At 41.6% G+C, this 72,089-nt stretch overlaps 1 protein-coding gene, 1 long non-coding RNA gene and 1 other non-coding gene across 3 annotated transcripts; 2 read left to right on the top strand and 1 right to left on the bottom strand.

Moving 5' to 3' along the window:
• The first annotated feature begins 34,311 nt into the window (after positions 1 to 34,311).
• On the top strand, positions 34,312 to 34,418 carry LOC124529467 (U6 spliceosomal RNA). The gene has a single exon (XR_006966363.1). It is a non-coding gene; the product is annotated as a U6 spliceosomal RNA (small nuclear RNA).
• A 19,457-nt stretch (positions 34,419 to 53,875) lies between these two features.
• Positions 53,876 to 61,478, bottom strand: LOC124528913 (uncharacterized). The gene is made up of 3 exons (XR_006966254.1): positions 61,361 to 61,478; positions 60,685 to 60,751; positions 53,876 to 57,381 (listed from the first exon to the last, which is right to left on the bottom strand). It is a non-coding gene; the product is annotated as an uncharacterized LOC124528913 (long non-coding RNA).
• TCF21 (transcription factor 21) lies at positions 58,753 to 62,006 on the top strand. The gene is made up of 2 exons (XM_047102773.1): positions 58,753 to 59,619; positions 61,387 to 62,006. Exons 1-2 carry the CDS (start codon positions 59,170 to 59,172, stop codon positions 61,474 to 61,476), a joined length of 540 nt encoding a protein of 179 aa, XP_046958729.1. The 5' UTR covers positions 58,753 to 59,169; the 3' UTR covers positions 61,477 to 62,006.
• The last annotated feature ends 10,083 nt before the right edge of the window (positions 62,007 to 72,089 follow it).

Below are 72,089 nucleotides of genomic sequence, written 5' to 3'. Positions count from 1 at the left end.
ACTCCTTAATGGCATGGATTTTTGTCTATTTGATTCATTACTGTAGGACCATAACATAGAGAACAATGTCTGGACCGGTTGGCACTTAATAAACATTTTTTTAATGAATAAATTAATTAATGACACAAGCCAGGGAAAGATTTGAGGAACTGAAACATAAGAAATATGTAACTTAAAAGTGTGGAGAAAAATACAGTAAACATTAACAAACACTGCACAGTCACACAGACTCAAGATGCTTACTGAGTTATTTGTCTCAAATTAGAAAAAAATAAAAAGAATCTGAAAAAAATCGTAAAAAGGCACTTAAAACATTGCTTCTCAAGCTGTAATATTGATGGTCAAGGCAACCCTGTAAAGTTTACTATTTGATTTATTACAGACCATTCAATTTAAATCCACATTTGAAAGTGTATATATTTTAATCCTTTATCACTACCAAAGCAAAAAGGTAATATAATTTCAGTATGGCTGTACCGCTTTGGGTAGAAAATCAAAATTTATTTCACTTCTGAGTCCACCCCTTAGCCCAATTAACTATAGGCTGACCTTACCCTAGAACAGGGTTTCTCAACCTTGACACCATTCACATTGGTGGCTGAGTAATTTTTTGCTGTAGGTAGCTGCCCTTTGCAAAAGGGATGTTGAGTTGCATCCTTGGTTCCTACCCACTAGATGCCAGTAGCACTTTCCCAGTTGTGACAATGAAAACTGTCTCCAAACATTGCCAAATATGCCTGAGGAGGGGGTGGGTAGGGGGTAGGGGTATCACTCCTGGTCGAAAATCACTGCCCTACAGCATGACAATGCCTATAAAGTCAGCTGTCCCATGTGGGTCCAAGCTCTGGCCTATAAAATGCATTGTGAGATTATTATAGAAATACAATACCAAAATAGGCAAGGAGATTCTCCATGTATAATTTATAAAAACGCGGAAAAAGCTCCCCTTGGAAAAAGGATGCCTGATTCTTCCCCCTAGCGTTGCTTTGGTTTGGCATCGTAGAAGGATGTGCTTGGAAAATAGAACTTATTATTAAGCCATTTGGCATTTGGGTCACTAATGCTTTAGTGATAGTCTGGAAATAGAATTCAGGACCAAGAGAAAGACCCCACAAAAAAGAAAGAAAGGTTTTAACAGGGAGAAAGTAAGAAAACTCCACAAGGTAAGAAGACTGTGTAGTGAGGAGTTCTGTTTATTTAAGCAACTACCCAAGATCTTTGGCCATGGTGAGAAACAGAGGTTGAACCTCTGAGGGTAAATTCTATTTGTTGACAACTTATTTAGAATTGGTCCTGCATGGTGACATTCGCGGAGGAAAAAAATAAAACTGAAATAGTCACTTGAAAATAATACGACAATTTTCAGCCAAGATTAAATAACTCATTTTACTGCTATTGTGGTCTGTGCTGATGTGGTTCAAATTTTAAATAATGGAAAATGGAATTATTAAAAACTAACAGGAACTTGGGCCTAAGAGTATTGGTCAAGTCTGAAATACTTGTGAAATCTACTTTTAAATGAACTCCCCAGGTACTAAAACTTTTTTTTTTAATATCTTAAATATCTTATGGTTAAACATTTTTTCTCATTTTCTTTTTTTCTGGCAATGGTTACATTCTCAGATTGAATGTTAAAAAAATAAGATGAGCAAGAAAAATTGATTATGCCAGAGAGGAACAGTCAGTGTAAGAGCGGAATGATCAGCAGTACTGGCCTGATTCTTTTGGTAAACCAAAAATGAGAGTTTTTAGATAGATAGTTTAAACCATAAATAAATATTTAAAGAGCATATCATCCAAGTATTCGATGTTTCTCTCTCTCCAATAAAGACATTCCAACATTGGAAATAATGCATGGATCCTATGATTTAAATCCGTTTCTCAATTATAAATAGTACTTAAGAAAACTTGCATCAATAAATCTAAATGCGTACGTCATCAGGAGCCTGGTTCCAGTTTGTGGAATAATTTCAATCTTCTCCACTTCATGGTGAAGCTACATTCAAGGAGCAGCAATGATTAGTTTGAGTTTCATTTTCTATCCTCATCCTGAAAAAAAAACAAAAAAAAAAAAAAACACAAATAAATTAGAACAGGACCAAAAGGAAGAAGTCAACTGAAATTTTTTAAAACTTCATTGGTCTCTTGGGTCTACAAATGAGATACCTATTTTCTAAAATTACGCACTGGTCACGGTTATACATACTTTAAAATACTTCGTCAGACATCTAAACACAAATTGACACACCAAAAAAAGATCTGCCTCCATTTGTTTCAAAGGCTCTTGAGATATGCTTTTGTTTAATGTACGTGACGTTTGCATGCTTGCATTTTAGTCTGTAATTTCAAAAATGCTTTTCAACCAGAATATAAAAAGCTCATCCATCCGTAATGTGAACTGGGGCCTCGAGTTTAAGAAGCAATCTGTGAACACAGCCCAAGCCCTCGAGTATCCATTCACAGAGGATCTTCGCTCATCTGCCAGAGCCGGTTTTTCAAAAAACTGTATTAAGAAATGGAGCAGAAAGAAACGTGCAGGAGCTTCTGGCCAAGCCCCTTGCAATGTGCATATTCGTTAAAGTCTCAGTTTTTACTTAGTTGTATTTCCAACTGTTCAGTTAATCTTTATGGACTTGTGTTGAATTCTCAGGAACAAGAATGTATCTGTGACTTGAGGGAAGTTTCCTGGTGTGCTAAAATGGCCTGTTTACTTTCCTTTGCTAATTCTCATGCCTGGTTAAGGATCTGGAAGTTTGTAAGACCCGAAATAGTCACCTGGAATACTGTTCCCGGCGGGGGGGGGGGGGGGGGGGGGGAATGGATAGCATTTTCTTGATGTGTGTCCGATTTGAATCACAGAGCTGTTTTTTGTCTCATTCTGGTTGGCACTAGGGAGTTCCGTTGCTTGTCACTAGAGTTAAAAACCAAGAGCTCTGAAGACATTCTATAGGACAGGGAAAATGAGCCAGAGAAACCACGGGATGCATGGCACAGGACAACTATAGGTTGAGATGCTGTGACCATCTGATACCGGAGTTGTAGGGCAAAGGTACTTTTGATTGCATGGTGACGAAAGAATCAAAATCAAAATATCTCAGTCTGAATTCGCAATGCATACATTCTCGCCAAACAGAAACGAATTTGTGCTGTGTTCCCTATCGTCTCAGTGAATGTCGTGAACTTCCCATCAGGCCACAAGAACTCCAATTCCTGGTCCCCTGATCCCGTGTAGCCATTAGCCCTCAAATCTTGTCGATGAGGCCTCAAAAATGTGTCAAACTAACTCTCTCATCTCCCTCTTCATTGTCGTTGCCTCGGTTAAGGCTTTCTTCCTTTTCCAGCCACATATCATGACAGTCTCCACCCTGCAACTTACGCTCTTGCCTCATTAGACTATTTGTACTAACTAGAAACACCAAGTACTGTTTGGGTGTTCCTTGAGTTCAGACTTTGTTACTTCTATTCACCTTCAAGGTTACCCATGCTCCGTACTTGTAGTAGAATTCTTCTCTTTTTGGCATCCTCCTAAAAATAGATTGGTATTGAGAAGATAGCGTCTCCATGAGCCTTATAATTGATGAAGATAATTTCTATCTCCCCCATTATACAAGGCTCTCTATTGAGGACAGAACTTGTCTCATTCAACGTTTGCATCCAGCCCTTGTAACACTGTCCAGCATCTGATTAGTGCCCAACAGGTCCAACAGTAAAGTGTTCAATATTAGCAATGAGGTAAATGTGTTCATAGATAATTTATAAAGGATTTCAATTGGTTTCTGCATTTTCCATAATCTTTACCCATATCTATACCTATATCTATAGATAGATAGATAGATAGATAGATATCTCCATATATCTCCAATATATTTTTATATTGTAAAAATACTCTCATAAGCTAGGGATCAATTCACATTAGAAGAAACTCACGGAAGAAAATGAATTGGAGTAAAACCTTCATTCTCAGCAGAGGTGCTCGATAAACCATCAGCTCTCCCTTCTAATGAGTGTCCAGTTCTGGAACCTTATGTTTTATATCATCTCAGCATGCAGATAAGTGCTGTTCAAAGAAACAACTTCCCTCAGCATTTGAGCTGTGTCACAAAGAAAAGCTGAATTTTTAACAGGGAAAGCTAATGGAACTCACTTCTGAATGTTGAACCTGCTCTTACTTTATATTGACTTTTATTCCCCTAAATAGAAGAGCTGCCATTATGCCATATACACTTACACATTTCATCAAGAACAAGAAACATCAATCGGCTGGAACTATCATTACAATATATTTTCTTTTCCTCAACGTGATAAGAAGTACTTAAAAACACCTCTCTATGGGCTCTTTTCTAAGTGCTGTACATAACAGGTTAAGAGACCACAAGAATCATTTTGGGTATTTACAGTGCCTGCAAATAATAACAATATTTCATGTTTAATATTCTTATAAATGTGATATATAGTTACTCAATTAAATATGACTGAAGTCCGTTTAGTTAAGAATTAGTTTTAGCCTCATTTTTCAGAGGAGAGTAATTAAGGAGTCTCAAGGCTCAAATATTTGGGCATGGTTACACAGCCAGGAAGTGTCAGAGGCCGGAATCAGACCCTGCCCACGTTATGACGGGGAAGAAGGAGGGAGTGGGGAAAAATGCTCCCAAGCAGTTCAACCAAATTGTTATTCAGTAACACTACGTATTACCTTTAAATGCTTTTGTTCTTCCCATGTTTAAGCTCTCCAGTGGACATGTACGTATGTATACGCGTTTATATGTCTTACCTCAAACTATCTAGAATCTTTTCCCCAGGATGCAGAAGTATACAAAGCGTACAAATACGGTTTTGAGGTAGAGGAGAGTAAAAAATAGTTTTAAGGATTCTAGAACTCTCAGAAATGGCAAGTCCAGACACCATGAGATTAAAGAAGAGTAGCTACAAGTTTTAAGCAATTGTCCTAGGAACAAACGCGTTGGGACCTCAGTACACTAACATTTATACTCTCGGTTTCGGTGGAAAGTGAGTATTCCTTAATGCCGTGAGCCCTTTTCCATTAGCAAATAAGCCCCAGGAGCCCCTTGCCCGGGCTTATGCCCTCAAGTGAGAACTGAATTGTGACTGGTGGTCGTAGGAAGAACACGGCTATCACGGGACGAAGGACGGGGTGGGGTGGGGGGTGGCTAAGGAAAGGTCTGACATGTAGCTTGCAAAGCGCAGCAGCTGTGGCCTGTTTTCACTAATATCTGACATGTTTCTTTGGCCACTCGCCAAATTGAGCTGTACCCAGCACTTCTCCCATCCTTCCTGTGCCTCCAGGACCCTTTGTAACTGCTACTTGAGACTCCAGTCCACTCCACATCAGTCCCCTCCCCTCGGTTCCTTCCTCCCCTTCATGTGCCGGCATCCCACCCTAATTAATTAACCCAACACCAGCTTCACTCAGGACCTTCCCACACTGTGCCCCTCCACGCAGCCCAGAAACATCAGCACATTCCTTACTTCATCGCTTGTCAACTCCCTTTCTGTTAAAGACCAGTGTCCCCTTTCCCTGACCTGGCCTCTGATTTGATCTCACTTTAAAGTATCCCACTTTAAGAGACAGTAACAAATGCTGCCTTTTTCCTGTTTGCTGTGTTTATTCATGTTCACCCGACCTCGTATCATTAAAGACCTAAGGGACTCAGCAGAAGAGCCCGAGAATATAACTTTATGCATCGGATGTGCGGCTAAGCTCAGTACTGCATTTGTGATGACGCTTTACTTTGTCTGTTACTCAATGTGTGACCTTGGGTGAGTTTCTTCAACTCTGGTCATTCGTTCAAATCCTTGCTGAGCACCCGTGACGGTGCTAGGTTCTATTCTACGTGCTGGTGCTGCAGTTAAAAAATAACAAAATTTAAAACAACCTGCCCTCAGTGAAGCTTGTATGTTAGAGAGGGGAGATGACCATTTAATAAGTAGATGAGCCTAACAATATACATAGATATCCAAGAAGAGCTACAAAGCGTGAGGGAAGAAGGACTGGGAGGGCTGGGATTGAGGGTAAGGTGGCAACTTGGAGTGGAATAATCAGGAATCATCTGCTGTGATTCTTAACTAGCCAGAAGAATCTTAACTAGCCAGAAGGAGAGGAGAGAGTGAACCACGTGGCTAGCTGGGAAGAAGTGTTCCCAACAGAGGAAACGGCGAGTGCAAAGGCCCTGAGTCAGGAGGGCCTTGCCTGGATTCAGCAGAAATTCAGCTCTGGCTGGTGGAGAGCCAATCAGTAGCAGGAGGTGATCTCTGAGTAACGGAGAACTGGAACATGGAAGACTTTTTATGTGATGATAGGGACTATGGATTTTTCTTTGATTGAAATGGTAAACTACTAGGGGCTATCGATTAGAAGAATGACATGATTTGACTTACCTCTAAAACACCTCAATGAATTCCTCTGTAAAATGGGGGAAATACCATGTGGTTAAAAATAACCGTGCTGGCGGGGCGCCTGGGTGGCTCAGTCGGCTGAGCGTCCGACTTCGACTCAGGTCATGATCTCGCAGTTCATGAGTTGGAGGCTCCGACTTTGGCTCAGGTCATGATCTCGCAGTTCGTGAGTTCGAGCCCCGCGTCAGGGTCTGTGCTGACAGCTCAGGGCCTGGAGCCTGCTTCGGATTCTGTGTCTCCCTCTCTCTCTGCCCCGCCCCTGCTCATGCTCTGTCTCTGTCTTTCAAAAATAAATAAACATTAAAAAAATTTTAAAAAAATACCGTGCTGGCTTGAATCCCAGTACCACCACTGACTAGCAGTATGACTTTAAGCCAATCACTTAAACTTTCTAAGCCTCAATTTTCTCAGTTTAATGTAGGATTGATAGTGGTTCCTATTTTTTAGGTTCTTAGGAAAAATACTTTAATTAGCTCATGTTGTTAAGGTGCTTAGCACAGAGCCTACCGCCTGGAAAGGCCTGATATTTGCTAATATTCTCAGGCCCCTGAGGATCAGGGGACGTGATGCATGTGGAGTATTTGGTATGTCGTGTCAGTATCGTGAGCACCTATGTGTCATCTCAGCATTATCGATGACTAACCCATTGGCTGTTCTGAAATTACTTCGGACACTTTAAATTTGCACGATATCGGGGCGCCTGGGTGGCTCAGTCGATTGAGCGTCCGACTTCGGCTCAGGTCATGATCTCGCGGTCTGTGAGTTCGAGCCCCACGTCCGGCTCTGTGCTGACAGCTCAGAGCCTGGAGCCTGCTTCGGATTCTGTGTCTCCCTCTCTCTCTGCCCCTCCCCCGCTCATGCTCTGTCTCTCTCTCTCTCTCTCTCTGTCAAAAATAAATAAACATTAAAGAGAAAAAATTTTAAATTTTCATACTATTAACCTTAAAAAGAGAGTAGCAAAAGCTCATGGATAATTTTCAAGTTATCAGAGGGTTGATAGAGCATTAGTTGAACGCCACTCTGTGCAAAGCTCTTTTAAATAAAAATAAAGTTAAACTCTAAATACGGTTTTTATCTTCCAAGAGATACAAAAGTTGCACCGTGATGAAATTATTGCTAGATTTCCAATCCTCTATTACCTGTTTCCTTCCTTCTTAGCCTGTTCCCTTTGGTGCCCTACTTAGCTGGGGCCCTGAAAAGCCCGCCTTTATCTGGTCAGGAATCCAGCCCTAAATCCATCTAACGAAAGCTGGGGTTCTAGCATGCCCCCTTGCTGACTTTTCCTCTAGCAGTGATCAATTATACCAAAAATTAGTTATATATGGTTTTTGTTTTATTGTAATGGGAGCTGCCAAAGCATCGAAAGAGGTAAATAGCATCAGAGAGACGTGGCATGGTGGCATGTAGGCCTTTATGAGACGAAGATGCGCGATTAGAATAATAGAATAGAAAACATCGAGAAATTGGGTGTGCTCTTTTTAAACACATCCTCAGAAAGGGCCCAGTTAGAACTATTCATCTCAGGGGCGTTTCACTCCTGGATATATCCTATTTGTTTCAGCCTTTGCCTGCAGGGACAAGTGGGAAAAAATGAAAACACAGAAGTCAAGCACTTCAATTGTCCTTTTTCTCCCAGTTGACTGTAGAACACTCCAGTAGAAAATGTGGCCTCCTCCCATCAGAGGTAAGGGTCATTCTTCCGGATATACTCCCACCTGTGACGTGGTGACTAGGGTCGTGGCTCTAACTTGCAGATTCACAGCTTCTTGCCTTCCAGTTTGAGTAGCTTTTTTTCCCATAAATATCCAGGTGTTCTGGGTTTTGTTTGGTCTCTTCCAGCCAAGGCCGGTCTTTTCTGGTTCTACCCCTCTTCTCTTATCCTCCAGAGGGCGCCATCTCCACAGGGGACTGGATGAAAGCCCCCAGGTCTGGGGTTCGCTCTTGGCGGGGAAGGAGCTGTCTCACATCTGTGTCTGTGTCAGGCGCCTTTGTGTTGTCCGTGCCCCGCCCTCCCCCCCCCCCCCCCCGACCCGGGCACGACTGGTCCATCCTCTGTGGAGTCGTGCCTCAGTGGGGTGCCCCGACCCCATGCTCTGGCTCCCAGGCAGAGCACCTGCCACCCCTCCCTTTGGGAGGAACCCACAACCTGCACAGCCATCTTGCGATCAGCTGTCTCCGGACCTGGAATTTCTACCCCAGGACCTAAGCCTGGACACAAGTGTCCCATGCCCTTGCACCGTTTTTCCACTCCTATTACCTTCCCAAAAAGGGAAGGGGCCAACTTTTCCCCTCTTGCTCCAATCTGACCATGACCTCCTTCGGAGAAGCTTTGGTTGTTCTCTAAACCATGAAGACGGGTGAGGAGCCGGGAGAGAAAATGTAGCTAGCGAATAAGGAACCATTTGTTGGCAAGTATGTCCAAAACATCACGTATGTTTGCGCAAGTAGAGTACTGATCGCCTAGATTGTAACGTCGCTGGTTACAGGTCTTCCTCCTGTGCCACGCCAGGGGTAACCTTGAGAAGAAGGTTGCTTCTATTGTTTTTGAATCTTTAAAAGGTACAGCCCACAGCCCAGTACTTTGACACAGAGTCAATCGACGACGGAGAAATACTGACCGCAGTTGAGATTTGGTGAGAATTTTCATCTTTGTGTTCTTGCTTTTGTTTGGCTTTGACCCTGTAGTTGAAAGTGCAGCAGACAAATATCTGCTTGCAAATCTTTATGTATAACCCTATTCATACATACAAATATTAGTACAACTCTGCCAACTAAAGCATCTGCCTCTGTTTTGGATTAATAGCAACATGATGGAATATTTTGGCTGTTAGAAAAATTTAAACATTCCAGAGAAATCTGTCAAAACAATTATAACATTATAACATCCATTTTGGGGGGCTTAAAACATCAGAAATGTACTGCCTATCATTCTGAAGGCTAATAGTCTGAAATCAAGGCATGGTCAGGGCCATACTTTCTCTGAAGGCACCAATGGAGAATCGTTCCTTGTTGCTTCAAGCTTCCGGTGATTTGTGGCAACCCTTGGCACTCCCTGTTGTGTGGCTTCATAACTTCAAATTCTCTTTCCATTTTCACATTGCCACCCTTTGGGTCTGTGTCCAAATCTCCCTTATTTTATAAGGACACCGGTAATTGGATTAGGGCCCACCCTTACCTTATTTTATCTTGATTATACCTGCAGAGACCCTATTTTTAAATAAGGTCACATTCACAGATTCTGGATAGACATGGATTTGGAGGGGGGACACTATTCAACCCAGCACAACAATTATATCTGGGGATTTTGATACTCCAGTCTCAGTAAATGACAGAGTGAGTAGACAAAAATCAATAACGACGTATCAACCAACTTGACCTAATTGACATATATAAAACACTATAAATAACAATGGCAAAATGCAAAGTCTTTTCAAGCGCACCTAAAACATTCACCAAAATGGGCCATACAAAAATCACGTTACAATCAAGTACAAAGGATTGAAATCATACAGAGTGTGTTTTGTGATAAAAATGGAATGGAAATAGAAATCAACAAAAGACCTATAAAAACCCCAGATACCTAGAAGCTATGAATACACTCTAAATGACACAGTCTAAATAATTTTGGAATTACACAACAGGTTTCTAAATTTCTTCCATGTCAAAGTCGGAATTGCAAGGAACCATTTTGAACTGGATGTTACTGAAGACATAAGGAATCCAACGTCCTTTTTTCTCTTTACAAACATACCCAGAAAATTGGCATTTCATGAACATTTGAAATCAAAAACTATTAAAGGGATGAGATAAGATGGTCTATCCAACCGCAGTTAAATAAACTACCTTTACATCAATTACCTCTTTTTAACATGCTATTATTTCCTTAAAATTTGATTCCTAAATGTTAGCACATCAACCTGCATCCTGTAGAATTAAACTTCTCTGTAGATAGAAACAACCAAGATTTCCATGCTTTTAGCTAACTGGGGAGATTTTATTTTATTTTATTTTATTTTATTTTATTTTATTTTATCTTATCTTATCTTATTTTATTTATGTTGTTTTATTTTATTTATTTATTTTTATTAATTTTATTTTTTTAAATTTACATCCAAGTTAGTTAGCATATAGTGCAACGATTTCAGGAGTAGATTCCTTAATACCCTTTACCCATTTAGCCCATCCCCCCTCCCACAACCCCTCCCGTAACCCTGTTTGTTCTCCATATTTAAGAGTCTTATGTTTTGTCCCCCTCCCTGTTTTTATATTATTTTTGTTTCCCTTCCATTATGCTCATCTGTTTTGTCTCTGAAAATCCTCATATGAGTGAAGTCATATGATTTTTGTCTTTCACTGACTGACTGATGTCACTTAGCATAATACCCTCCAGTTCCATCCATGTAGTTGCAAATGGCAAGATTTCATTCCTTTTGATTGCCAAGTAATACTCCATTGTATATATATACCACATCTTCTTTATCCATTCATCCAGCGATGGACATTTGGGCTCTTTCCATACTTTGGCTATTGTTGATAGTGCTGCTATAAACATGGGGGTGCATGTGTCCCTTCGAAACAGCACACCTGTATCCTGTGGATAAATGCCTAGTAGTGCAATTGCTGGGTCGTAGGGTAGTTCTATTTTTAGTTTTTTGAGGAACTTCCATACTGTTTTCTGGAGTGGCTGCACCAGCTTGCATTCCCACCAGCAATGCAAAAGAGATCCTCTTTCTCCGCATCCTCGCCAACATCTGTTGTTGCCTGAGTTGGTCATGTTAGCCATTCTGACAGGTATAAGGTAGTATCTCATTGTGGTTTTGATTTGTATTTCCCTGATGATGAGTGATGTTGAGCATTTTTTCATGTGTCAGCCTAACTGGGGCGATTTTAAAGGAAGCTTAAAAATATATGTATGTATGTTCAATAGCATATAAGTGCATACCTACATATTCTAGATCATATATAAAATATAAACATATAAATTTGTCATAGGAGTTTTGAACATGTGATCTACGAGCCTGGGGGCATAATGAACCTCACTGAACATTCAAATTTTGTAAATATATGTGCATCTCTCTCTACTGCTTTCCTTCAATTCTTGGAGAAATCCGTGAACCCATAACTTTAAAAACCAATTTTAGAGATTAAAGTGCATTTCAATGTTATTCTTTACTCCCCATATTCTCTTCTCTCTAGTGACCTGTTAGGGTCTTAGTCTGTTATTGACATTTTGGATGTCCAAGCAGTGAACATTGCAAAACATTGAGAATAATCCTCTTAGTGCAAAGAATGACCAGATGTGATCACATAACACAGCCCTGCTCGGGACTCTTGATTTGTTTATAATTTAAGTAGCGTTACATCTCTTTACAGAACTGGCTTAGAATAAGCATGGAAACAGCTTTTATGCTGTCTATGAGGCCAAAAAATAAACGCAAGTCTGCACATTTTTTTTGAAAGCATTCACAATGCTTTATGCACGGCATAAATGTTGGCCAAAAGCCACAGCTAAGCATTGTGTTAAAAAAAAAACACTGTACGTTTTTGAGCCAAAAACTGTTTAGGAACCAGCATTTCCCAGTTATTAAATTAGGAATAAAACCGGGAAAAAAATATATCTAGAGTGATGTGCTTTCAGTATTGCCTTTCTACCTGATAGCCGTGACAACTGAAAAAAATCCAAACATAATTGATCAACAGCCTATGTAAACAGTCATGCAGGAATGAAGAGGATACTCCTATTTATATTAACAAGACATTGAGCTCAAGGCGGCTTGGTAAGATGCTGAGAAGTAAAAATAATGAAATAGATGTGTAACAGGAGAAATGATTCTACACACATGTTCTAAATGCTTCTGTTTAGATTAATGTTTTCCTGCAAATAAAACTGGTTATCATCTAGTTCAGGTCCCATAATGTGGCTACAGAGATGAATCTGTAGTAAGCAAGGTATTTGGTCATTCGGGGCCAAGACATGAGAGTTACTCTGGGAAAATGTTAAATGAGCAAAAACACTTTGGCATCTAAGGACTGCACATATAAAAGATTTTGACCAGTGTGACAATGGATAAGGAAGCCTCAAAACGAATCCAAAGTTTCAGCGTCTTCAAGGTTTACGTGTCAACGTTATAGATCATGGGAAAAAACATGTACCTTATTTGATAGTCCATTTAGACACACATGGCTCTCCTCTCTCTGAGTAAGCCCTGACACTCACCCTTAATTATGATGCTAACATTCATATTGGAATCCACATCATTCTTGGAAAGGTTTAGTAAGATGCATGTGAATAGATACCTCTAACACACATCTTACTCGTTTGCTTTCGGAAGAGGATAGTCTGGGGGCACCTGGGTGACCCAGTCGGTTAAGCGTCCGACTTCGGCTCAGGTCATGATCTCGCGGTCCGTGGGTTCGAGCCCTGCGTCCGGTTCTGCGCTGACAGCTCAGAGCCTGGAGCCTGCTTCGGATTCTGTGTCTCTGTCTCTCTCTGCCTCTCCCTCTCTCTCTCTCTCTCAGAAATAAATAAATACTAAAAATAAATAAATAAAAAAAGAAGAAGAAGAAGAAGAAGATAGTCTGGAAATGACATCACAACCAAAACATCCTCTTTGGACCCGAAGGTCAAGATTTAATGACGCATTTTTCACGTGACGTGCTTTGTTTTGGGGTTCCAGTAGAGGTGTAGTTAATTTATTAATAACTGTATAAATGAATAAAAGTGGAATATTTGTGAGTCCAGGGAAAAAGACACTTAGAAGGCAGTGTCGCCCTCTCCTGCTGTCTAAAATCGGTCTCAGGAAAATCCAATGGACAGTGTTAGCACTTCTGACGCTTTGTCTTTCCCGACCATCTGTGTGTCATAGAACTAACAAACCCACATTCTCAAGCTGTGTTTTCTAACTTTGTCTGACTCTAAGTACTTCAAGCTGCAGTTTAGGTCCATTTGCTTGTTCCATGCTCTTTTTTTTTTTTTTTTAATGTTTATTTATTTTTGAGAGAGAGAGAGAGCGCGCGTGAGAGCAGGGGAGGGGCGGGGGGGGGCGGTGAGCAGAGGATTAAAGCAGGCTCCACGCTGACAGCAGAGAGCCCGATGCAGCCTCGAACTCATGGAACCATGAGATCGTGACCCGAGCCGAAGTTGGACGCTTGACTGAGCCACCCAGGAGCCCCAGTTTTTCCATTCTTCAGTGGTGATTCCCAAATGACATAAAAGTACACGGAAGAAAACGGAGGCATTCTGAGAATTGATGTTTGGTGACGATCACCATCATTTAGAAGGAATCACTCCCTTGTAGTTTCACTATTTCTGACTAGTATACAGAAATTGCACACTCAAAGTTCTGCTGGGCCAGGTGGTTCAAGTGAGGTTAGTGGAGAAAAGCAGAGTGTGGCCCGCATAAAACGGGCAATCACTATTCCAATTCGCCTGTCACTTTATGAAAAGAACACTGTGGCTTTTCAAAGTTATTTTCAAGACAACCCAGATCTGAATTTTTACGTGAACACTCCTGATTGCTAAATGTAGACACGAATTCCAAATTTCTTAACTGTTACGCAGGCCTGCAGGCCCGACATGGCAGCTAATGTTTGGCGTGTCTGCGCCCCTGGAAAATGACCTTTTGAAAGCAATGTCGCATGCTCCCGTGTGAAGTTGGACAAGTGACCTCATCTGTAGGATGGGTGGGAAGGCTTTCCCAGCAGTGGGCACTGGGGTCCTTTTCAAGGTGAGCATTCATCGGATTCTGAGTAATAGTCACCCTCCCACGTTCATTATCAGTTCTCAGACAAGGGTGTGGCTTCTGACGTAACCACTGCATTAAGAATGGAGTGTACCTTATTCTACCAAGACCCAGTGTGGTAGCCTTCTGTATTGGATTATACAACGCTGACGGTTTTAAATTTAATATAAAAAGGCAACTTTGCACTTTGAATTATAAAGTCAATTAAGACTCACTGTAGAGAAAATAGTAAATACACATAATCAAAGGGAACGCTCCTTAAAGCATTCATATAACACGTACCCAGATACAGAGCTTTTGAATCTCTTTCTACAAGTGCATCTTCTTCAGAAAAATGACATCATACCAAATGCACTTTTTTGTAGCCTGCTTTTTTACTGCATATATTTAAGAATACTGATTCTTTTAAAAAGAGATGATGAGATGAATTTCAATTCCCTTTCTCCGACCTAAGCACAAATATGCCCAACTTGTCAAGAGCATAGTGTTGAGGATCAAAATAAAACAAAACAAAATGCAAAGCAATTCTCCCCCCCAAGTAACAGCTTTCCTCAAGCCACTCATTGATTTTATATGATAGATTTTTTTTTCAAAATTGTTAACAAATCTAGGATCATTACCCCATAATAATAAAGCTTTAGAAATCTGAAATGAAAAGAGATGAAAACACATTCATTATATCAGAAGTGATATGATATAGCTATAAGAACACGATGCCAGAAAATATCGAGTTGTTAGTCTGAAAAATAAATCTGAAACGATGGGGGAAGAAAGGCAGGGAGCTCACTGCCAGCCAATGCGGAAAATTCTATAGTGCTCATGTGACTGGAACAAGAAAAAATAAATTAAGCTCCTATAAATCTATAATAAATGTATTGATGCATTATGTATTGCTATAATGCAGTATATGTTAATAATATAATAAGTCAAATGCCAAGTAGTGTTTTGAACTCTCTTCTTTACTGAGTCTCTTCCTAATTTAAATTAATATAAAATTAATTGTAATACTTTTTATTAATTTAGGATCCAGCAGTGTTACACATTTCTGTTCATGTTTTTCTAGAAGATGCTAATTAGTGACATACATGATCAGCAGACTAATTGATAGCTGAGAAATAAGAAATCAACGTTCTGGAAGGTTATAGCTTTGTTGAGTTACTCTGTCCATTCCGGGGCCTTTTCTTGGCCAAAAACTCTATGTCACAAAAACACATACCCGGGAACGGATGAGTTACAAAGCAAATGTGAAGAATACATATACAGTACAGCAAGATGGTGAAATGTTTTTCTCTCTCTGTCAGCAGCTCCAAATAGTAATGCAGACGTTATTTCCAAGCTAGTTCTCTTCTTAGATTCATTTTAAATAAAATTTAAACGTTGCTTTAAAAGCAAAACCTCGTGGAAAAACATCTATCAGTGGATAGAGTATTTTCAACAGAGTCTCAGTCATGTGCACCAATACAGGGTTCCATTACTATAATACAAAAGACCCACAGGAAAAAAAAAAAAATTAAAGATGCTGTGTCACTTGTCTTATACTTCTATTCAGAAATTATTAGGCCCATCTGAAGTTGATACAGCTACCCATATTTTCATTTGCTTCCTGTGTACAAGTCACTGATAAATCTCTTTCCTGCTAAGCATCCTGTTGCCCATTTCTGAGATTCAATAAATCACATTTATGAAATCATCTTGTGTTACAGATGCTCCCTTTTCCCAACCCGCATATTCTTATAAAATTTAACAAGAAAATTTTAAAACATCTCGTCAACATTGTTTTTACAGAGCAACTGTTAGTTATAAACAAACTTTTAGGTCTCAAGGAGATTTAAGAGACTTCAAAGAGTTGGTCTAAACCCCCTAAATCCAGGTTGCTCTCATGTGTTTTCTAAAGCATGGTATGTTAAGTTTAATGCTTAAGATTTTTGTAAGTGTTTTGTTATGCCCTGGAAAAAAATTTAAACGGATCTCATCTAAGAAACAGACATTGCTGGAATTTCAATTTTTGTTAGTTCCTTTCTTTTCAAAAGATGAAAAAAAAAAGTAACAGTGCCTACGTTCACTGTTTTCATATAAACGTTTTCAAACTTACTTAAAGAAATAACACATCTCATCAGCCCAAGGCAATGAACATGAACATATTCTGATGCATGTTCAAAAAATAATGCCCCACAATCTAGTTTTGCAGATGGCCTTCTTGGTTACTTTCCTTATCGGGAAAGAGGTTGATCTGTTTTCTTTTAGTATATCCTATGGGTCAGTGACAAGAAAAAACAAATAAAGACCATCTTGATAATTATTAGAAGTTTTTGCAAATATTAGCTACAAGAATCATGCTAACCTGAAATACCCAGTCACTATTCAGTGGTACTTAGATTTTTTTAATTCTGACTTGAATAATTTATAAAAGTATACATAATGGGGAATATTTATTTTAAGCTAGAAATCATGGCGCATGTTTCTTCCCTTAAGCTTTAGGTGATAACGCAGATCAGGTTTACCCTGGACGGTCTGGATTATTTGGGAAAAAAAGAAATCATAACTTTCGAGGGCAGCATTTTTTATTTCACAAGAAAGATTCAGTTAGACCAAATAAATAATTCCTCAGCGTTTCACTGTTGTTTGCACTAATAAGAAAGAACCCTAAGCGACAATAATTTAGTGTTTCTTGTTTTAGTTTATATTTCAAAATTTTTACAACCAAAAGGAACAAAGACAGTTCTTTAAAGGTTCATTTCCTCTAAAATAAAACAACGTGTATTTCTTACCACTGACTGGATACATTCCACTCAGCTTTGAAACTGGAAAATAAAAGAAGCAAATGTTTGTTCTGTTTGTTATAATGCCAACCCTATCCGTGCAAAGTAACAGAAGATTTAAGACGCATTCATTTGCATCCCTGTTCTGCCCAGTGAGAGGTGAATCTTCCCATTGTATGTACAATATACAGGAAGCGATAAGTGCTCAAACACTGAACAATCAATGTTAACAAAGATAACCTTATTATGAAATTTATTGAGAATTGAATCGTGCCTGTAATTATTCTTTTCTTTGTACTTTCTACATTCAAAATTTTTCCCAAAATGAGTGAAATGGACCTAATAAAAAAAAAAAGAAGAAAATTTGAATCATGGTTTCTAAAGTCCCAAGGACTTGTGGCTGCTGAAATACCATCAATTTCTGGCCCAGCTCTGCAACATACAGAGACATTAATGAAAACAAAAAGTCTGAGATCTCCCTCTCTTCAGAGGAAAAAAATTTTAATTGGCACTTAGTTGCTATTTTATAATAATTGCTGCTAAAAGAACGCTGTATTTATAGTGAAACCTGAATTTATTCCGTCTCCCATTACGAAATTAACCTTTTAATAATTTTCTCTTTTTATTTAATACAATTCTTAAACAAGAACCCTTTTGAGCACTTGCATACCAAGTATCGTTAGTTACTAGAGAGTAGCAAGTTTAACGTCTTTTATATGCCCTTCCCCGTTTTGTGTGTGTGTGTGTGTGTGTGTGTGTGTGTGTGTGTGTGTGTGTTGTGTCTCTCACACACACACACACACACACACACACACACACACACACCCCAAGCAGAGTCATGCAATCTTTGACACTTACTGGACAGTCAGGGTGTTAGGCGATGACACTTTACCTACGATACTTCAACTCATACAGTTACATGTGGGATACTTTTTACAGTTTTAAACACTCAGAGCCCAGGTTCCTACGGTGGGAAGATTAGTATTTACCCCTGTTGTTTTGCATTTTCTCTGTATTTTCTTCAAAATCCAGCCTCCATCCATCAATAGAGAGTCTCCAAATGACTTAAAAAAGCACTTTGAAATTCCCAGTGGGAAATACATGTCTATTTTCCACTCATTACCTATTCTCCAGAACATGAGCCTTGACAACCTATACAGCAAAGTAGCCCAAGATGTTTAATTGTCTGGATTTTAATAGTAACTAGCATTCTTATAGTGCGAGAAGACAAGAGAAGGTGGTAAGTACCCTTGGAGTGAAATGCAAATCACATAACTAGATTGCCAAACACCATGCTAAATTTTTCCTTACCTCTTATATAGACCTAACAGATGTCTTGACTGTACAATGCATTTATTGTATCACTTACTCTCTCCTTTATTCACTACTTAAGAAAATTTTCAGGGGCCCCTGGGTGGCTCAGTCCGTAAAGCATCTGACTTCAGCTCAGGTCATGATCTTGCGGTCCATGAGTTCCAGCCACGCGTCAGGCTCTGTGCTGACAGCTCTGAGCCAGGAGCCTGCTTCGGATTCTGTGTCTCCCTCTCTCTCTGCCCCTCCTCCACTTGCGCTAGGTTTCTCTCTCTCTCAAAAATGAATAAACATTAAAAAAATGTTTTTAAGAAAAATTTCAGAAAATCATTCCGCAGTGAAGAACCCTATGCCTAGGACACATCAAATAGTTTAAACAATTCTCCATTGCACTGAAGCACCTTCCTACAGTATTTAGCACCCAAATATTTTTTGTTCTGGTCAGGAGCACGGATGAAATGCAACTCTCCAAACTTCAGGGGAATGTTTGCTTGGCCGGATCTCTTTTGAAATGCTAGAGCAGGGGCGCCTGGGTGGCTCAGTCGGTTAAGCGGTTAAGCGTCAGACTTCGGCTCAGGTCACGATCTCACAGTTCGTGAGTTCGAGCCCCGCGTCGGGCTCTGTGCTGACGGCTCAGAGCCTGGAGCCTGCTTCACATTCTGTGTCTCCCTCTCTCTCTGCCCCTTCCCTGCTCATGCTGTGTCTCTCTCTGTCTCAAAAATAAATAAACATTAAAAAATAAATAACAATTTTAAAAAATGAAATGCTAGAGCAGGAAAAGGGAGTCAAAAGGTCTGGCGGATGAGATGTCAACTGAACGGAGTGTCTTCATCTGAACTCCATACCTCAGAGGTTCATGCTGCCGTGTCTAAAACCACATTCTCAGATCACTAACGCTCACCCAATTCCCAAGCCACTTCTTGCCTCTACAAATTTTTCAAAAGGGTCGTCAAGGTCAAGGATAGAGCTGATGCGTGAATTTAAAACATAGATCCATTTCCTCAAAATGACACAGAAGTTTGGAAAGCCCCCAAGTCCTGTTGAATCTCACTGCACTAACTCTCAACTTCACACAGGTCAGGAAAGTCGGCATTTTTTTTTTTTTTTTCAAATAAAATGTAATCCTGGACCGGGGCTGCTGAGGCGACTATAAAAGAGTCAGTGGCATTTTTAGGGGGCTCGTGATTCTAACTCTACTGCCATAGCTGAGCCTGAATAACTGGTATCTATCTCTTTAAAATTTCCTCTTGCAAATTGAAGGAGCTCTACTTCATTTCCTTTGAAACACGTACCTTGAGATTTTTACAAAGGTGTTGCTGATACTGCCAAAGTGGCCTTTCTTTTCTGGAATTTTCTACAACTATTAACTATGTGGTAACAGCCACCAGGTCTGTCATCCACTCTGTACAATGTAAACCTTAATCAGTCGGAACGAAGCTCAGTTGTATGGTTTCTCAACAGAATCGACTGCATTTCAAAGATAGTAAATCGTTGTCTGTGTGCTACGGAGGATGTTCCACGCCACCTGTGAGCTCCAAAGTCTCAGGTATTTTAGGAGGTGCTAGGCGAATCTGCATAATAAATCTGGTAATAACTACTATCTTAAAGTTAAGAGACTTTAATATTTATGTCTGGGAGTCCTATTTAAGTACGTTAGACAGGTTCAATCTCTCACAAACGATGCCACAATTCAAAAAGGCCCAGTCTTGAGCAATAGTTTATCTATTTTCCTAGAAAGAAGGTAAATCCTTAGCTGCATTAAAAAAAAAAAAAAAAAAGGAATAGAAGAAACTCGCCAACGTCAAAATATCAGCACTATGCTGACAGGCAATCAGTTAATATGTGTGGAGCAAATGTATGACCCGTTTTTGCAGAGAACATTTACAAGTGCTAACAGCTGTCCATTCTGCCTCATATCATGCCGTCTGTTCTCCTGGGCGTTCTACTTCGCAAGCAATACATGTCGTAGAATACAGTTGGAGCCAGGCTCATCACACCTGCATGACAGAACACCACAAGTGTTCTCCCTGTGCCTTAAAAAATGCAAATGAGCCTGACGTTACAGAAATCAAATGCCTAGTGAGGGAACCAAACACAACAAGGCTAAAGAAGTTCTGCGGACCACACGGAAGAGAACACTTTGTAGCACGTAAAATGAATATCCCGGGGAATGTAGGAATTACAACAGCAAGCAAGCTGCCAAGATATTAGGGCTAGCAGAATCGACAAAAGAAGAAAAAAAACAGCATCCAAATGGCACCACGTGGAAAGTCCATAGGCAAATACAGCTGGTTCCCAATACTGCACTTGAAAATAGGTGACATTGGCTAACTGTATGAATTTGCTTATCTGCAAACAGAACACCCCGTTGTTTTCCAGGACCCTTTCTTCTAATTGGCTCAAATGAACAGACAAATTAAAGAAATCTTTACTCCTATAGTGCTTCTTAGAGATGAACTGTATGCACATATCAGGGGACATAGTTCACAGCGTGGCAAATGGGGAGAAAAGCTTGGGTTAGAATTTTATTTTCTTCAAGGTGAAGAGCAAATTTTCATAGTATCACAAGGACATACATGGCCAGCAGGGCTTGGCCCTATCTATACAAGCAAAGCAGAGTAGAGCATAAAATACTTGTATCCAAGTGTCCATAACAGTATTATTTATAATAATCAAAAAAAGGCGGGGTGCCCTGGGTAGCTCGGTGGGTTAAGTGTCTGACTTCAGCTCAGGTCATGATTTCACAGTCTGTGAGTTCGAGCCCTGCATTGGGCTCTGTGCTGACAACTCAGAGCCTGGAACCTGCTTCGGATTCCGTGCCTCCCTCTGTCTCTACCCCTCCCCTGCTTGCTCTCTCTCTCTCTCTCTCTCTCTCTCTCTCAAAGATAAATAAACATTAAAAAAATAAAAATTAAAAAAAGGGAAACAACCCAAAAGTGCATCAGTTATAAATTGATAAACAAATTCTGTGCATCCATAAAATGGCATATTATTCAGCTACAAATAGGAATGAATTGCTGGTACATACTACAACATGGGTTTCAAAGACGTCATCTAAATAAAAGAAGCCAGTCACAAAAGATCACATAGTATATGATTCTATTTATGTGAAATGTCCCAAATAGGCAAATCTATAAAGACAAAGCATGTTCATGCTTGTCTAGAGCTGGTGTGGGAAGGAGAGATGGTGGGGGGGGAGGGGGGAGCATGGGGATGTGTCTCTGTAGTAGGGGGAGGGGATGAAAATATTTTAAGTTAGATTGTAGTAATATTGGCACAATCCTGTGAATATACTATAGTACCTTAAATTGTATATTCTAAATGGGTTAATTATTTATCTTTTATTTATTTGAGAGGAGGGAGGGCACAGAGAGAGAGAGAGAGAGAGAGAGAGAGAGAGAATCCCAAGCAGGCTCCATTCTCAGCTAGGAGCCTGACTCAGGGCTGTATCCCATGACACTGGGATCATGACCCGAGCCGAAATTAAGAGTCTGGCACTCAACTGACTGAGCCACCAAGGTGCCCCTAGATGACTGAATTGTATGGTATGCGAATTATATCTCAATAAAGCTGTTTTTCAGAAAGCAGAAACGAGGTTTGAAGAATTATCTGGACTTAGATTTATCTGGAAGCACAATTATTTACTTACTTTTGCACACAAATTAAGTTCACTAGAAAATTGCTTGTCAGTGCTACTTTTTTTGATAATGTAATTCCTATATTTCAAACTATTTTTAAGGCCTTTTTAAATCTCTTCTTTGAGAAGAATCTTAGAAAGTTACAAAGCACAACATAATTTTAAGAAGTTCCATCAGGGGCACCTGGGTGGCTCAGTAGGTCAAGTGTCTGACTTCGGCTCAGGTCATAATCTAAGGTTCATGGGTTCGAGCCCCACATTGGGCTCTGTGCTGACAGCTCAGAGCCTGGAGCCCGCTTCGGATTCTGTGTCTCCTTCTCTCTCTGCCCCTCCCCTGGCTCACACTCAGTCTCTCTCTCCCTCTCAAAAATAAATAAACATTAGGGGTGCCTGGGTGGCTCAGTTGATTGGGCGTCCGTCTTTGCCTCAGGTCATGATCTCATGGTTTGTGGGTTCGAGCCCCACGTCAGGCTCTGTGCTGACAGCTCAGAGCCCGGAGCCTGCTTTGGATTCTGTGTCTCCTTCTCTCTCTGCCCCTCCCCTTCTCATGCTTTGTCTCTCTCTGTCTCTCAAAAATAAATAAATGTTAAAAAATAAAAAATTAAAAAATAAATAAGCATTAAAAAAAAGAAAAAAGAAGTTCCATCAAAGGCGGAAAATCAAAACTGATACAGTCATCACAACTGGCATTATTGTTTTTATCTTAATCTTTTATTCTGCATTACTTTGTTGTTGCCATTTTTGTTCTAATACTACAATAATTTGATTTGCCCAAAAAAGCTTTGTTTTCATGCTTGTCAGCATTAACCTGAAGCTAATCATTTTCCTTGGGCGTTGTCAAAAAATGACTTATTTTCAGGTTGATAATACCAAAAACAACACTGTTATGCTCTGTCACCCAGCAAAATACTCTGGCGTGAGAACAGAAAACTCGATTGGTTAACTGAGTTTGCACACTTTAATTGTGAAATAAATCCCGTAATGGGCAATGGAGAAATTTAATTTGGGAATCCTGAGAAACTCCCTCCTGCCCCAGTCCCTCCCTCCTGCTCTCTGAAAGGTTCATGAAACAGCAATTAGAACGTAGACATTCAGCTTCAATTTGTAGAGTATTTCATATGTTGTCCTTGGTATTCTCCTTAAAATCATCCTAGCTTTACTAGAACCTAGAAGATGCTGTTTTAAGTTACAATTTTCATATGCAGATATTTTCTGCCATTTCTTTTTTTAAAAATTTTTTTTTCAACGTTTATTTATTTTTGGGACAGAGAGAGACAGAGCATGAACGGGGGAGGGGCAGAGAGAGAGGGAGACACAGAATCGGAAACAGGCTCCAGGCTCTGAGCCATCAGCCCAGAGCCCGACGCGGGGCTCGAACTCACGGACCGCGAGATCGTGACCTGGCTGAAGTCGGACGCTTAACCGACTGCGCCACCCAGGCGCCCCATTTTCTGCCATTTCTTTTTGGCAGAGGAACAAACTGGAAAACCTTATAAACAAGAAATAGCTCAAGTAACAAAAATTATGTCACCCTTGGCTCCACTAAGAGCTCCAAATCTGAAAAATGGTAATTTTTACCCACAGGAAGATCTTACTAACTCCTAGCATATATCTGTACCTGATCTTTAACCACCATTTAAACTTCATCTCTGACCTACAAAGCAGGCAAGCTCTCCAGAAGTGATTTACAAAATGCGGAAACTCTATGCTCAACTTGTTCCACAAGTCCTTGACTGTGAAAGTGATACCATAGTAGAAAAACATGAAGCATCATGGATCTTGACTGAAAATTCGCACCTCCTGTCAGCTGAGCTCATCTCAAGATGTCCTAGGTGACAGGAAATTTGGAGTAAAGACCTTTGCATAGACTTCCCCCTCTTGGATCAGCCAAACTCAGTTCTGTGAGCATTTGAAGCTCTGGTCAGCAGCACAAAGGCAGGGCCACGCAGAAAACTCCAGAGCGATCTATGCCTTCTCTTGGAAAGACAATTTTCAGGTGACTTTTCAAATACAAGAACCTGAAAGTATCTACTATCTCTCCAACAAACTTCTATGTTTAGAAATTTAAATACAGCGTATACTTTCTTTTCAGTATTTTGTAATGCTTAAGAGTTTTACACACTAATCGTAAGCATGCCAGAAAATTTGTAAAGAGTAACATTCAAAGAGGATGGGATACATAAAATTGCATAAGAAAATTCTTCAACAGTCAAAAATATTTTATTATTGGACCACCTGGTTTTGCTATTGTGAAAAGAAATAGTGTAATAATGTTTATTTGTGCGAATAAAGCCCACTCAACCTTCTTGCAAATGCTTAGGAAAAGAAGTTCATCTCCCCTTATATTTATCATTTGTCTCAATATCCTGGCCATCTACATTCATATCATATGGATTCTTTATGAGGGATTCATCTTACTTATGAAATGTACATGATATCTGCAAATAAGTCCATCACAAAATTGTTACCTGCTAAACCTTTCTAGTTTATTTAGTCCGCCCAAACAAAACTTTGCTGCTTTCCTGAGGTTTTGCTGTTGTTTGTTTGTGTTTGTTTTTTACTTGAATAGCTGCTTTGGAAGCAAACAGAACAATCCGGTTTTACTTTAGATACTTTGAGGTTTGCTTGAAGACCTGCTAGGTCCTTTCACAAAAGCTACCTGTCGACCGACCAATCTTGGCCTCTGGTTAATTGTCTCACAGAGGCCTGTGCACGGAGCAGAGAAGGACAGAAGCGCGGAAGCAACGTGTAAAATAGCAATCATCGCGTCTATTAAAGTGGTTCCAAATCGTCCAGCTCAGCACTCAGGATTCACAATAATTCCCGGCGTTAGCGCTCGCTAAGCGACAAGTTGATGGGGCAGAAGCTGGGAGGAAAATGACCCTGGAAGCGGAGTGTTGGTTTTACACCCGCTGGGTATCTGTTACAAGTGAATTTCCTCTGGCGCCAGCAGGTATTTTGAGCAGGCATCCAGAGGGGTCCCAGAGGGGAAGGATGGAAATGGGGGAGATGGAACTCTACGTTTGGGGATCAAAGCTTTAAAGGTCCCAGAGGAAATCGGTAGGATCCGATGGATTGCCCCAAAGTCTTCAAGAGGGACGCGGAAGGTATTTCGAATTTCTGCCGCTTACAGCTGCAGGGCGAGGGGGTGGGGAGGTAGGGAGTAAACAAAATCCCAGAGGGGAGATGTTCCCACCAAGGCAAGGAGGTAAAAATTCCAGACAAACCCACAAAAAAGATGAGAGGCTTTTCCCTCGCTTTTTGCCCTAGGGACCCCCGACGACGACTCCAGCGGGCGGACCATGCCAGCGTTCTGGGGCTGGGCTTCGACCGCTCGCAGTGGCCGGAGTCGCAGGCTGAGGTTGCGGGATCCGGCCTGGGCGAGGCCGTGCGCCCAGAGGCCGGGCACAGCCCTCCCCGGAGGTCTGGGAGGCTCAACCATTAAAGCCCGGCTGCCCGCTGACGCGCTCAGTAAAAGTGACTGCGATTTATTTGCATTAGTCACTATAAAGGTCTAGGGAGACAGCTATTTATCCGATGCGGGACCTTGACAAATTGACTGGGCAGTGCAACAGAGGACAGTCCCCCTGACCCCGGGCCGTGCTGGGGCGGAAAGCAGGACCCTCCCACCTGCTCCCGACCCGAAGGGTGCGCGCGGCCGCGGAGAGGCGCGGCTCCACCTGCAGACGCGCTGCGGGCCCCTTGGCAGCCCAGGTGCCCTCTCCGGGCTCCCAGGTTCCGGCTGCCGCCTCCAGGCCAGTCGAGGGGCGGGGGTGGGGGTGGGGGGTAGATTTCCACTCACTCTCCAGCCGCACCTTCCCCCCCAGGTTCGGAGAAGGTCACCAAATCTGAGATCTGGTGAGGTTGCCCTGCAGGTGACCCAGTCCCGAGCCCACACTGGAGGGTCCATCCTGGTAAAAATCGTTTGGTCTGGCAGCATCCGGGTCATATATCAGTGAGGTCGTTTAGAAGTCTTTAGGGTTTCTTTCTTTCTTTTCTTTCTTTCTTTTTCTTTCTTTCTTTCTTTCAGAGCACTGACAAATGATTTGAACCTGAAATTCAATTCCGCTTAATATGGAATAGGACCATGTAATTGTAGTTCTTAACTGAAGATAACTTCGATCCTGGCGTCACCAATTCCACCCACAACTCTTGCTTTTACAGCTACACCTAACGATAAAAGAACAAGCCACGGTCCAATACGACTTCCTACATTTCTGAACTTAATGTATTTCTTAGAATTTACTTCTGTCGTTAATACGTAAAGTTCTACATTAAAGTCCTTGAAAAAACAAAGACGTCTGTGCTAAATATCGACCAACAAAGATAGATAAATTTCTAACGTGAAATTCAATTAAAAGGAAGCGTTTCTCAACAGCATATGCTTTTAAGGTGATTTTGTTGTTGTTGCATCAGCTTTAAGGACAATGCTACATTATCAGGTAGTGCAAAGATCGAAGGCTAAACACCTAAAATACGGAAACGGGGACTATTGGTTACAAGTAAACCTAATCACTTTGCTTTCAGGATCTGAAATAACACTTCTTGGACAATCTCTTTAAAAAAAAAATCTGCATCAAGCAGTGATGTTAATTTCCTTCATTGTATGCCTTTATGTTGGTTAAAGACCTAAGACTGGGAGAATAATTTGAATAAATTCTTTCTTATTCAGTAAAAGAAATCGGATCCCTTCAGTTAAAAAGATGAAAGTTCAGTGCATCCAGAAGATGAGGGTTTTAGCCCTTTTGATGGAGACTATTTGAACCTGAAAATTTTGCGTAGCTATCTATCTTGCGAAAAGTCAGGGCGAGATAAAGTGTAATCTGGCTCTGATTTCTGCTGGAAAGAAAACATTGAAATGACTGCTCATTTATCACTACTCTACCCTCCCCCTCTTCCACCTTGGTTTAACTGACAATGTAACACCGAGCTGTTTAGGTCTTCTCTAGACTGTTGGAAATGAAACCAATTCCTGTGAAAGAGAGTTCTAAGTTATCAGGTTTATTAGGTAAAGAAATCCTAAGGAGAAAGTATAGGAAGCAAATAGATAAAACTTTACCACCAGCAAGAATACCGGAGAACCGGCTAAAGTCTGTGATGACTCATCAGGTTTTTCTTCTTTCCCCAGGGCTTGGTGAATTTGCATATGTAGTTTCCCTGACTAATTGCAGCTACTTAGGAGTTCATCAGTTAAGATACTATTTGTGACACTATTCCTAAACTGATTGCAAGAATACCTACTCTACTCTGAGAACTATGGAAATTAAAATGATCGGATCATTTTTTTCTAATCCAGATAGTTATTTTAGCCAAAGAAACTCAACAGTCCTTTCTTTTAATGAATGCCTAAACTCACACAAAAAAATTCAGTAGCCATGTGTAATAAAATCTAATCTCAATAGTAATCATTTATATAATATTAGAACAATAATGAGATACCTTTTCCAATGGTCTAATTAGCTAATATTTCTTAACATAGTAATACCCAATTTTAACAAGAATCCGGTGAGAAAGCTGCTTCTAAATACTGCTTGAGAATGCACAGATTAGAACTATCTAAAAATGTCCAAAATTATTATTTAAAAAACTTTAAAATGCATATGCCCTTTTACCTAGCAATTCTATTTCTGAGAATTTATTCACCAGAATAAATTAGGGATGGGCACAAAGATTTTGCTTAAGGAATATTCACAAAAACAAAAAACTGGAAACAAATATATATGACATGAAAAATGAGTTTGCCATTCAATTATGTCGCAGAAGAACATTTAATGATATCCAAAGATATTTATAATGTGCAAGATGTCAAAAGGGATTATTATAAAATCTAATTCCATTTTTCTAAAAAATGTATTCATAGAAAAGATTTAGGAAGATATAAATATGAAGGCGGTTTATCAGAGGATAGTGGTATCTGACTTTTTGTTTACAAGTTTTATATGATGGAAAGTCAGTATTTTATGTCTTCCATCCATGTTGATATGTAAGTTGTTGGCTTGCAAAATTCTTAATAGATTAACGACATGAGCCCTCGGTCCATCATATATTTCCAAATATTTTTTTCTATTTGAAATCTATCTTTTCATTTTGTTTATATTTAAAATATGTATATAAGCACATTTATCAATCTTTCCTTTTATAGCTTTCAGGTTTTATGTTTGCTTGGAAAGACCCCTTCCCCCCCCACACACACACATATGAATACACACTAAAGTTAAATAGTTTTAAAAATTCTTCACTTTTCTTCTAGTAGTTTTATAGCTTTAATTTTTTCACTTTTAAGTCTTTAGACAATTTTAGAATGGATTTGGGTTCAAACAGTGAAATAAGGATACAGCTCATTTGTATTAAGAAATATATTTTTCTATTGATCTGAATACCATTCTTTTCAGAATTTAAATTTTCAGTTATATTTGGATTTCTGGGCACTTTATATCATTCCAGTAATGTGTATGTTTACTTAGGTGTCAATGCACAATTATTTAAATTAACATAAATTTATGATATTTTAATATAGGACATCGTTGCTCCTTTATTACTTTATTACTAATCTTTTTTGGCAATATAAGATCTAGCTTATCTAATTTTGAAAACTCTTCTGTGTACTTGTGTTGATGTTACCTTAAATTGTTAATTAAATAGGGAAAGTCGATGTCTTCAAAATAGCAAGTATTCACACTGAAAACAATGTATGTTTTTACAGTGGATTTTTTTCCCACTTCTTAAAAATGTTTCTCGGGGAGTTTTATACTGCTCAGGAGGAATTATATTCTCCTGGTTAGGAGTATAGGCTCTCAAGTTTTCAGATCTTGAGTAACACAAACACTCTGTGCCTCCATTTTCTCACACGTAAAACACAAATAGTAATAGTACTTGCCTCAGAGAGTTGAAATAAGAATTAAATGAGAAGCTCCCTTCAGAGCGCTGAAAACAGCATCTGGCAATCATAAATGCTCAACAGAGAATTCCTATCACTAAGTATTAAACAAAGCTTTTTAAATTTTTTCCTAAGTACTTATTTTTTTCATTTTTTTAAATCTTTGTTTATTTTTGAGAGAGAGAGAGAGAAAGAGAATGAGTGGGGGAGGGGCAGAGAGAGAGGGAGACAGAATCTGAAGCAGACTCCAGGCTCTGAGTTGTCAGCACAGAGCCTGATGCGGGGCTTGAACCCATGAACTATGAGATCTTGACCTGAGCTGAGGTCTGAGGTCTAACTGACTGAGCCACCCAGGCACCCCTATTTTTTTCCTAAGTATTTAATCCTTTGTTGTTGTTATTGTACAAGGAACCTTTCATCCTTTTTATTTCCGAGTTGGTGGTTACGTGTAGTAAGAAGATTGTTATTTTAGTACGTCAATTTACAAACTTCCGTCTTTATTAGTTCCTATATTTTTGCTATAGCTTTTCAAGTGGTTCTCTTCAAATATCCAGGTATATAATTTTATCATCTGAAAACAATTATAAATGGTCCTTCTCCTATGCAGTTTAACTAACTCATTTCTTTCTGTTGTTTAATTGTCCTGGCTAAGACTTCTAGAACCATAATAAATAATAATAGAAATAATAGAAGGGTTTTTGCCCTTGACTTCAATGAGAATGTGTCTAGTGTTTCGCCATATGTTTTTGTCACATTATAGATATTTCTATTTAATTATATAATAATAAGGTTTTTTAAATGAGTGGTTGTTAAATTTTTTCAAATACCTTTAGCATGTACCGATACGCCTATGTGGTTTTTTCTGTGATCTACTAACAAAATGAATATATTATAAAATATGAATGAATATATAATAGATTTCCTAATATTAAACATCATTGTATTCATACGTAGAAAAGTGTATGAGTACACTTATATATATCATATTTGTCTGTTCATATCCTGCTTAGTTCTTTTTATTCATATTTTGGCTGGGTGTTAGCAAAGATTTGCATAAAAATGGACTTAAGTTTTCGGATATAGTGAATGGCTATTACACGTTCAGGTACACCATAATTTTTAAAATTTGATATCAATATTAAATTTGATTCATAAAAATCATTTTGAAACTTTCTTTTCTCTCTATCCTCTGAAACTGTTCAGGTAACAATGGAGCTATGTGTTCCTTAGAGATTATAGAATTCCATGATAAAAAAAAAAAAAAACAAACCATCTAGCCTTGTTCCCTTTGTGGTAGGGAGTGTGTTGGCAAGTCTTGACAATTTTCCAAGTTCTTCTAAGAACTTTTAGATTTTTGTTTCTTCTGGTTTGAGTTTTACTCTATTTTTTACAAAGTCATCAGTGTTTTTTCTACAGGTGAGCACAGTGATCTGTTTAAATTATTTTGATTCTCTGGTTATTTGTGGCCATTTTCCCTTTCTCACTTAAAACCTACCTCAACATGGAAGAAAAATACTTACATTTATATTGTTTCGCTCTCATTTATGGGTCTAATGGCAGTTTAGGAAAAAAAAAAAAAAAAAGAACCAAATGCAAAAGAACCTAATGCAAACAGCCATGAGTTGCTGAATTCTTTTTATGTGCTGTGCTCTGCAAAGCAGATTTCACTTGTGTTATCCCTTTTAATCCTCACAACAGACTCTTCCTTCGACTTTCCAGATGGAGAAATTGAAGCCCAGAGGAATCAAGTAAGTTTTCCAGTAACAAGGAGCAGAGAGGCATGTCTCCAATATTGGCAGTCTGACTCCAAAGCTCATCCCGTTAAGCCTTCTACCACAGCACCTTCCCAGCTACCACATTAGCCCTGCCAAGGGAACTTACGACACACCATTACTAATATCACGGTGCAGAAAATTCTCTAGAAAGACCATTTTTGTCTCCATCGGAGGTCACAGTAAGTTCTCATAATAGCAAGCCACGAGAAAGGGCATGAAAGATGCTACTACTTCTGTGCATACTTGAAACACCACATCAGTCTAGGTACAACTCTCGGATCTACCCCCCACCAAACACTAGTATTGGCCTTTATTATAAAAGCAATGAGGGGGCACCTGGGTGGCCCAGTTGGTTGCACGTGCAACGTCCGCGCTCAGATCATGATCTCGCTGCTGAAACCGCAGAGCCTGTTTTGGATCCTCTGTCCCTCCCTCCCTCTGCCCCTCCCCCTCTTGCACTCTCTCAAAAATAAATAACTTTGTTTACAAATAAATAAAAACAGAAGCAATGACTGGCTCCTGGGTGACTCAGTCACCGAGCCTCCAACTCTCGATTTTGGCTCAGGTCGTGATCCCGGGGTCCTGGAATAGAGTCCCGCATGGGCTGAGCATGGAGTTCTCTCTCTCTCTCCCTCTCCCCCTCTCCCCAGTTCTCCTTCTAAAATAAATAAAAGGAAAAAAAGAAATTTAAGGCACCGAAAAGGCAAGGGTTTTAAACAAAGAAATGAATTGATCAGATCTGTGTTTTCAAAGATCGCTCTGGCTGCGTCATGAAAATAGATACAGGGAGGCAAGAAAGGGCGTGAGCAAACCGCTTGGAACAAATCCAGTTATGGTTATCAAGGTGAGTGGTGGTGTTAGCTTGAACCCTGATGTTGACTGGAAGGTGGAGGAAGTGGATGGATCCCACTGATTTTTAGGAGATAAAGCTGATAGCACGTGATGCTGGATTCTTCCACATGGAAGGTAAGAGGGAAAGAGGTGTCAAGAATCAGCCCTGGGTTCCTGGCTTCTGCAGTTGCTGCCGGTTCCAAGGAGAAGGAGGCTTGCTTGCTCTGAGTCCATGGCTTGGAAACAAAGGTGCCCCGAGAACAGGAGTCTCTCAATTTTGAGACTCGCGAAAGTATGAACATAAGAAGTAATACACAGATCTACGCGATCAGTATAGGTATATATACATGTTGCAAAGACACCAAATTCTGTCCCTAAAATAGTTTGAGCAACTATGAACAGGTGAGTCCTCAAGAACCCATCTCAGAGAAAACACCATTTCCTCCAACAAGGAAAGCCATTCAGAAGTGTCTGCACCGAGAAATAGTTTTGTTAGACATGGGTCATTAGGCAGCAGTGTGAGGCAGGAGAGAAATATCAGTCAGAAAAAGATGGCTTCCATCAGCTTCTCCCTGCGTCTTGATTGAACTTAGCCAGATAATCACTGTATTAGTTTTATATCTGTAAAAAGAGGCCATAATAGCTACCTAGAAACATTCCTAGAGGGATTAAATGTGATGACATAGGTCAAGAGCTCAACCTACCTGGTATAAAGATTTTCCTGGGAGGGGCGCCTGGGTGGCGCAGTCGGTTAAGCGTCCGATTTCAGCCAGGTCACGATCTCGCGGTCCGTGAGTTCGAGCCCCGCGTCGGGCTCTGGGCTGACGGCTCAGAGCCCGGAGCCTGTTTCCGATTCTGTGTCTCCCTCTCTCTCTGCCCCTCCCCCGTTCATGCTCTGTCTCTCTCTGTCCCAAAAATAAATAAATGTTGAAAAAAAAATTAAAAAAAAAAAAAAGATTTCCCTGGGAATCGGAGATTTTCCAAATGACCACATTTGCTTTCAATAAACAAGTAACCCCTGAAAGCCAGTTCTTCACACCTTGGTGCGAATTATTTACTGTCTTTTAAATAAAAATAATATTTTTGGAGGCTAATGTTGATGAAATGAGTTTGTAATCATAATTTCTTCATATCCAATACAAAAAAGTTATAACAAAGGAGTATATAAACCTGTATATATATAATGTATATGATTTCTATGAAATTACCAAATACATTGAAGAAATGTAAAATATAATTTTGTCACAGTGAAATTTGGCATTTAAAAAGGCACAGGACACAGATTTTTTCAAATGTATTCATTCATTTGCTTCTGACTTCTTTGAATGTTATATGGCAAAAAGGCGGTCTTATATCTGTAAAACAAAGCTTAGCAGTTTCCTCAAAAGTATAACAATGATACAGATTTAATTATATATATATGTAACTAATTATAATTATAATACAAATCTTAAGAACGGCTGAAGTATTTTAGTCATCTTGAATTGTTGTTTTAGTCATTGTTTGTTAAAATACATAAATTAATACCACGGGCTTTATAATTATTTTGTCATATAGAGATTTTCACGGTAAGTGGGGTTTGTTCAAACAAGTAGGATTGAGACTGATCCCGTACAATTCACTAAAAGTTCACATCTCACACACTATAATGGTTAATTTCTTTAGAAACTTTACATTAGGTCAAGAACACATCTAAATAATCAGAGAAATAATATGTTTTACCTGGAAGGAATGGAAGAGAAAGAACCTTAACCTGGAGCATTCAAGAAACACAAAACAGATGTGGTACCTGGCTGGCTTAGTCTGTTAGGTGGCCAACTCTTGATTTCAGCTCAGGTCCATGATCTTGCTGTGCGGTTCAAGGGTTCAAGCCCCACATTGGCCTCTATGCTAACAGTGCAGAGTCTGCTTGGGATTGTCTCTCTCTCCCTCTCTCTCAGACTCTCCTCTCTCTGTCTCTCTCTCAAAAATAAATAAACACTAAAAAAAGAAACACACAGTAGAGTATGTAAAGTAAGAGTTAATACTTATTGAGCACTTAGGTTGTGCTATTGTGTGTGTGTGTGTGTGTGTGTGTGTTGATACCACGTTCTCTTCATAACAGTCCTATAAAGCTAAAAGAGATGAATCGCCCAAGCTCATAGAGCCAGAGAGAAGCAGAAGTGGAACGACCTGTCCTTCTGGCTCCAAACTTGACTGTGCTTGTCTGCCCCTCACAGGTACCCATTTCTCTCCAGGATTCAGTTCACTGAAAGAAAAGAAGGGCCACGAGAAACTAAAGATCCTTTTTGCTTAAAACCCATGTTGCCGTCAAACAAACTCATTTTTTTATTTGAAGCACACATGTTTAAAAAAACTTTTTTTAATGTTTATTTATTTTTGAGAGACAGAGAGCTAGAGCGTGAGCACGGGAGGGGCAGAGAGAGAGAGAGAGGGAGACACAGAATCCGAAACAGGCTCCAGGCTCCGAGCTGTCAGCACAGAGCCCGTCGTGGGGCTCGAACTCACAAACCACGAGATCATGACCTGAGCCGAAGCCGGATGCTCAACCGATTGAGCCACCCAGGCTCCCCCTGAAGCACACATTTAAATCTATAAAATAGTTTGTCAGAGAAATGTCTGAATTCAAAACACGTGTGAGGAGTGCCCAGCTGACTCAGTAGAGCACATGACTCTTGATCGTGTCATGAGTTCAAGCCCCACATTGGGCATAGAGCTTAGTAAAAAAATAATAATAATAAAATAGTGCTGGGGCATCTGGGTGGCTCAGTTGGCTAAGTGTCCAACTTCAGCTCAGGTCATGATCTCACAGTCTGTGAGTTCAAGTCCCGCATCAGGCTCTGTGCTGACAGCTCAGACCCTGGAGACTGCTTTGGATTCTGTGTGTCCCTCTGTCTCTGCCCTTCCCCCACTCACATTCTGTCTCTCTCTGTCTCTCAAAAATAAATAAACATTAAAAAAAACTGTACTCACTTCAGCAGCACATACATTAAAATTGGCACGGCACAGAGAAGATTAGCATGGCCCCAGTGCAAATATGACACGCAAATTCGTGAAGCTTTTTATATTGAAAGAAATAAAATAAAATGTGTGCAAAACCTGTGTGACATGAAAGGAGAAAAAAAAGGCCATCTACCTTGGCACCTGCCGATTTGCAATTTGCAAGCGCGGTCCACTGTCCCAAACCCTGTGCTGTGGCTAACTAAGCATCTAGAATTCCAACCCGATGAGTCAGAGGGAGATGAAAATGCACAAGAGGCAGGTAGTGATAAAGTCGACGGTCCATTGTCTGTTACTTGACACGTGGAAATAAACATTTGCCAAATGGAAAAAGGAACCTGCGGATGGACAGCAGGCATGCGTCGTTGTACACATTTATAGCATTAGTTTTTATATTTAAGGAGAGTCCTGCTTGGACAGGAACAATCCCTGTTGTTTGTACTTTGCATATTAGTTTCCTGAGTTTATTAATTACATTCTTTTATTAAGACAAACATTATTATACAACCAATGAAAGCCAATGATGTAACAAAAAAATTTTCAAGCATTTCAGTAATGATTTCAAATTAACTTAATCAAAATTCTCACATTGAATTGAAATCCCAAATAATACATTGGATATATTTAAATGCTTCAAACAGTTCACACAAATGGTCACAATAATTATTACAACTTCCTACTTAAATGGGTTAAAAAGTACTCATACCTTGAATTTAAGTTTGTTTCTTCATTATCTCTATCTTTATTCTTGTTTTCTTTTTTTCTTTTAATGTTTTATTTATTTTTGAGAGAGAGAGAGAGAGTACAAGCAGGGGAGGGGCAGAGAGAGAGGGAGACAGAATCTACGAAGCAGGCTCCAGGCTCTGAGCTGTCAGCACAGAGCCCGACATGGGGCTTGAACCTGTGAACCACAAGATCATGACCTGAGCTGAAGTCAGATGTTTAACCGACTGAGCCACCCAGGCGCCCCTCTCCTCGTTTTCAAGATAATTTTCCAGGTTCTAGACAGACAATATTCAAACTTTTTGACAACTAATGTCATTCGTAAATCAAAACTGGATGCCTGTAGTACTCGAGCAAGCTCCTAAACTCCCCCTTCTTCCTACCCCTCCTGTTACCCCAGGCATAAACCGCTCAGTAGCTAAATCAGGAGAGATCAGCAGAAGAACAAAGGAGGCTTGAGGAGGTACATCACAAAGTTGGAACATTTACCCACCTGAATGGAAGTATGTCAATTTTAACCTTTGGTGTAATCACTGCTGTTCTTAACAGATGAGTATCAGCCCTTCTTACATTATTACAAAACTCAGAGAAGAAAGACTATGTTGTTAGACAAACTAAGCTGAATCTGTATTATTGACCAGCTGTATGGAGCACAGTGCCTGTTCCTACCATTTAAGATGATTTGAACCCTAACCAAAGATGATCTAATTGGGTGCCTTTTGATGGTTGGATTCTGATCCCCATAATTTCTTAAAATTCTTTCTTTTTTAATGTTTATTCATTTTTGAGAGAAAGAGAGACAGAGTAAAAGCAGGAGAAGGACAGAGAGAGGGAGACACAGAATCTGAAGCAGGCTCCAGGCTCTGAGCTGTCAGCACAGAGCCTGATGCGGGGCTCGAACCGCGAGATCATGACCTGAGCCAAATTAGGATGCTTAACCGACTGAGCCACCCAGGCATCCCAATCACCATAAGTTTTTAAAGAATACAAGTCTTTGACAGATAATTTGTGATGCCTCACAACACTGGCTATTTTCTCACTTTGATGCTTGTTTTTAAGAGTTATTTTTATGGTTTTGCCTTATCATCATTATAAAACCAAATTTATTTTCATTCTTCTGCATGACTTAGGCCCGGGCTGGTTTAATCTGGCTGGGAGCCTCTGGAAATTTTGCTTCATTGTAACGCCATTTCTTCCTTCTCATCAGTAACCAATCATAATCAATGTTGACAGAGAAATTAGTTTAAGGGAGAATGTAAAGAATCTAGTTACGGACGTGCAGCCTGTGAGACATATTCGTATGGAAATGACCAGGGGCATATGAAAATTCATAGCTAGTCCTTTAAGAATTAAATGGAGCACAAGACCTAATTGGAGAACTATATGTATGGAAATGCTAATTAAAGACTTGAAAATGGATATGATCATTAAATGTACAGGAAGAAATGAGAGAAGCAGCCACAGAACCTTAGGGAGAGCCCACATTTAGGTGATTTGTGTAAGAAGACACAACGAAAATAAAAGAGGTGATCTGGGGCGCCTGGGTGGCGCAGTCGGTTAAGCGTCCGACTTCAGCCAGGTCACGATCTCGCGGTCCGTGAGTTCGAGCCCCGCGTCGGGCTCTGGGCTGATGGCTCAGAGCCTGGAGCCTGTTTCCGATTCTGTGTCTCCCTCTCTCTGCCCCTCCCCCGTTCATGCTGTGTCTCTGTCCCAAAAAAAAATAAATAAACGTTGAAAAAAAAAAAAAAAGAGGTGATCAAAGATATCGTGAAGACAATATAGAGGGTGTAAGTCACACAGTATCCAAGCCAAGAGAAAAATTTAAATATATATATATATATATAGAGAGAGAGAGAGAGAGAATGATGTGGTGTTGTTTGAAATAACACCAACAAAAGGTCAATAGGGTAAATGCCCATCAATCAGCAATGATTAAATTATGGTTCATTAATACTATAGAGAGCATTACACAACCATTGGAATGAAGTAGATCTATCCATGCTTGTCATCATGGAAAGATTTCTAATTCACACAGTTAAATTTACAAGTAAATTCCAGAGATAGATGGATTGAGAGATACTGTATATATATATATCTATCTATAGAGAAAGAGAGAGAAAGAGAATATATACATATATACATATATGTATATATATTAGGGGCGCCTGGGTGGCTCAGTCAGTTGAGCATCCGATGTCAGCTCAGGTCATGATCTCGCAGTCTGTAAGTTCGAGCCCCGCATCAGGCTCCGTGCTCAAAGCCTGGAGCCTGCTTCAGATTCTGTGTCTCCCTCTCTCTCTCTGCCCCTCCCCCGCTCATGCTCTGTCTCTCTCTGTCAAAAGTAAATAAACATCAAAAAAATTATATATATATATTTGTTATCCCAAATATGTAAGAAGAAAATAAGCGTAACATAATGTATATTCATATATTCATAATATATATTCATGCACATATCTATACACATGCATACCTCGGAGATATTGAAGGTTTGGTTCCAGACTGCTGCAATGAAGTGCGTGTTACAATAAAGTGAGTCAAATTTATTTTTTGGTTTCCCAGTGCATATAAAAGGGATATTTACACTAAAATATAGTCTATTAAGTGCGTAATAGCATAAGGTCTAAAGAAACAATTAAAACATCTTATTAAAATTATTCAAAATTAAGGGGTGACTGGGTGGCTCAGTCAGTGGAGCGTCCGACTTCGGCTCAGGTCGTGATCTCACGGTTTGTGAGTTCGAGCCCCGTGTCGGGCTCTGTGCTGACGGCTCAGAGCCTGGAGCCTGCTTCGGATTCTGCGTCTCCCTCTCTCTCTCTGCCCCTCCCCTGCTTGCGCTCTGTCTCTCTCTCTCTCAAAAAAAAATAAACATTAAAAAAAAATAATACATAAATAAATAAAATTATTTAAAATTAAATATTTAACTTCATTAAAATATTTCATTGCTGAAAAATGCTGACCATCATTTGAGCTTTCAGCAGGTCAGTCTTTCTGCTGGTGGAGGGTCTTGCCTCGATGTTGATGGCTGCTGACTGATCAGGGTGGTGGTTGCTGAAGGCTGAGGTGGCCGTGGCAGTTTGTTACGAGACAACAGTGAAGTTTGCTGTATTGATTGACTCTTCCTTTCATGAACATTTTCTCTGTAGCATGCGATGCTGTTTGATTTTACCCACAGTAGAACTTCTTTCAAAATTGGAGTCAATCCTCTCAAGGCCGACCTTTGCTGTTTTATCAACTAAGCGTATGTAGTATCCTAAAGCCTTTGTTGTCATTTCAACGGTCTTCCCGGCATCTTCACCGGGAGTAGATTCCATCTCAAGAAACCGCTTTCTTTGCTCATCCATAAGAAGCAACTCCTCATCCATTCAAGTTTGATCATGAGATTACGGCAATTCAGTCCCATCTTTTGGTTCCACTTCTAATTCTAGTTCTCCTGCTGTTTCCGCCATATCTGCAGTTACTTCCTCCACTGAAGTCTTGACCCCTTAAAGTCATCCATAAAGGTTGGAATCAACTTCTCCTAAACTCCTCTTAATGTGGATATTGTGACCCTTTCCATAAATCACAAATGGTCTTAATGGCACCTAGAATGGTGAATTCTTTCCAGGGGGTTTTTAATGTACTTTTCCCAGATCCATCAGAGGAATCACTGTCTAAGGCCTTACAAAGTGTATTTCTTATATAATAAGACTTGAAAGTCAAAATGACTCCTTGATCCATGGGCTGCAAAAAAGACGTAGTAGCAGACATTAAACACTAATCTCATTGTACATCTCCATCAGACTTCTGGGATGACCCAGAGTACTGTTAATGAGCAGTAATATTTTGAAAGGAATCTTTTTTTTTTTCTTCTGAGCAGTAGATTTCAACAGTGGGCTTAAAATGTTCAGTAAATTGTATTGCAGACAGATGTGCTATCATCCACACTCTACTGTTCCATTTATAGAATATAGGCAGAGTATATTTAGCATAATTATTAAGGGTGCTGAAATTTTGGAATGGTAAATGAACATTGGCTTCGATTGAAAGTCACCAACTGCTTTCGCCTCTAACAAGAAAGTCAGCTTGTCTGTTGAGGTTTGAAGCCAGGCAAAGACAAGTTATTGACTTCTCCTCTCTAGCTATGAAAGTCTTAGATGGCATCTTCTTCCACTAGAAGGCTGTTTGCCTATATTAAAAATCTGTTTAGGGGCGCCTGGGTGGCTGAATCGGTTGCGCGTCCGACTTCGGCTCAGGTCATGATCTCACAGCTCATGAGTTCGAGCCCTGCGCCGGGCTCTCTGATGACAGCTCAGAGCCTGGAGCCCGCTTCGGATTCTGTGTCTCCCTCTCTCTTTCTCTGCCCCTAACCCACTCGCATTCTGTCTCTGTCTCTCTCAAAAATAAATAAACATAATTTTTTTTTAATCCGTTTAGTGTAGCTACCTTCACTAATTGTCTTAGCAGATCTTCTGGATAACTTGCTGCTGCTTCACCCTGCACTTTTATGTTCTGGAGATGGCTTTTTTCCATAAACCTCATGAACCAACCAATGTTTATTTATTTACACTGAGAGAGAGAGAGAGAGGGCGTGTGAACTGGGGAGGCGCAGAGAGAGAGAGGGAGAGGGCGAACTCCAAGCGGCCTCTAGCACAGAGCCGGATGCAGGGCTCGATCCCATGAACCTTGAGATCGTGACCTGAGCCGAAATCAAGAGCCTGGTGCTTAGCTGGCTGAGTCGTCCAGTGTCCCTCGCACTTTTCTTCTCCAGCTTCCTCACCTCTCTCAGCCTTCACAGAAGTGAAGAGAGTTAGGGTCTTGCTCTGCATTAGCCTTTGGCTGAATGGATGTTGTGGCTGGTTTGATCTTCTATCCAGACCACTAAAAGTTTCTCTTTATCAGCAATAAGCTATTACACTTGCTTATCATTAGTGTGTTCCCTGGAGTAGCACTTTTAATTTCCTTCAAGAACTTTCCCTTTGTAGTCACAATTTGAGTGTTTAGTGCGAGAAGCCTACCTTTTGGCCTATCTCAGCTTTCCATGTTCTTTCCCTACCAAGCGTAATCATTTCTAGCTTTTGATTTAAAGTGAGAGACCTGTGACTCTTTGCTCAAACACTTAAAAGCTATGGAAGGGTTATTAACTGGCCCAATTTCAATATTGCTGCACCTCAAGGAATAGGGAAACTGGACAGGAGAGAGAGAAAAAGAGGAAGAGAGACAGACAGGCAGGGGAAGAGATGGGTCAGTAGAGCAGGATGGCACACACATTTCTCAAGTAAGTTCACTCCTTTGTATGGCTGTGGTTCAGGGCACCCCCAACTCAATTACAAGAGATCAAAGATCATTGCAACCTCAAAGATCACTGATCACAGACCAACATGAAGAGTTTGAAATGTTAGAAGAATTGCCAAAATGTGACTCAGAGACAGAAAGTGAGCAAATGTAATTGGAAAAATGGTGCTGATTGACTTGCTTGCTGCGAGGTTGACACAAACTCAATTTGTAAAAAACAAAAAACCCAGTATCTTCAAAGTGCAATAAAGCAAAGTATGCCTGTATTTCTATTGATGAAAAGATGATAGATGATAGATAGATAGATAGATAGAGAATACAGTAATAGGTAAATTTTCAGTACTTGGTGACCACCACATTGGAAAAGAAGGCACTGGAAGAAGTATAATGTGTGACTTTCGTTTCTTGATTAAGATACTTCTGCTTTATTTGAACCATACCTATGCATTACTTGCGTACAATGGTAGTAAAACATATATAATTTTTATAATAAACCAATAACAATCCAGCAGCCAACGCTATATGAAAAAACCAAAGAGGATGAAAACCAGGAAGAGACAATTGTTTTTATCATCAGAATTGATAGTGGCCTTAAAAGAGCAAGTTCAGAATATTGGTAAAGAAAAAAATCCTGATTATGAGGATAAGAAGTGAAAGTCAAGATCACAGATATGATCTACTCTAGATTTTTATCTGTGCCTGAGGGAAAACTAAAAAGAGCAGGTAACCACGGACTTTTTCAGCGATAAGTCTGTGTGGTGTTCAGTGAGCCTGTCAGAGCCATTGAGTCACCGTGAGCCTTTACCCGAGTTGTGGGAAAAGAGCATTCTCCCCTTTTCCACTAAGGTTACTCATGGGAGCAAGGATGTTCAAACTCTCAGTCAGTGATGCTGATTCCATTTGGAGCCTGATAAAGAAGTCAACCCAGCAGAAGGCAGGGGAGAAATGTGGGCCGTGTTCCAGTGATGGATTTAAGTGCCAAACCTAGATGTACTGACCCAACCACATCCTTGGACTTTTCACCCGCAAGAGCCAATAAATTTCCCTTTGCTTATATCACGATGGGCTTTCTGTCACGTGATGCAGAACCCATCCAAAAGGCCCATTTTTGATTGGAACTCTATCTAAAAAATGTAAGAAAGGACACCTTAAAGTGAATTTCACAGATAACCAACAATATTGAGCATAGCCATTAATTTCAGTGCCTGTCCTATAGCTCTTACCAGCACAGCTTGCTAACCAACACTGAAATAACATAGGGCGTTTTGAATTTCACCCCCTCTCCTTTCCTTTCCCTCCTCTCTAATGGAGGTGTTTAATGAGTAGTGAAAAGTCCCACAAGGTGAATGAGAAAGAGAACTGGATAATCAATCCCAAAGGCAATGAACCCCAAAGATACTCAGTCTGTAAAAAATTGTTTGGCCTCACCCAAGTTACCACTTTCAACAGGTAGTCCGTCCTGACATACTCCTGGAGAGTGGAGAGCAGATTTTCTTTTGAATGTCAACATTTGAAATATTTAATACTATCAAAGAATGGCTTTATTAGAAATAAAAACATTTCCACATCATCTGAGAAGACATGATGGGTTAATGACTTTATACAACATATGGATTGTATCAAGCTTGTTTCATGGTTGATATCCCACAGTGATATAATTATATAATATTTAATCCGCACAAAAGAGAGATATGCAATCCATATGTAAGTTCTGAAACACAGCAATAAAAGCCATTATTATAGACCTAACGCTTGTTCCCCCTCCCCGGATTCATCTGTTGAAAGCTAAACCCCAAAGTCATGGTATTAGAGGTGAGGTTTTTGGGTGAAGACTAGGTCATGAGGGCAGAACCCTCATGCATGGGAGTAGTTGCACTTATAATAATGACCTTTAGCCCCTTTAGCCAGGGGAGGACACAGGGAAAAGACATAACCAGGAAGCAGAGCCTCACCAGACACATGAAGACAAACACCCAAAATCCATTTAATGCACAAGTGAATCCACTTTTGTGCTCCCTCTTCTACTACCCTTAGATAAAATCACTCTTCTGAGTTTTGTGTTTCCAAATAGTTTCATGAGATACAATTATATATAATTTATATATAATTTTATAATTAAATAATTATTTATATAGAATTATAACTATTTCTTTATATAATTTATATATAAGTATTTATTACTTATATTATTTATAACATATAATAATTTAATTATTATATAATATGATGTATATTATTAGTATTAATTATATATATAAATGGTCACGGTGAATCTCCGTGGCTTTGAAATTTTCATTCAATATTTTGTTCCTGCGATTAATCCATAATGTTGAGTGTAACTGTAGCTCATATCATTTTCCCTGCTGTATAATTTTAAGCCTTTGTCTTCTATTTTACATTGTTACTGATTTGTTGCCTCTTTCTTCATATCTAATGTAACCTGGGAGACTAGAGGTGAGAGACTATGTCCCAGCCAGTGTCTGTATAAAGAGGTCACGGTAGGAACATAGCTTCTCTCTCAGGAGTAACTGATACATATTTAAAAAGCTGCTAACTCTATTACAACCTCCCCAGAACAAACTGCAGTGTTATTTCCGTAACAGGTCTAAGTAGAAATGATGAGAAACTAGTCATCGTGTTCCACTCCAGTTCTCAAAAGTGAAGGGAAAGTACTTATCTCATTGTTTCTCTCTAAAACACTTGGCTTACAGTTGTTAACAGTGAAGTCAAGTTCTGTCCTTTAGTTGGTTCCGTGTTTCCACGGTATGCCAAACCCCCGGTTAAAAAATCAAAATGCAGGACTATCATTCACCAACTAAAAAGAACAAAATACTACTATATGCTATAATATGGATCAGCATTATTCTAGGGGCGCCTGGGTGGCTCAGTCGGTTGAGCTTCCAACTCTTGATTTCAGCTCAGGTCAGGATCCCAGGATCGTGGGATCAAGCCCCATGTCAGGTTCTGTGATGAGCATGGACACTGCTTAAGATTCTCTCTCTCTCTCTCTCTCTCTCTCTCTCTCTCTGCCCCCTCACTGCTCATGCTCTTACTCTCTCTCCAAAAACAAAGCAAACAAAACAAAACAAAACATGATGCTAAGTGAAAGAAGGAAAATGCAAAAGATCATATATTCTATGATTTATATGATTTATCATTTATCTAATGTGTCTAGAAAAGGCAAATTTATAGGCACAGAAAGAAGTTCAATGATTGCCTAGGGCTGGGGACAGGAGTGAGAATTAACTGCTAATGGGCAAGAGAGAACTTTCTGGAGTAATAGAAATGATCTCAAATTGAATTATAGTGAGAGCTGCACAACTCTGTACACTTACTAAAATCATTGAATTGTGAGGGTAAATTGAATACTATGTAAATTATACTTCAACAAAGCTGCCAAAAATTAAAGTGCTGTCATAATGTCTCTAAAATGCTAAATCTCGATGTTTCATTGTCTGTGTTTTTTATTTCACCTAATGCAATCTCTAAGTTGATCAGGCTTTTGAAGAAATGGCTTCAGTCTGCTAAATTTTAACATTAACATGGACATTTAACGAGCCCATTTATTTATTTTTTTTTTCAACGTTTATTTATTTTTGGGACAGAGAGAGACAGAGCATGAACGGGGGAGGGGCAGAGAGAGGGAGACACAGAATCGGAAACAGGCTCCAGGCTCCGAGCCATCAGCCCAGAGCCTGACGCGGGGCTCGAACTCCCGGACCGCGAGATCGTGACCTGGCTGAAGTCGGACGCTTAACCGACTGCGCCACCCAGGCGCCCCTTAACGAGCCCATTTAAAAGTAAAACTCGGGACGCCTGGGTGGCTCAGTCGGTTAAGCAACTGACTACGGCTCAGGTCATGATCTCAGAGTTTGAATCCTGCTTCAGATTCTGTGTCTCCATCTCTCTCTGCACCTCTCCTGCTCTCTCTCTCTCTCTCAAAAAATAAATAAACACTAAAAAAAATTTTTTTTTAAAGTCAAATTCAAATGTGAGAGATAGGCATCTTGGGAAGATCTGCCCATGAAGATGGCATGTGAGTGAGTAAGAGTTAATTGGATAAGTTGCTCAGAGGCTTAGAACATGACATTGGGAAGATAGCACGGCTCCGCATAGACGTAGACAGACCCTGAAACAGCAGCAGATTTCCCAAGGGATCCTATGTCACGATGAGGAAGGATCACAGGAAACTTCTACTAACACTTTATTTTCCTTCCTGGAGCTCCGGGAGAGGTTTCAGTAACTTGGTGGACAGGTCAATAGCTCCTTACCCTATAGAGTTACCCACAACCCTCATCATAACTTATGCCTTCCCAACTCTATTTAAAACCCTCTCTTCCTTTGTCAGAGGCATTTAAGTTTTTTTGTTTCCACTAGTTTGCAGCTCTGAGCTGAGCTTGGTTTATGATGCGGTAGTTGTTAATCGCAATAGAACATCATGCACCATCCGTGTCTTCAAAGGAAACTAATGATAAAAAGCCAAAAATAAAAGGATAATTCATCTCGCTCTTTTGGATATAGCTTTAAATAAAACAGAACATTTTTACCTGAATAGGGACCAGACCTAAAACTAAAATAAGAAAAGAAAGCTAAAATTGACAAAATATTTTTTAATTTACAATTCTATTTATTGAACAGGGAAGGAAGGCAGTTGTTTAGATAATTTAAGCTCTTTCCCAAAATATCAGTTCTATCTCAGTTATCTTCATATTTCAAGGGGGAGAAAATGGCACCGGATTGTCCTAACAATGAAAATACCCCCTAACGGTTTTGTACATATGGAGACAATGCAAGTAAGTTGTGTGAGTGTAGGGGTCTAGCATTCCAGAAATAAGCAGTCGAAAGAAGGCATCATCACTCCCGATATTTTCCCCGTAGAGAAAATTGTAAGATGTAGGAGTGTGCTGCTAACTTACAACAAGCCATTAGCCTTGTGCACGTGGCATTTCTTTTTTATGTCATAAAAAAAGAATATTGGTCCAAGGTATTTTATTTCTTAAGAGGTCTGAGTTTCAACAGTCCTTGGAATTTAAAAAAAAAAAAAACATCACTTGACTTAAAAATTCATGAGTGTTCTGGGATGTGAGAAAGATAACACACACACACACACACACACACACACACACACACACACACATCTGCAGAAGCTTAAGATACCTTACTCTTTCAACTAGTTTCACATGATACGTGTCAATAACCCCTCTAGCACCCAAGATTAATGTCTGATACAACATGAGTTGTTTTTATATGTCAATATTTTGTTTAAGAAAAAAAAAGAACACATCCGAACCAAGCATCACTAAATAATTTAGTGATGACAGCACACCTAGAGAATGTCTCAGGGAAGTCATGTATTTCTTCCACCAATTGAGTGGACTTCTATTAGTATTAGTTGCTGTTCAAGACCCAAGTCAGTTCTCCTATCTCACCAAAAACCCCAATAGAAAGAAAACCATGGAGGAAGAGGGTTTGCTTGCCATCTCTACCCTATCTTCAACCCATCAAGGTCATGTGCTGAAATTACGTTTCCCAATACAGTGCAAAGCATTAAAATACAAATCCCTAGAAACCAGACAGCTCATTGTATGATGTCCCACGTTCTATCTTGACCATTTAAGGCATTCCATAATCTTTACAAACCTACAGTGCAAACAAAGGACCTTTGTCTTGACAATATCCTGCAGGGAAAAAATAGAAATATGTTTTTACTTCCATGCTAAAGTTGAAATCACTCCCAAAGCTCACTGAGGCTAGAATGTGATCAAAATCATTGTATTAAATAACAGTCTTAACCAAATATCACAAATGCCATAATTAAAGGTAAATGCCAGAACACATATATGGTCTCTTACTTTCTGAGGGCCTTTAAATTAATGTTTTGCAAACTTGTATTTTAGCAATGGAATCCTTACTCCAAACACACCTTCTCTCATTTGTAACTGTGTTTGCGAGTATTTGATTTACTTATTTGCAAGTTTATAATTAATGGCTCTTTATGAAGAACAGTTATTCATTCTTTTCTTCATTTGTATTTGTCAATGTTGAGAAGAAAATGTTGTGTACTCCAAAGATTTGTTATATCATGACAAAGAAGAGAAATTCAGTTAGCTGTCCCTGTTTATCGGTGAACTGGTTGTGTGAACGGAGATGGGGACAGGACAGCACTTGTGTTGGGCAGAGCAGCTGGCCGGGTCCTTATTGGCCCCAGTTTCCACCAAATGGCCAAACAACACAGACCATTCCCTGCATCCATAATAAATTTTCATTGGTTGTATTGCATTCATGTCATCTTTTAAATTAAGATTTCTTTAATCAAAAAAAGAGAGTATATCCTGACCTTTCGGTGAAGTAATAACACAACTGAAAGAACCCAAAGGGGGAAAAAAAAGAGATCTGTTTGGGGTGCCTGAGTGACTCAGTTGGTTAAGTGTCTAACTCTTGATTTAGGTTCAGGTCATGATCTCACAGTTGTGAGATCAGGCTCCGTGCTAAGCGTGGAATCTGCTTGGGATTCTCTCTCTCCCTCTTTTTCTGTCCCTCCCCCACTCATGCTCACTCCCTCTCTCTCAAAATAAAGAAATAAACATTTAAAAAAGAAAGAAAGAAAGAAAAAGAAAGAAAGAAAGAAAGAAAGAAAGAAAGAAAGAAAGAAAGAAAGGAAGGAAAGAAAGGAAGAAAGTCTTTCACAAGGCTTCTTCCACAATGGAAAAAAATTACCATAAATAAGAAAACAAAAGAAATGCCATCAAATTTGCATAATCTACGTAATGTTTCTAAGGCTATCTATTGTTTGGGAAGTCTATGAGGCTTCTGATGTAATGGATAAAAGTCCACAAGGAATGGGGAAGGCCACCATATTTAGTGTAAGATTATCCAGCATTAGATATTGACTTTGAACAGTTTTTAAAGAAAGGCAATGTAAGGGGGAGCTAAGAATACAAAATAATTGGAACTGGGTAGTTACTTAGTAGAGATTAAATATTCAAAGGTGAGACACTTCAGCCTTTCATGCTTTTAACATAACTATAGATTAATTTTTGAAATTTCTCTTTAAAGGCAAAATAATGAACCATACATGCAATCATTGGTTCAGTTCCTAGATAATTTTTTTAAGACTTGATCTTTCATAAGATTTGAAATGTATGTGAATATAAATATATATGTAAAAATTAAAATAGATATATGTATTTGAGTAACATTAAAACAGAGACTTCACAGGGGCGCCTGGGTGACTCGGTGGGTTGAGTATCCGACTTCGGCTCAGGTCATGATCTTGCAGTTCGTGAGTTGGAGCCCCACGTCAGGCTCTGTGCTGATAGCTCAGAGCCTGGAGCCTGCCTTGGATTCTGTGTCTCCTTCTCTATCTGCCTCGCTCGTGCTCTGGGTCTCTCTCTCTCAAAAATAAATAAACATTAAAAAAATCGCGGCTTCATGATTCTATTACCTGTCTCCATTTCATGGGACATCATTAAATAGATGTAAATATATTATTAGAAAAGTATGATTATTTTTCCTTCTGTTCTGTAAGCTTAAAACTTTTATTGAAGAATGCCATTTTAAAGAGTGCATTTGGTTTATTGGTTGGGGGTTCCCCCCATCACCAGAAGTGAAGTTTGGCCATTTGCCATGCATATAAAGATCCAATATAAGTTTAAATTTCTTCATGATGCAAATAAATAACTAATTATATATTTTTTACCCACTCTAATTCTTTCAGTCCGTGAAGACCCAACTTAGACCCTGGCTCATGGTCATATGTAGTGTAAATCACAAAAATGGAGACTTATGTGGTTTGAAGTATCTCTCCAAAATTCACATCCACCCAAAACCTCAGAATGTGACTCTTATCCAGACATAGGATCTTTGCAGATATAATAAAGGTAAGAATCAAAATGAGATCCTAGTAGACTAGAATGTGCCCTAAACTTAATGCGAGTATGATTATAAAAGACAGGAAAGGATACAAAAACACCCCAAGAGAAGCCCCTCTGATGATGAAGATGGTAAGCAACGTAATGTGGCCACAAGCAAAGGAACACGGGCACCACCAGAAGGGAAAAGGGCAAGGGAGGGTACTTCCCTAGAACCTTCAGAGAGAGAGTGTGGCCTTATGAACACCTCGATTTTCAACTTCTGGACTCCAGAACTGTGAGAGAACAAATTTCTGTTGTTGTAAGTCACTCAGTTTGTGGTAATTGATTATAGTAACCCTAGGAAATGAATACAAGCTTTAAAATCCCTGAATTCAGGGCACCTGGGTGACTCGGCTGGTTAAGTATATGACTCTTGATTTCAGGTCAGGTCAGGATCTCACGGTTGTGAGATCGAGCCCCACGTTGGGCTCTGCCCTGACAGCACGGAGTCTGCTTGGGATTCTCTCGCTCCCTCTCTCTCTGCTCCTCCCCCACTCACACACTCTCTTTCTCTCTCTCTCTCTCTCTCAAAATAAATATTTAAAAGAATATTAAATAAAAATAAAATAAAATAAAATAAAAAGATCTCTGAATTCATTTGCCAGTCATGAACAGACAAGGGCTATTCAAGGTATTGGTCTTTCTTGGTGACAATGAACTTGGAGGCAAGATCCTAGGATGTGATCATTTTAGCCGTCAGTGCAGCAAGTTTTTTTTTTTTTTTTTTGCTTCTTTGCTTTGTGGTTTTATTTTGTTTTAGTGAGATCTAATTTTAAACGTCGGTAATACAAACCCAAACACAGAAGCAGATCATCCTCACTGTGAATAGTTTAATTTCCTTTTGTAAGAAACTGAAGCAATTATTTAGGATGTACCCATACCCAGGCAAAAGGGAAAATCATTTGTTAATAGAATTTCAATCCTTCATAAAAATCACAAAGTATTCAAAAGGGATGCTAACCCAGTATCAATTTTAAAATAATCATCCCTGGGGCGCCTGGGTGGCTCAGTCGCTTGAGCGTCCGACTTCAGCTCAGATCACGATCTCGCGGTCTATGAGTTCGAGCCCGGCATCAGACTCACGGCTGGCAGCACAGAGCCTGCTTCAGGTCCTCTGTCCCCCTCCCTCTCTGCCTCCCTCTGGCTCACACTCTCTCTCTCTCAAAAATGAGTAAATATTTAAAAAGTTTTAAAATAAAATAATAAAATAAAATAATATTTTATCCCCTAATAAAAGGGTGATATAAATATAAGTATAAACAATATATATCAGTGGTATAAATTGCTTATTATGAGGCTCTTACAAAACATGCTATCTATTTATTCTACATGATCTGGACTAAATAAATTTAATGTGGAAGAAAAAAATGATCGCTAATGAAACAATCCTTCAAATCACCAGAAGGTGAGGGGAAAGACTAGAGTAGCTATAACTTAATGCTGAAGATAATTTTAATTTTATGACTGAGACCATAGCTGCTTTTCAACCAAAATAACAGAAATCTAGATTTTATTGGAATTACTCCTCTCCCTTGACCACACACACTTTTTAAGGTTTAGGTTTTAGACAAGGTGTATCTTCTTTGTGTGTTGTTTGTTGTTGCTCTTATTCAACAACAACAACAACAAACAACAGAATGCTACTGTCAAAAGGGCCTTAGATGGGCACCTGGATGGCTTAGTCGGTTAAGCATCCGACTTCGGCTCAGGTCATGATCTCACGGTTCATGAGTTCGAGCCCCGCGTCGGGCTCTGTGCTGACAGCTCGGAGCCTGGAGCCCGCTTTGGATTCTGTGTCCCTCTCTCACTCTGCCCCAACCCCACTTTCACTCTGTCTCTCTCTGTCTCTGAAAAATGAATAAACGTTAAAATTTTTTTTAAAAACAGGGCCTTAGCGACAATTATAACATCCAACATCAGAACAGCCATCAATATTTATAAGTATTCACTGCATGTTAATCACTAAACTAAATCATTTACATATATCCTCTAAGCTAATGCACCCCATCCCTGCTTGCACCATATTAAACAGAACAGTAAAAGCCAGCATAACTAAGAGACCTATCTGAGCTCACACAACTAGTTAGTCATGTAAGCAGAAGTTGGATCTGGTCTCTTCTTACACAGTCCAAAAGCGTTCCGCTCTGTCACAGAGAAAAGGACAAGAGGAGCAAAAGTCATGATTCTTTTAAGGATATTCAGGTTTTATAGTTTAGTGGGATGGGATTATTATACATTTAACATTTAGTTCACCCTTCTGCCCAAATTCATTTGAGAAGTGTTTTAGTCTACCCTTCTTGGGCAGACTATTTCATTGTGGTCAGTGTTGCAATTGGGTTAAAAGAAAAAAGAACTCACTTATTCATGTAAGGGGAAGTTTAGGGTCTGCCCAGCATTCTAGCTGAAAATAATACTGGCTTGGGGCACTGGGGTGGCTCAGTCGGTTGAGCGTCTGACTTTGACCCAGGTCATGATCTTGCAATTTGTGAGTTCGAGCCCTGCATCGGGCTCTGTGCCGACAGCTCGGAGTCTGGAGCCTGCTTGGGATTCTGTGTCTCCTTCTCTCTCTGCCCCTCCCCCGCTTGTGCTCTGTCTCTCTCTATCAAAAATAAATAAAAATATTTTTAAAAATTAAAAAAAAAAAGAAAAGAATACTGGCTTTATCTAAAATATGTCAGAGTGACCAGTGAAAAAGACCCCAGTGCAGTCAATCCATTGTTTGTTTTGTCTATAAGTAATCCCCCAAAAACGTTTGGCAAATTTTATTACCGAATTGATCTAACCCATGTCTATTTCTGTGTGGGAGCTGTGTGGTATACTCAAAGGCACTGGATAAAGAATTCCTAGATTCTTCTACTAATGGCTTCTTTAGAATTGATTTAGAGCTTCTGACTAAAGAATGGTCCTCCTTTCTTTAGGAGGATTGCCCTTTGCAAATTTTAGGAATGAGTATCAGATGACCCTCCTCGTCATAGACCATGAATCTGGATTTAAAGCTCTTCCTCCTAATGATCCCTCAAAGAATAAAAACTAAGACAAACAATGCTGGGAGTTTGTTATTCTTAGGGTTGTCATTGACATCGGTATAATGACATTGGTATATGGTAAACCCTCAAATGACACAACAGCCTTAGGGATATCTTAATCCCGAGTAGTCTGAAAATTGGAAATAATAATGAATTAAAAAACACACATTTTTCCAGTCACAGTTTCTAAAGAGAAGTGGTATGGACTGACTTGTGTCCTCTCCCCCCAATTAAATAAGCAACTTAGGGGCCTTTAGTGAGGGCCAATGGTTGTTAGTAATAGCCTTAACAACCTGCACATTTTTCACTGGTTGATCTTCAAAAACAGCAACTCTATAAAGCCATTCACTGAGTAGAAATTAGTGACCGCTGTGCTTGGACTGGTCCACATGGATGAGCGCACTCACATACGAAGTCAGAGGTAGGTTGTTAAATATTTTCCGAGCTCCAAATAAGGACTGAAGCCCACGGATACTTGATTTGAACTCATCATAAACTTCATAGAACTTGTGATCTGCATTTTCTATCAGAGTCAAACTATTCTACTACTCCACATATGTCAACTTAATCCTTTGTGCTACAAATGTACTGGCAGAGACGGAATTGGCTTCCCTTCTTTTTATAAACGGATCCCCCCAACTCCGAATTTAGGCTGAGCATATTTAGAGACTGTACTTCCAAACTTTTCCTTTTCCGGCTAAAGAGGCTGATATGATGGGAGCAGAAGTGATATGTATAACTTCCAGATCTTCCTATAAGGAGCCCATTTACCCTTCACCATTTTTCTGCCCCCTTCCTGAGAACTGTTAAGGGTAAGCAGACTTCGTCTCTGTATGGGAAGGCACCTCCACTCAAGGACGAAAGCAACAAGACAGATGGAACCCCAGTCTTAGTGTGTCTTTGTGGGGCAGTTACTCATCCATCCTGGACCACTGCCTAGGTCTGCATGGATAAGAGAGAGAGAAGTAAGTTTGTGGTTTGTCTGAGCCACCTTATTTTTGGTGTTTTGTTAGTTCTCTAAATAAATATCTTATGGTTTACAGCGTACTTTCCATATGCTATGGTCTAGAACATCCATTCATTCATTTGCCAACTATTTATTAAGTGCGTATTATTTTGCAGCCCTGCTCTAGGCTCAGAGCCCAAAACTGAGCAAGGCACACAAAGTCCCTGCACTCCTAAAGCTTTCATTATAGCGAGGAGGGAGGAAGGGGAGTCAACCGACAATCATAAACATGAAATGAAACGAAATAATTTCACAACATGTTAACTATTTAAAGTAAAGGCTCTAGAGTCAGATTGTGTTTCAATCTTGACTCTGCCATTTATTCACCAGTCTCCAAGGATGATAACCACCAATGCCACCCCTGCCATTGAACTATACCTCCTGGGATTCATATTCTTGTATAGGTCCCTTCCCTTGACTCTGGGCAGGCCCCATGACTTGATTTTGACAAACAGAATGAAGCAGAAGTGATGTTGTCTGTCTTCCAAAGATAGATCATAAGAAGACTTTCAGTTTCCTTCTGGGTCCTGTGGAATGTTCACACAGAAAGAAGCCAGCCACCATGTAAGAAGTTCAACCACCTGAGACTGCCATGCGGGGGAAGCCATGTGGAGAGGCTACATATAGAGAGACGCCTGACCAGTCCCTGCCTGTTCTAGCCATCCCTGCTGAGACGCTGGGTGTCACCTAGCTGAACCCAGTCAACCCACAGAAATAAGAGAAATAACTTACATCGCTAATTTGGGTGGTTACACGGCAATGGACAACTGCAACAGCCACTTTCTGAGTGAAACACATTTCCTAATCTCTCTATGCATTGGTTTTTTCATCTGTAAGGTTCCTATGTCACAAAATTGTTATTAGAACGAAATGGATTAATCTGGAAAGTGCTTACAACAGTGTCTGGTTTGTGATAAACATTTAGTAAATGGTAGCTACTATCACTATTGCTAATAAATAAAGGGGGGTGATGGACAAAAATATTCCTAAGTGTGGATGCTCAAGGAAGTTCTAACAGAGAAGGTGACATTTGAGCTCAGGCCTGAAAAGCAAGGAGCCAATCATGCAGAGAGCTAAAGAGAAGCATCTCAACAGAAAGAACCAGGACAAAGGTCCTAAGGTAAGCAGGGATACAGTGTCATTGAGGGACACGGACATGGGCCAGTGTGGTTGGAAGGTGGTAAGCAAAGTAGAATCATGCCAGCCGTGATAAGGAATTTGGATTTTATATCAAATACAATGGGAAGCTTTAAGGGATTTGAAGCAGTGGAATAACTTGGACCACTCTGTTGGAAATGGATTTTAAAAGGACAGGAATAGAAACAAAAGAATCTTCTTAGAGACTTTTTAAAAAAGTTTTTTTTAATCTTTATTTATTTTTGAGAGAGAGAAAGAGAGAGAGAGACAGGGTGTGATCAGGGGAGGAACAGAGAGAGGAGGAGACACAGAATCCGAAGCAGGCTCCAGGCTCCGAGCTGTCAGCACAGGGCCCGACAGCGGGGCTCGAACCCACAAACTGTGAGATCATGACCTGGGCCGAAGTCGGATGCCCAACCGAGTGAGCCACCCAGGCGCCCCCATCTCTTGGAGACTTTCAAAGTCATCTGCGGAAAAGGTTTTGATGACTTGAACCAGAATTTAGCTGAGGAGATGGAGAAAAGAAGGCAGATTTGAGGACGTGCTCACTGAATGCATGGCCCCTGCCCTGCCCAATGGGGCTCTCCTAGGAGAGACGAGATTTTAACAAGGTTGTTCTGGAATTGACACTACTTGAACCCCTTAGGCAGAGTTGTAAACTTACAACCAGGGACGGCCGAATCTATTTTGTTTTATATAATTCAAGGTTCAGGTGTTACGGATTCTCGGTACTAAACCGGAAATAACAGGATAAAAGTTTTTTTCATGAATCTTACTGTTATTCAACTAGGAAAAACCATTCAAAGCACTCTGGCCTCATGGAAGGAGCATTACAAGGCAAATCTGGACACAGGTTCAAGCGGTCATACTGTCATTGATGACTCAGGTGAACCTGCCATATAGGCTTTCCTAGGTTCTCAGCCCTTCCAATTCTGATCATCTATTACTTTAGGGTTCTATTTTAATATACTACCCCACTTGGAAATATTTCATGTTCCTGAGGTTAGCAGTCGCATTCTCAGTACTTTGCTTCTGGTCCTGCAATCTACACGCCATGACTCTTCGCTCCTCAAGCCTAAAAGCACTTGCCACAAGGACGTAATCACAAGGAGCTAATCCCCAGAAATAGGCTTCAATTTTAATGTGCATCTTCTCCTAACCCGACAGGAAGAAGGCTGACAGCCAGGTGGCCTGTTTTATAGTCATCAATGAACATAGTTAACGTAGATGTGCTTCACAGGTTATCTTTCATGTAATCCACAAGATTTATTTTTTTAGGAAAATTTGAGAGGATTTGCTCTCAGCCTTGACATTAAGATACAGGTAAGTCATTACTCAAGCAAGTTTTTCTAAAACTTCATTGTTACGGGTGGAAAGTTTCTGGCACACGTTCTATTAAAATTTTCATTTCACATAACAGCTCTTTAACAGTGAAACCGAAAGGAGAGATTCTACAGAAGATGGAAGAAGTGAGGCAAAGATCCTCACTCAGTACCCGATTGCAGAGTTGTTCAAGTTTTCCTCTCCTTTTTCCTGATGGCGAGTAGGTCTGATACAATTATTCTCATATTGAAGACTTGGGAAGACATGAAACTGAGTTTGTAGAGTTTCTACCTCTCACCACGTACCGGAGTTTCCTTCAACCCACTTCTTAAGGTAAACTCTGTCCTTCATGTACACGTGCTTGGCTGCTTTCAAAGTCACATTGTGGAGCAAGGTTGCTTCTTGGATCTAAGAGCCATGGGGAATTTGGACTTTCTTTGGATTTCAGTGTTTTTTTTTTTTGCCAGCTGTAAATCTTAGTGTTGTGGCTTTGGAGGTACAATTAGTTGAGTTAAACGCGGAAAGGGAGAAGGGGTTGGTGACTACTGAGAGGACCTCTGGTTTTTGATGATCATAATTGATGTTGGGTAAAGATAACAGTAACACCCTGCAGCACTAGATTGACCTCCTTAGATAGCCACTAACCTCACTCACTAGTGTTCTACTCACGTTGACTGCCAGAATATAATAGGTCAGCCCCATTACGATTTGGAACAAGTAAGGGGAGATAATGCCCATTTTGTAAATTAAGTTAAAAAGGTAAAAAAAAAAAATCAGAGTTCAATAGGCTTATAAGCAGGAGATGGAAAACGATCAACAACAAAGGGTACAGATTAGGTTGAACAGAGAAAAGGGCGCTGATTTGCATGGAAGGCCCAGACATTGTTGAAAAGGTGGTTACCATTAAGTAAAGAGAATAACACATCTAGAGGTGTTCGTTAGAAGTGACGGGGAAACAAAGAGAATTGGCAGTTTTGGGAATGTGCCAGCCTGTGTGCTTCCTGGCCAGGTAATGGAGAGTTCGAGAAAATAAGTCAAATTTTCATTTGAAGACATAACTCCCCCCACCCCTGGGAAAGAAAATGTGATGGCGTACGAAGTCAGTTCTGAAGAAGCCTGTGAAGTTTTCCTTCTCATATAAAAGGAAGCAAATTATTTCATCCAAGCGCGACTGGATCAAATTGGAACTTCCTGAAAAGTTATCAGTTGATAAACCAGGATTTAAGTTCAAGGATACATTCCACACCTAATCTTCATTTTACAACCTTTAGAGCTAGATTTTTCCTTAGCACTGAAATCTTTCGAAGATAGTCTGTCTTTCAAAACAAATTGTTAGAAGTGTGTTGCAAATTGGCCAGATGTCTCTGGGGCATAAACTCTGTCTTTAAAAGTGAGGCAAGAACTTTTAGTAACTACCTCGCGCCTTCAAACCATGAGCTTTCTAGTTAGCGTTTTGAAACAGTAACGTTCAGAGTATTTCCCTTGTTATCAAAAGAGTTAATACAGCTTCTCAAAAGCGCTTCTTTTCTTTCTCTTCTCACAGAGTATAGTTTATATTTGGGGAGAATTTGGCACAGCTTAAGTTACAGCCTAACTGATTTTCTTAGTAGAATCCAGCAATAAGGAATTTCTCCCACCCATTTTTCCCTAAGTGTTTATGAGCAGGGATAGGCACAAAATGTCAAGAGAAAAGATGCAGTATTCATATTAATCTTTCTTCAAGACGTCACATCAGGACGCCTAAATAATGGCCTTTTCCACATCTTCACATCCCAAACTGGTAACCATCCCTTGGCGAGTTTTCGCAAACACCCCGAAGTTCATTATCAACCCACTAGCCCTTCTCAGCCTAACTGTATCACCGTAGGATAAGTGGACTTAATTCTTGCTTATCTAAAAAAAAAAAAAAAAAAGGTAATAATAATAACTGCTAGGCACATAAATCAATGTGTGGCATGAAGCTAGTCTCGCTCTCTTCCAGAAATTTCTATTTCCAAGTTTCAGACCTTGAAAACATAGACAGCAGAAATCTGGTACTTATTTCTATGATGGTTGCTATCCCCCAAATAGCCTGAGCAGCCTAACAACTGAGATGTGGCAGAAAACCAGACCCTTCCCCCTCCCCTCAAACATGAGCTCAAACATGAGCTCCAGGAACCAAAAGCTTTATAGCTTAATAGCTTGGCATGTGCTAAGGCCATAGTTCTGATTCTTAATTTTTATCCCACTCCAGAGTCCCAGTGAATAAATAAATACATAAATTGTGGTTATTTTGCAGATACCTCAGTAGCTACAAAAATACATAACACGTTGCACAAAGTGCTGGCCAAAGCCCACTTTCATGACTCTCACGCCTTGCTAAGACCAAGAAATGGGAGGGAAAACCCAAGAATCAGCTGGGGCAATGTTTAGCGGGCCTGCGGGGTGTTCTCTTAACGCTGTCGTAGATCTCGGATTAAATTATTATACTTCTTCTGTGTTGTAGTACCGGGTCAGTTGTGCAGGAGGACAAAGGCAACTTCAACTTGATATTTCTGTCATCCCTGCTGTGGGAAGAGTCCTGTTCCTGGTTTATAACATCAATCACTCTCACAATAAATCTTGGTGGTGGATATGGTCATTTAAAGCTCCACCTGCACAAACAACAGAAAATAAGTGAGCTCATAAATCTCTACGCTGGTGATTAACAAATTTTGGACCCTGGGCAAAGATATTATGGGGAGGGGTTCTCACTAATTCATTAATAAAGACTGATTTGCTGACAATCTGTTTAGTTTACAGCATGGGGGAAAGCAAACAAGACCCTGCTAACAAAACAAAACGTTAGAGGTTAGTGAATTCCCAGCTGAGCCCCGGATTAGAGATATGATATCTTAATGTAGGAGAGGGGTGCAGACTCCCAGCCAAAACCTCAGAAGCTGCTCTTACACTCTGCTCCAGCCTCTGTCTTCGCTGCCTAACTGCAAGGAAAAAGAAAACCTGGAGAAGAGTCAGTAAGAGAGATCCGCGCACTCACTCCATCTCTCCAATTTTGTGGATTGTATTCAACCTCTTGGCTTTCGGGTTCCCTTTACTTTTTTCTACTCACTCTCCAGATTTTCTTATTCTCCAGGAAAGATGATCCATGCTGGGATTAGAGATAGGAAAACAAACAAACAAACAAACAAGCAAACAAACAAAAAACACCTTTCCCGAAGGGATAATACTGCTTAGTGTTTTGCCATATCAGCTTCATATGGGGAACCCCGATAGCAAAGAAGACAGAGGTAAGGAAGACGCAAAGGCAGCAGGATTGGGAGGGCGAGGGCAAGTCCCAGGCCAGGTAATATCTGAGAGCAGCTGAGAGAGTCTTAAGACATTATTAAATGTATCTCTAGAAAGAAATGTAGGGGACAGTTTTAATTCCGTCAAGAAAAGATGATCAATTAGCAAAATACTTTCCACACACTCATATTACTCTATCTCATGCCCACGAAGCTGTGTGTGTTGCACATGGGCGTGCGATGGTCTAGTATGTTTGGGTACACACAGGCAGCTCCTTGATCTCTTTAAAGTGGCCGGGTGCGGACGGATGCTTTGGTGCTTTCTCTGCACCCATCCTAAAGATTCTGTGAAGCACTTGTTTCCTTCATTTACCCCGGTGAAGGTGGGACGATAGCTCGGTAAAGCCACAAGGGCATTCTGGGGTGCTGGCGGGAGGGAGTCGACCCCTGCCTGGATTTTAATTGGTGTTTTAATTGGGGGAGGGAAGGAGGGACGACAGGGGGATGCTTGTGAGATTTGCGGTGGGTCCGAAGGCCTAGAAAGGGCAAAAGGAGCTGATCATTTCCCCTAAGTCCTGGGTAACAACCGGCTAGGACCTCTGAAGAAGGAAAGCAGGCCGGAGGAGACGGCCCAGGAGAGGGGCTGTGGGTGGGGCACGCTCCTCCTCGGCTCTAGCGGAAGAAGGTGACCCGCATTCGCGTGTGGCCCTTGAGTCGATTCACACTGCGAGTTGGAAACGGGGATCCGTGCGCAGGAGTTTCCCTCCGGTGGTGAAAGGGGTCGAAGAGTCCGCCGGGGCCTAGCAGGCCCCTCCCCTGGGCTACAAGGACCCGCCTCTCTATTCCCCAGATAAATTCCTAGTGTCCACCAAATTCCTCAGCGCTCTCTCACACTCCTCTGCGGCCAGGACTCCGGGGGTGGGGACACAGAGCCGGGTTCCTCCCCGCAGAAGCCCTCTCGGTTCCTTCTCACAGCTCTGCGAAGGGGAAAAGGAGTGTAAGACTCAACCAGCCCCCCGACTCCCGCTCCCAGCACGAGGTGGCCGCTCCGCCCTCCACCCCCGGGGGCCCACTGGTTCGGGGCTCGCGCTCGCTCGCTCTCTGTCCCTCTCTCTCTCTCTCTCTCTCTCTCTCTCTCTCTGATCCTCTCCCCCAAACATGTCCACCGGCTCCCTCAGCGATGTGGAGGACCTCCAAGAGGTGGAGATGCTGGACTGCGACGGGCTGAAAATGGACTCGGGCAAGGAGTTTGTGACTTCCAACGAGAGCACCGAGGAGAGCTCCAACTGCGAGGCGGGGTCGCCCCAGAAGGGCCGCGGAGGCCTGGGCAAGAGGAGGAAGGCGCCCACCAAGAAGAGCCCCTTGGGCGGCGTCAGCCAGGAGGGGAAGCAGGTCCAGCGCAACGCGGCCAACGCGCGCGAGAGGGCCCGGATGCGGGTGCTGAGCAAGGCCTTCTCCAGGCTCAAGACCACCTTGCCCTGGGTGCCCCCGGACACCAAGCTCTCCAAGCTGGACACGCTCAGGCTGGCGTCCAGCTACATCGCGCACTTGAGGCAGATCCTGGCGAACGACAAGTACGAGAACGGTTACATTCACCCGGTCAACCTGGTAAGTCCGCGGGGGCCCGCGAGGCGGGCCGGGCGTCCCCGCCCAGCGCGCCCGCGGCGCGGTGAGCGCGCGCGCGCCCCGGCCACCACCAGCCCCGCGCGCCTCTGGGGACCTTTGCGGGAGATCCGCGCTGAGAGCCGCTGGAGCGGGGATGATTTATGCAAGTGCTTAACGTGGCAGCCCAATTAAGATTTTTGCAAGTGTCCTGAGCTGGCAGCGAGGAGGGATCCCCCCGCGCCCGCGCCATCAGGGCTGATGTGGGACAGGGAACCCCGACGAGATGCTGCGCGCCCACAAAGGCATTTTATTCATCTCTTTCTTCTTCTTTTAGCCGACGAGACCTTGATTTTCCCCTCTAATTTTTGTACATAAAAACACCCAGCTCCGCTTCCCTCCCAAGTATATTTAGGACCATTAGATAGTATAGACAAACTCGTGACCCCATAATTGTCATTAAGCCCCCAACTGCTTAAATATTCTGCATTTCTCTTATAAGCACGTTAACATTTTTAAATCCCAGGAATTCTAGTACACATCAGCATAATCCGCAGATTCTCACAAACATCAGTGTCATAAATAATATTCGAATAGGTCACTCTTGCCCAAGATTTAAAAACGTGTTACGTTTTATCTTAAAAAGTAATGACCTTTCAGTCTGTCTTAAAAAAAAAAGAAAAGGAATGCTCATTGAGGCTAAATTTTTCTCAAATGCATGTTGCCATGCAAGAAGCATGGTTTAACTCCTTTCTGATTTGACTTCATTTTAAAACTTGCAGGCTCTAAAGAAAAACAACCACAACTTACTAGCACCTTTGTTTATATATGATAAGAAGGAGAGGTTTTCCTCTTGAAAGCCGCCTTATCGGCCAGCACTAGCGGGAGAGGTTTGAAGCTTTGAATCCTCTTCTCACTGAATTGGTTTCAGGAATTGGGGGGAGGGGATGCGGAAGCACACTTTACCCTGGTAAATATTTTTCCCCTCTGATCACAGTTTTATTTTATTTCTTTCGAAGAAGGTGAGTAGATAGCTTTCTTAAAATCTGGAACCAAAATGAAAGTACTTACCTCATTTACAGTTGCTGCTGCGTTCATCTCTGAACAGGAAACTTGAGTGAGCTGTGTTATAGAACGCCTGGGAGAAGAGAAAAGGCAGTGCTCGCTCAGCCCAGTAGGAAGATGATGTTAAATAAAATAGGCGCGTATATTCTTTTATTAGCATTTTTTTTGTTCCCTTAAGAACCAGTGGTTCGTTTAGAAACTGTGGTCAAAGCCCGCGTGTGTGAGGGAGGAAATGAAAGTTGGCAGGAGAAAAATAGATGGGGGTGAAAGCCAGAGGGCCGGGAAACCTGACCGCGGCCTCGGAAGAGGCCTCCGAAAGCCGCTTCGCCTCGAACCCGGTATCCACTTGCCACGAGGTCCTACTTGGCTGCCCAGCTCAGGCTGACCGTGGCCTCGGCCTCCGGGCTGGGCCACGGCCCCAGCCACTTTGGGCTTTCCAAGGGCCCCTCTCTTGGGGTTCCCTTACAACCTAGGATGAACCTCTTTGCTCCAACACCCCGAGCAGCGACTTGGCGCCAACACTGCTTTTTCTTTATCCAGCCACCGGGCGCACTAGAACCCTGAGTAAATTGCAGAGATAACGGGTTTTTACAACTCACCGCCTGCCCCCATCTCGCCCTCTCCTCTCTGGTCGCAGGCTCTGAGCCCACCCCATCCCCCCGCCCCCTCCGTTGCCACTTACCTCCAACGCCCTCTTCTTTCCTGCAGACGTGGCCCTTTATGGTGGCCGGGAAACCCGAGAGTGACCTGAAAGAAGTGGTGACCGCGAGCCGCTTATGTGGAACCACAGCATCCTGACCTTGGAGGTGCGAGTCTGGGAAAGGCGCGCTCCCGGGGGGAGCGGGCCCGAGTCTGGGAAAGGCGCGCTCCCGGGGGGAGCGGGCCCGAGTCTGGGAAAGGCGCGCTCCCGGGGGGAGCGGGCCCCGGGAAGGCGACCCCTGCCCTCCCTGCTCTCTGTCTCTGCTTCCCCCTCGCGACGCTCCTCTCCCTGCCCCCCCCCCCACCTCGAGAACACTTACAGCGACGAGGAGATTCGTTTCCAAACCAGAGGAGATCAATTGTACTTACAAAGATTCCCATCTATTTAACTTTATTAACTTCTACCGTGAATGACTCTGCGAGCCTTGCTGGTCCAAGTGCCATACGTAATTATAAATATATAAATAGATAATAAGAGCATATCGGCGTGTATCTTTTGTACAATATGTTGTAAATTGTAGATCATAGAATAGCTGACTTTGACAGTCACATTTATAAAGTAATTCACGTAAAGATATATATTTTTTTCAAACAGGTTTTGCTACTTTCAAAAATAAATCTTTCTTTATATTGCTAAAAAGCCCTGACATTAGTGTGATTTCTTTGGAAAAAAAAATTATTTGTAACAGAAGAGCTGGGGACTATGGGGAAGCTTGTCAATAAAGGCGGTTCTTTTGAACCTCAAGCCAAAGTTCTAGAGAGGGGAAAAGATTCAGTTTCCACTGTCAAGGTGCAGATCTCATTTTGCACTGAAATGTCCAAAATAAACTATGGTCTCAGGTTTGCAGGTTACTTTTAAGACAATTATAAATAATGTAATCGTGAACCCAAACGGGCAGTGTTGAAGTTACCAACAGTGACACGATCCGAGGGAAAAGCACACCAGAAAAGGAAAATCCGCTTTTCGTGTATTCGCAGTGTAATTCATGACACGGGCACTCAGGTAAATTTCACGTTTTTCAACTGTGTAGCCGCAGACAGGAGCCCGAACAACCCACAGCGCCAGAATGGGAGGAAGTAATGCGAGTCACGAGAAGTGTAAATTCCGTAACCTTGAGGATGTGTGTTAACATCTAGAGAGTGCTGCAACATACATTATCGATTTCTTCTTAGTAATTAATGAGTTACTTCCAACACCAATCGTGCCTGCCTCTCGGTTACTGTTACCGGTAGTCCGCGCCTTCAGCTCCCCGCCACGACTTCCGGAAGACTGGGTTTTAATTTAAACATCGTCCAGGCTACGGAACAGCTCGTCGGGGAAGATTAAGTAGAGATAAACAGAGAGGCGAGGCCGAGGAGCCTGGAACCGGGTTCACTCGCTGCCCCAGCGCAACCCGCAGCGGCCGATGAGCCAGATGCCCCCGGGCTGTTTAATGTTCGGGGTTATGACCGCAGTGTTTACAAGACGTCTTCGGTTATTTATACTGTTATTCCTCGCAGAGGGCCTTGAAACTTCCGCTTCATTTGCTCTTTCTTTTCGACTTCTTTCCCCTCTTTTTCTCGGCTCTGTTTGGTACCTGGAGTAAGAGCTCCCGTTCCACCTCCTGCACCTCCGACCAACCTCAGGGCTGCTTGGTGGGTGGCACCCTCAGCCTGGCCTTTTGGGAAGAAGCCTGCGAAGCTCGCCCGACAGGTGAACCGCTGTGCCTGGTGGTTCTGGGCCGGTGATGGCATTACCAAGCGCAATTCTCCATTCTCCAAGGGCCGGGAACATCGCTGACTTCTAATCTGCGTTCCTGTCCCTGTCATTTGCACGTCGGAGGACGTCTCTGGACGTCTGGCTTTTCTACCACTCCCCCAGCCCCCACTTGACCTTTAGGAGCGCATTTCAAGCTCTGGCCACCTCCACCTTCCCCAAACTCCCGCCTTCTGTTCCGTCAGGTCACTTCTACTAGAGGACCAGTGCCCTCCCCTCCATGATTCTGAATCCAAGTCAGAGATGATGAGTCCCAACTGTTTGCATTTCACGTTCAGCAAAATTTCCAAACTTGCTCACAGTTCTGAGCACTTGAGTCAGGTGGTCCATAGAGAAGAAACTTCTGCTTGCTCATTCTGTGGACCCCAAACTGCAAGAGGATTTTTTTTTTTAAGCCCGATGTCTCCTTCCTATGATTTGAAGACTTTGCTTTCAGCTTGAGGATGAGGCTATGAATAGGGAACATATGAGTTAAGCCCTAGTTATGCCTCTGGCTTTTCACTGAAAGCACTCGGATCCTCAGTTTTCTCATCTCTGAAAATGGGGATAAATGTTAACATAATCATACTCATACTTTTCCTCTTTTGCCTTGCACAGCCTTAATAAGACCCAGAGGAGATTATATTTGTGTAATTGCTTTATAAAGGAAAAGATCTGTGCAAATATCAGTGATTTTCACTAAGTGGCCAGAAATGAGCTGTCCATGCCTGACCCGACCTGAAAGTGTCTTAGCCAGGAAGCCCGAAGGGTATGTGTTTATAACACATAGGTGATGCTCTTTTTATTGCTGGAACAAAACGCCTTTCTCCTTTGATGCAACGCTGAAGGTTACAATTTTTCTTTCTGCCCCCCACGTACCTTTACCCTTCCCCAATGTTCTCCAGATTTGTCGACAGCTTTCTCCCGATGTGACTATTTCCTAAAATTCTAGAACCCAGATTTCAAAGATCAAAGACAGGGCTGAGATCAGCAAATAGGAAGGCTACAGGAAGATCTGCCCACAAGGGCCTCAGCCAGGAGGCAGGGTTATACTTGGGATCCCATGGTTGTGCATCCAAGGGAGCAGGCAACACTGTGGGGATGACTGGGTTATGGCTCCCGCTTGCCCCAGGAACATAGCAATGTGACCGCCCCAAACATCTTCGTATACACATCCACAGTCTAAATGATTCCTCCCCATTGGCCCTTCTCTTCGGCCAGCCAGCCAGACCCCCCGCACTCTCACACCCACCACGCCCAACTTTCCGGCATCTGTTGTCCTCCTGGTAACAGTCAGCCTACCTGTGTCCAGTCTAGGTACCTGGTGTCCCTTGATTTGAAAAGGAGGCAAGTGGCACCTGGAGAAGGAATGGGGGACCTCCTTTGCTGCTTGCCAGAGGGGCGTGAGGGGTGGAGCGTGTCCTGTCTGTGACCTCTTAGTTATGAAAACTATCTTAGAAGGTGTTTTCATAAGAAGGTGTTTCAGAGGAACAACCAAAACAGGTTGTAGAAACCTGGAAGATAAACGTGTCTTCGCGTGCTCAGGAGGAGACAGATATTAACACTGGACTGTAGCTGGGGAAGTCCCCCTTCTCTCTCTCTCTCTCTCTCTCTCTCTCTCTCCCTCATTCTGATTGCTTTATGACTTTTTACGAGCAACTCACTGTGCTTCTATCAGGTGTTTCTCTACTGTGAAATCAGAGACTTCTTTCTAAAAAGAGAAGTGGTAAACAAGACCTGGGAACGCTGGTTATACCGCTGGTTAGTGGGAAATACTGCCCAAGGAGACTTCTAAGCCGGTGGTTGTTTCAGGGTGTGCCATCCAGAATTACCTGGATGGCTGGCGGAAGTAGATTGTCGGGTTACAACACACACACCCCAGTTCTGGATTCAAAAAGCCTGGGATGGGGCCCCAGCGTTTCTATGTCTCACAATTTCCCAGGGGACGTTGATGCTGCTGGCCCAGGAACCGCACGTTGAGAATCACTGTTTGGGGATCTGTCGCAAGGAAACCAAAGAAGCGAATGCAGAGACAAAGAAAATATTTGGGAAATTTTTTCTCAAGGGGTTGCACGTTCTGGGGTCCGGCTTCGTGTCCTTTTCCGTTCCCTCCACGGGGCATGCAGTGTCTGCCTAATGCTTAAATGCCAGCGGGGAAATCAACCCACTCGTCCCAAGAGATGTGTGGCTGGCCCCCCTGTATCCAGGTTTGGGCGCACATCTTGTGCTCTCCAGACAGATTTCGGTCGTCAGTCTACGAGTTACAGACCTGGATGGATTAAGGTCCTGCTGCTGTTGGCTCCTTTGCGACCCCTAAGGGGGAGAGAAATATGGGCACCCTGCATCCACGCCCCCTGCGACTCCCCGGTTGCGCAGAAGGTCCAGCGAAGATTTCCCTTTCACTCCAGTGGTAGGAGGAGGATTGGCTCCGGGATGGGGCCCTGGGCGTCGGGCGGGCTCGTGGGAAGTCCGCCGGAGTTGGGACGCAGGGGCGCCGGAGGGGTGGTGAGCGCCGGGTGTGGCTCGCAGGCTGGGCGGGGCCCCGAGCCCAGAGGACGAGTGGGGAAAGGCGGGTTTTCCTCCGCGGCTTTTCCACCCCCCCCCCCCCCCCCCCAGAGCTGATGGAAGAAGGCAGGAGGAGAAGGAAGGGCGCTCCGAGCGCCGAGCTGCAGCCTACACGGCCTTTTCCGGGCGCCGCCTCCGCAACAGCGGGGTACGTGTTCGGACCGCCCCGCGCGGAGGCGCCACCCGGGGAGGATTCTCGGGTTAGGACCCGGCACAGCCACCGAGGGGAGGCGCCCGCCCCACGCCGTCGGCGAGCCGAGCTTCCTTTCCTGGCTCTGCATCCTTCCCTCCAGATGCTGGCTGTGCCCCTGCAAGCTCGCGAGCTGCGAGCTGCCAGCTGCATCGAGAGCTCCTCTGGTCCCGCTGGGCTGCACGCGCCTTTGATCTTCAGATCCGGGCGGGCTCCGCGGGGGCCCCCCTCCTCCCCGGTCACGGTCACGGAAGGATTACCCACCCCCGGGACAGGGCTTAAAATCCCCTCCCCAGGGCAGAGGGAGAAGAAAGGAGTGAAAAGGTGGAGAGAACTGCCGTTTAGAACACAGTAGAGAGCCGACTTCTCCGAGGAACAACTTCATTCTTGTCCCCCAGCACCCAGCGTGGCGGTGCCCCACTCCTCCAGAAATGTGGAATCAAGAGGGAATCATTGACTGTCCGAGGCTATGGTGAAGGAAGCTGGGGCAAAGAAACTGACAGCAGGGCTGTTGCTGTGCTCGAATTGAAACTGAACTCTTACCATGAAGCCTCGGTACATATTTGATAGAAGCATAGACAAGCAGACATGATGGGACTAGGTGGCGTCACCCCCCCCCCACCCCGACGCTCAGATGAAATCTGTTCTTTTTTTCCCTTCCCAGTAGAAGATGACATTATTGGTTTTGAATTTATATGGCCCTTGGGACAGAATCATTAGCTTAAAAGGAGCTTTGAGTAGCAAAATAATATGAGACACCTTATAAGAATAAAATGATCCCAGGACCTTATTTTAAAATTAATCCAGTTGGTGATATTAATCCAGTTGAATTAATCCAGTTGAATTAATCCAGTTATCCAGTTGGTGATAAGGAAGTAGTTGGTTGCCTTTTAAGGATGCAGTTAGATCTTCATCTAGTGAATGGTATAGTGGAAAGAGCTTTTGATTAAGTCCTTGAACAGGAGACTTGACCATTTAGACCTTGGTTCTTCCATCTATACAATGAGTATAATAATGACTCCTTTGATAACATAATGTCTAGTGCATGTTAGACACTAATTAATATTTATTGTTCTCCTCTCTTCTCCCCTTCTTCTGGACCTTAAGTTATAAAAGTGCCTCAACGAATGATACGCATTTACCCTAAACGGTTATCTAGCCAGTGGTAAACAATATTAAATTCTTGTGATGATCTAATCACCTCGGGTTATCTTGAATGTGATTAAGACAGGTTACATTCAAGTGTTGTCTTTTTTCAGTGAGACCTCACCACCTTAGGTGCAGTGGAAGCTACTCGAAATTCTGTATTTTTCAGCCTTTATCACTTTATCAATAGCAGGTAATTCTTATTTTGTTTCATTTCTCTGTTTATGTATCAAGTTGTGTGTATCTTCTCTAGCTCTATGAGAACAAGGGCGATGTGAGGCTCGTTCGCCTTGGTTTTCCCAGTACCTAGCACAGGGACAGGCACATGGCAAGTGCTTGAAGAAGAATGAATGCAAAAAGCTTAATAAGTTTCTTAGAGATGTCTCTGTGTGGTAAGTTCATGTTGCATTGCTGTAACCACAGGCTGGTTGACATATATTGTCTAATCTTAATTTTAGAATCTGGTGATGAACACTTACTCTGTAATAATTTAAAAAGTCATCACCAATTCCATCAAAAGGGAATTACCCTGACACATTGGTCCTCATCATATTAGAAATCTTTTTTTTTTTTTTTTTTTTAGCACTGAGACCCGGGAAAGGTCTATATTAAGTATTGTGTCTTTCAGAACATTGTGGGTCTCCCTTCAACATCCTTACCATCACTGGGGAGTGGTCACCTCTACATTGTTCTGCTTGGTTCCTGGGGTCTTTGACTAATCAATTTCATTAGAATTCCTTTTTCTTCTGCATTTTATGTGAATACCACCACCTTCTGCTGCCCCCTAATCTCTTTCTTTCAGGCATCTGTCACCCACTCAATAGCTCCTTCCTCCACCATTTTTTTTTTCTTAACAAGCTTTCTTTTTCTCCCCACCAAGGACTAAAAAGAAACCCAACACATCTCTAAACCCAGGGGAATTTTTCAAACCAGCAGGGGTCATTTGGTTACAAGGAATAAAAATCCCTTCAAACTCGCTCAAATAAAAAGGGGAATGAGGCATTGTAAAGATAGTCCGAGGAATTTGGCTGACATCTCCAGGCAGAGAATAAACAGTAGGGAAAATCTACTGGGAAACTGAAAGTTTGGAGCGAAACACCCTCTCTCTCTCTCTGAGACCTGAACTCTGCTTTTTCCACCAGTCCTCTGCATTTTCTCCTCTGATTTTTTGTGATGAGTCACTTCCTACTCCTCCTGAACTTTTTTTTTCTTTTTCTTTTTTACATTTTAGAGAGAGAGAGAACAGACAAGCAGGGGAGAGGGGCAGAGGGGCAGAGAGAGACAGAATCTAAAGCAGCCTCCATGCTCGGTCCGATACGGGGTTCAATCCCATAACCCTGGGATCGTGACCTGAGCCAAAATCAAGAGTTGGAGGCTCAACTGACTGAGCCACCCAGGCGCCTCTCCTGAACTTGCTATTTGATATGCGGTTGGTGGGTTAGGTTGCTGACCATGGCCCCAGTTCCACACATACAGTTACAGCTCCACTTTCCAAAATTTCAACCTCCGCATGTCTTAATTTGAATTCTCAAGATAGGGACTTGTTCTAAGAAGCTCTGAATAAACTCTCCAAATCAGTTGTATGCCTCTTGCCCTGTCAACTTTGGTTGGCTGGAGATGGATGGACAGGTTGGTTACTGACCAAGGCAGATTTTATGAAATGGAGGCTTTAGGTGAGACAAGAATCCCAAATCTGCTTGCTGTAAATGTAACCTAAGGCAATTAGGGCTGGGGTGTCTGCATTTGGGCCACCTGGTTTTATTCTGCTACACCAACGGTGAGCAGCATGTGATGGGGAAAAGGTCAGGTTCGCAGGTCTTATTGTGTCTACGTTGTGGGAATGAGTGGGGATAACGACAGCAATAAAACATATATTCATAGAACCCACATGATCTGCTTCATGGAATAGAAAAATCTTATTGAAAAAATCAACACCACTCTTGAGCCAATAAAATGCTATTATTGAGCATATTTAGAAATATGCTATTCAGCATAGATTCAGCCTTCTTAATATTTTTCATCCATTTGCATTACACAGAGCACATTCATATGCACTATCGTATTTTATCTTCAAAACAACCCTAACCAGGAGGTATTATTCTCCCTTTTCATGTAGGACACCTGAAACTCAGAGAAGGGCGGTAAATCACCAGAAGTTATATCGTGGATAAGCAGCAGAAAGGTTAGCATAGAATTATTGTATTTAAACTGAAATGTGCTTCTGCCTTGAGCGTAGGAGAAGCTCCAAAAGAAATTAAGGATGGCTGGCTGTAGCCCTGAAAAAGAAGTACCTCCAATGAAATCAGTACACGATGCTTTTGTTTTCAATTCAAACGTTTGTCTCACACTTATTTAAAGATCTGTTTTAGACTTATTAGTAAGTATATTTCTATCCTATGTCACTACTACAAAAAAGGGAATTATAAGCAAAATAAGTTCATTAAAATACTCCAAAAGCTATGTTTTGCATTCGAAGTCTGATTTATTCTAAAATATTTATTCACGCTGCCATTAAAATCTGATGACTTTTGGGGCGCCTGGGTGGCGCAGTCGGTTAAGCGTCCGACTTCAGCCAGGTCACCATCTCGCGGTCCGTGAGTTTGAGCCCCGCGTCAGGCTCTGGGCTGATGGCTCAGAGCCTGGAGCCTGTTTCCGATTCTGTGTCTCCCTCTCTCTCTGCCCCTCCCCCGTTCATGCTCTGTCTCTCTCTGTCCCAAAAATAAATAAACGTTGAAAAAATAAATAAATAAAATCTGATGACTTTCTACCATTATGTATTATTTAGTCTTTGTCATATAATAAACCATGCCATTACATGATGTATTATGTCGTATAATAAACCATGCCAGATCCTAATGGCTTAACACAGTAAGCATTTATTATCACTCAGAATCTGCAGGTCACTTGGGCAGTTCTGCTGGTGTGAGCAGGGCCCCGCTGTTCTCAACTGGCTCATTTATCTGTGGTTGAATAGCAGTTTGAGAGCTAGCTGGTCCAGGATGGCCTCACTCACATGTCTGGTAGCTGGCTGGCTATTTCATTGGCTGGAGTGATAAGAGCGACTGAGTCACATGTTTCTCATCACCCAGTAGGCCAGTCTGTACTTGCTCTCATGGTGACTTGGGAAGGAACAGAAGCAATGCCTCTTGGACCTAGATAGCATCACTTCAGCTGTGTTTTATTGGCAAATGCCAGTCACAGGGCATCTTGGGGTCACAGGATGGGGAAATAGATTCTATCTCTTGATAGAATTACCATCTCTCGACGGGAGAAGCTGCAAAGTCACATTGCCTAGAGCATGGGTCAGCAAAGGGTGGAGATTTGGGACCATTTTTATAATCAATCTGTCATATTGAAGTTTTCCTACAACGTCTTCATTTTCAGAGTCTAGTCCTTCTGAATCGCTTCGCACTTTGAATTGCCAATATCTAGGGGCACCTAGGTGGCTCAGTCAGTTGAGCGTCCGACTTCGGCTCAGGTCATGATCTCGCAGTTCGTGAGTTCAAGCCCCGCGTCAGGCTCTGTGCTGACAGCTTGGAGCCTGGAGCCTGCTTTGGATTCTGAGTCTCCCTCTCTCTCTGCCCCTTCCCGCTCATGCTCTGTCTCTCTCTGTCTCTCAAAAATGAATAAACATTAAAATTTTTTTTGAATTGCCAATATCTAGTGATTTACCACCCACTTTTGTTCTCTGAGCTATTAAGAACATTTCTTAGAAGAATTCTCTGTTGTCACTGAGATTCTCTTCCCAGCCACTGATACACCAGTTCTGCAAGTTTCAATGCTCACTCTTTTCTGATTTTGTCAGAAGAAAGCATAAAGAAAATGTCATCATAAATGAGTCATGTCAACCTTTCTTTTACTTATTCTTAGAAATTTGGGGGTTCTTCTGACTCTAGTTATATTCTTTGGTATGCGTAGTGGGCTGAATGGTGGTCCCAAAGATCTCAGATCCTAATCCTTGAAAACTGTAAATGTTGACTTATTTGGAAAAGGGGTCTTTGCAGATGTATTAAGAATGTTGAGATTGAGGGGCGCCTGGGTGGCTCAGTCGGTTAAGCGTCCGACTTCAGCTCAGGTCATGATCTTGCGATCTGTGAGTTCGAGCCCCGCGTCGGGCTCTGGGCTGATGGCTCGGAGCCTGGAGCCTGTTTCCGATTCTGTGTCTCCCTCTCTCTCTGCCCCTCCCCCGTTCATGCTCTGTCTCTCTCTGTCTCAAAAATAAATAAACGTTAAAAAAAAAATTAAAAAAAAAGAATGTTGAGATTGAGAGATTATCCTTGATTATTTATGTGGGCCCTAAATGCCATTATTAGTGTCCTTTTAAGAGAATTGGAGGGAGAGATTTGATACACAGAAGAAGAAAAGGTGATGTGAAGACAGAGGTAGAGATTAGAGTGATGTAGCCACCAGAGGCTGGAAGAAGCAACAGCCTCCAGAGGGAGCAGGGCCATACCCACACCTTGATTTTGACCCAGTGAAACTGATGTTGAGCTTCTGACCACCAACTAAGAAGGAGTAAGTTTCTGTTGCGCTAAGGCACTAAATTTGTGGTCATTGTTACAGCAGTCACAACAAATGAATACCGGATGTGAAAGGCAATCCCTTGCACATATCTTAGTAACAAAATGTAACAGGGTCAGCTGCTCATGGTTTGCTTCCTTCCTTAAGTTCTGTAAGTCACTTGGATGTTGCTTTGTAGAAAATACAGAATGTGGGCATTTCTCCAATGACAAATGCCTTTGTTCTTACCTGTTACTTTTCTATTTTCATGCTTTCCAGTGTGTAACAAACTAATATTTATTATTTCTTATTTATATAAAAAACAACATTTTTTTTCTGATGCTGAACCAGACTTTAATCTTTTTAAGGCATTTTTAATGGTAATTAAACTCAGCAGGGATGATACCAACAATATAGAAAATTCAAACAAAGAAACAAATGTTTTTAAATTTTTTAATGGTTTTTTTTGGGGGGAGGGGAGGGGCAGAGAGCAACGGAGACACAGAATCCAAAGCAGGCTCCCGGCTCTGAGCTGTCAGCACAGAGCCCGACGCGGGACTTGAACCATGAACTGTG

This window comes from Lynx rufus, unplaced genomic scaffold (assembly GCF_022079265.1).
Source record: "Lynx rufus isolate CCGP_SWC_20201006 ecotype Redwood Valley unplaced genomic scaffold, mLynRuf1.p SCAF_6, whole genome shotgun sequence".
In the NCBI taxonomy this organism is placed as follows: Eukaryota; Metazoa; Chordata; class Mammalia; order Carnivora; family Felidae; genus Lynx; species Lynx rufus.
This window is presented reverse-complemented; position numbering and strand designations above follow the sequence as displayed.

Excerpts from the sequence above, each read along its gene's own strand:
- TCF21 (XM_047102773.1), top strand. The coding sequence starts at position 59,170 with ATGTCCACCGGCTCCCTCAGCGATGTGGAGGACCTCCAAGAGGTGGAG. Across the intron at positions 59,620-61,386 it reads ACATTCACCCGGTCAACCTG|ACGTGGCCCTTTATGGTGGC; the intron begins GTAAGTCCGCGG and ends TCTTTCCTGCAG.